The sequence below is a fragment of the Mustela nigripes genome, chromosome 14, assembly GCF_022355385.1.
Source record: "Mustela nigripes isolate SB6536 chromosome 14, MUSNIG.SB6536, whole genome shotgun sequence".
Classification (NCBI taxonomy): Eukaryota; Metazoa; Chordata; class Mammalia; order Carnivora; family Mustelidae; genus Mustela; species Mustela nigripes.
The window spans coordinates 69,509,788-69,581,876 of NC_081570.1; the positions used below are offsets into that span (position 1 = coordinate 69,509,788).

General features: G+C 36.4%; 1 pseudogene; it reads right to left on the reverse strand.

Annotated features, from left to right (window-relative positions):
* Positions 1-41,894: 41,894 nt before the first annotated feature.
* LOC132002076 (large ribosomal subunit protein eL20-like) lies at positions 41,895-51,118 on the reverse strand (annotated as a pseudogene).
* Positions 51,119-72,089: the final 20,971 nt, after the last annotated feature.

The window sequence follows — 72,089 nt, forward strand, 5'->3', positions numbered from 1 at the left end:
GATGATATCAACTTGGCCTGTTCTTCCAGGTGCGGATCCTACGATTAGGCAGAATAGACTCACCTATGGTCCCCATGGGCACAGGAGGACTCTGCCAAGGAGCTCAGTCCAGGGAGCTTGTAAAGAGAAATTCTTTACCTACTTTTCTACACTCACATTCCATGCTACTGGTCAGGGAGACTGGTTTTTCATCTAAAGAAGATTTCTGCTAAGCTATTCTCCAACTGGGATGCTTGGCTGCAATTCCTGTATGAATACAAGCATGCTCAGAAAAGTCTATTTAAAGTGAATGGTTCTCTCACATTTATAGAAATTTTATATATTTCAATTGCACAACATGATGTAGATCCCTTAGAAAACCCACAGATCCTTTGTAATGTTTGTACTCGATGGTGTTTTACTTGGGAGATAATACATGAGCCCTGACCTTAAGCTATAGAGAAAATATAATATTTCATTAAAATTAAGAAAGATGAATGATTTTTTAGGGGTAGAACTTATATGCGATAGCCAGAAATATGGAATATTAGAGACCCTTCCTTCTTAGACTCTGGGTCTTGAAACTGCTTTCCTTAAAACTGTTAAAACCTTAAGTGGATTTTGAACCATGAAGTTTGAATTATGCATTTGTACACTTTGCATGTGTACACTGCTGCTCTAACACTTAAAGTTGTCCTGAGTCTCTCTTGATTTGGAGTTTTCCCAACTGACAACACCCACATTAAAAAAAACAAACAAACAAACAGGAAAACAAGTCCCTGGCCACAAACTGATATATTCTATGATTGAGGCACTTTGCCACCATTACTTAGAGAAAAATGCCTAGAAAGCCTTATTTTATAAAGAAGAGAATGTATGTAGAAATTTATATTAATTGTAAGGTGGAAATAATGATACACTTTAGTTAATGAATTCTTATCTATAACCAGAGACCCAATCTTCTGGCCTGTTTTTATTTACTTATTTTTCATTTGTTTGTTTGTTTTTTCAACATAGCATCATTATGACAGAAAGGGAATTTGTAGTTGTCGTTGTGATGCTGTCTCCAGATCTTCTTCAAGATAGTTCTTGCTGCCTTCAAGAAACACTTGTCCCAATTGCTAGGGCTGCTGCTGGTAGGTCAGCCTCAATTGGCAGCACCTGCAAGGTGGCTTCAGTTGCTGAGAACTTCCTTGCTCAAGGTCATTCCCTTATGAAAGCAGCTCAGGCTCACTGACTGATGAGAGTTGTACCTAAATGCATCATTTTAGTCCACTCAGTGAAGAACAACATTAATAGCTTGTTTTTGTTCCAGAGTTTCTCTATGGAGTTGGTCATTGGTAGACATTGTCATCAGGCCAAAATTATAACTCAACTATTCCTTTTGCTTGATTCTGCTGCCTTCTTCTTTCTTCTGTAAGTTTTGATTCATCTCAGTCTCCTTCTCAGAGAACTCAACACATGACCTGTGGTAGACCTTTTTGACTCCGGCTTCAGAGAAGGAATTTCTGCTGATTTGGACTCTCAGTGGAGACAGTCATTTACTTGTGGAATTCCTTAATCAATGATTTAGGCAATGGATAACTGTCTCTCTAAATCAAGAACAGGTTATTTAGGATTAAGGATGCTATGGGAGAATTCCTAACCTCAGTCTCCTCTTTTCTTAATCTCAGCGTATGTTGAGCTTCTAGGATTAAGAAAAATATGGGACCTATCTATATAATTCAACTAAACCAAACAAGATTTGGTAAGGATGGTAATTTTTATAAGAATTAACACACACACACACACACACACACACACACACACACACACACTGATTTGCTTGGCCTTCTGGGAATGACCAGTTCATTTACCCTTGCCTTTTGATATGTTCTCTGCTTTTCTTTATCTCAAGTTCTACAGTCAAGTCTGGCCCTCAAAAATGGATAATTTAAGAGACTCTAAATCACTAACGAAACATGATCAGCTTGATGTCTGGTTCTACTCAGTTCTTAAATGCCCAATTTCTTGGTGATTCAGCTTTAGATTTGCTTTCTTGAGAACAAATCCCAATTGCATAGCCATAGAAAACAAAACAAAACAAAACAAAAAGCAAAATAAAACAAACAACCCCAACCAAATCCAGGAGTAAATATTCTACTTCTAAATTTTAATCTCTGGTTATGAAATCCTTTTTTGCACCTCCCCACTGACTATCATCTACTTACACAGTTTCCTGAAGATTGCTTTTCTCATGACTACTTAATGGCTTAAATCTGGAATTCAACTGGAATCTGGATAACATATTCCTTAGAAAGCCTTCAATAATTTGCTACTTAACTTTCCCTCATATATTAGCATCTATCTTTTTCCTGACCCTAATTCTGAGTGTCATGGATTTAGGCCTCTCTTCCAATCTGTGTCATATATAACTAAGCCTTCCTTCAGGACAGAAACTACAAAAGTCATCTTGGTGTCCATGCATCAAAAAGAAATCGATAATGAATCTAGCCTGGGATAAGAAAAGAGTCAATATTTTGATGAGAAAATGGTCCCACCAATCAGTTAAGGAATGACTCTGACCATTAAAAAGTTGTATTAACACGTCTCTTCAAAATGGTTCCATTTCCCCACAATTATAACCAAAACTTTTCAACCAGGAGGACAACTATCCTTGCAACCAAATACCTAATGGACAAAGATCTGTGTTCATCCTTGTTGGGAAAGGCAGTCGCAGTTGTGTCTTTTGGTTCCCTCTCAGCCACATAAGAATGGATCTTGGGCCTGGAATACTTCTTTACCAAGTGTTGAAGAGTCTACATAGCTTTATCAACTTGTGTGGGAATATAAAGATATTTCATGCTTAGTATGTGCCATTTTGTTCTGCTTATGCACGTGCATCATATGTAACCTAGCCAACCCCACTGCTATATCTATCCTCCACGTGGGGAACATGGGGTCCTTCCACTGCAACACATATGTTGTTGTCCTGGGTGAACTGCAGGGAGAAACCTACTGGTCAAGGAGTACCAATGACCACTATGGAAACTGATCTTGCTCTCTCTTCTCTGTGTGAACAAAGCCTTGCCCCATCTAGTGCTTGATTGACTTGTGTTTTCCTTGGCAATACCAATATTAAGATGCAGTGGACAGAAACATCTGAGATTAGTAACTGCTGCATGGTACTCTGTTCAATGAGCCCTCTCTAGATCTTTCATATTGAGTCATTCTTATAAGAGGAAATTCTTTCCTAATTGTAAATTAGATATAAATTCTGAGGGTTCTAAAACTTCTTCTCACCTAAGAAATTCACAGAAAATATAGATTCCTTCAGTCTGTCATATAAAATAAGTTCCTTATAAAACTTTGAAAAAACTAATTCAAATGAAAAGATTGATCTAATTATATATTAAGATATGAAATTTTAATATATGTTTTTGTGTAAATATATGTGTGTGTGCGCACACACACACACACACACACACACACACACAACTGGAGATATACCTGAAGCCCTATTTACAACTAAGTCTAAGCAATTTTTGAAAATTTTATTTAATTTTATTTAAATACAATTAATTTACATAGAGTGTACTATTAGTTCAGAGGTAGAGTTCAGTGATTCACTGGTCTTAAATAATACCCAATGTTTATTACATCATGTGCCCTCCTTAATGTCCATCACCCAGTTACCCCATTTCCCTACCCCCTTTATCTCCAGCAACCTTAAGTTTGTTTCCTATGGTTAAGAGTCTCATATGGTTTGCCTCTCTCTGCAGTTTTGTCTTGTTTTATTTTTCCCTCCCTTCTTTTATGCTCTCTGTTTTGTTTCTTAAATTCCACAAATGAGGGAAATCATATGATACTTGTCTTTGATTTATTTCACTTAGCATAATACCCTCTAGTTCCAGCCATGTCATTGCAAATGGCAAGATCTCATTTTTTGATGGTTGAGTAATATTCCATTATCTATCTACATCATTATCTTCTTTATCCATTCATCTGGGCTCTTTCCATAATTTGGCTATTGTGAACATGGCTGCTATAAACATTGGGGTGCAGGTTCCCCTTCAGATCACTACATTTGTATCTTTGGGGTAAATGCCTAGTAGTACAATTGCTGGTTCGTAGGGTAGCTCTGTTTTTAACTTTTTGAGGCACCTCCATACTGTTTTCCAGAGTGGCTATACCAGCTTGTATTCTCACCAGCAGTAAGGGTTTCTGTTTCTCTGCATCCTTGCCAATATCTATTCTTTTCTGATTGTTAATTTTAGCCATTCTGACCATGTGAGGTGGTATCTCATTGTGGTTTGGAAATCTAAGCAATTTTCCCTGAAGTCTAAGTAATTTTATAATAAAACTAAAATATCCCAACCACCAACTGTCCCCCTAACAGCATTAGTTCTTATCAGCTGGCAGACATTTAGTCATATTTCTCTTCATAAGGAAAATTAAGCAGAGAGATTCTAGATTTCTTTATTTACTTCCACAGGGCAGATCAGGTGATAGTATCAGTCAAATAAGATCATTGCCCAAGGGCTAAGAATCTTGCATTCTTGTCCCTGAATGGCCTGATTATGTTAGTAGAATAAAATCTCCATTTCCACCCATAAATAATTCCTAAGGAAAAAAAAAAAGCAAAAAACAATGACTTGACAAGATTAAAAGGGATGTGAGGACAGCACTTTTAAACTCATTTACCATTTTTCACAGCACAGACCTCTATTCTCCCCTTTCCATCCCCAACCCCTGCCCCCATTACCGATTTGATCAAGCACAGAGAAGAAACGGATTCAAGTTCAATTGGCCTACCCTGGTTGAAAATAGTCTGGGGGAAAAAAGAGGTCAAGACTATAGCAAAGTTCTCTTCATTAAAAAGATGCAATGAGCAGAACATAAACACTCTGTGATTGCTAAAAGCATGGAATAATATTCACATTGATAGGAACTTAGCATAAAAAAAGAGTTTCATTAAATAGAAATAAAGAAGTTCAGTGACCTTTACCACATCTAAGGATATTCCCAGAATTTAGCAAAAAGAAGCAAAAATATAAACATTAAGAGAATGTTTTCAAGATATTTTTTCTAAAATGATTATGACAACTACAGACACAATCTGGCAGGAAGGGCCATAGATCTTGCCACCAAGGCAAGATTCATCCCATTGTTCCCCTCTGTGCCCTAGCTCTGAAATTTCCTCTTTCATTTCTTAAAAATAATGGTATGTTCCTCTCTTGCTTACATCCATCAAACTTAATTTTTATAACTTTGGTGTCCTGTTGCTGTACTTGACTAAATGGAGTCTTAACCCCTTTTATCTTTTTGGAATTATATCTTCTGGCCAGACAATTCTCTTTCTGCCTGGAGTCTCCCTGGCTAGCTCATTCCTCATATTTTTGTCATTAACCTTTTAATATCATCAGTATTGGCAAAAGACTATGCTTATAACAGAATGACTACATTTAAAATGTAAAATATATTTATTTTCTCTCAAGTTCAAACTTTACAATTCTGGGAAAGAACATAAGCTCTCAGGGAGCCTTGGGCTAACTGGCTTGAGCTAGAAGTCAATATACGGGCTTCCTTGACACAGAGGCAATGACTCAAGAGAGTAAGTGGAAGAAAAGGAGGAAAGGTCTTCCTAAAACACACTCCCAGCTGAAGAACGTTTTCTTTTCTTCTTTCTTTCTTTCTTTTTGATACACCAAAAAGACCTTAGGCATTTAATTTTTGTTGTCAAATCTCTGGCAGTATAAAGATGACATAGGCATCTTGAGAATTAATATCTAAAATAAGTCTCTGTCGCCAAACTTCAATATAGTGGTTTTAAAAAAAAAAAACAACATACAAAAACATACACACACAACTACCCAATTCTATAGGTCTAAGTTTGTGTACAGTTAAAAGAGCAGCCTTAGCTCCTGTCCCACTTTTTATTTGGAATTCTTACAACTCTGTCGCTGAACATCTTGAATTTGTTTTGCATGTCATCAGCTGCATGAGATGAAGATTTTTTTTTTTTATCCTTTATTAACTATACAATCAAAGTCTCAGGCCCTGCATGATTCTCTAAAATTTGTGGCTTTCAGATCCACAGTGCCCTAGTTCAAGAAGGAAATTGCTTTCAGGCAGTATTATTCAAAGAGTCTTGTTTCCATTTTATCTTTTATTTAACGCTGCTGTGTCATCTAGGGCTTCTTCACGAGAACTCCAATTATTTGATAGGCAGCAGACAGTGACATTTTTCTCTCTTGTTTTCTCATCTGATAGGCACAAGTTAAAAATTATTTTCTTAAAATATTAGGCACCTGCTTAATGGTTGGGGCAGTTGACATGAGGGTCACAAAGATTTCACTGTGAAGCAAATTTTTAAAAAAAGTGTGTGTGTGTGTGTGTGTGTGTGTGTGTGTGTGTGTGTTATTGGGAGATGAGGGAGTGGAGAGTGGATCTTGCTGGAATGAGTTCTGCAGAATTACCTGAAGGATGCCCAAAGCCATGGCTTAAATCACCTACATTACCGCTTTCTTGATCCCCTGATGACTGATATGATGATAGCAATCTGATATTCCTAGTGTTTGAATAAGGACCCTAGATTAATCCTTGGCAGGAAAGTAGAATTAAGCCACAGGGTTTTCTTTTTCTCACATGGCTGAGGGGTTCTTACTGCCTTGGTTCAATCAACCTCAGACAGCCACTGGTTATAAAAGCAAACCCAAATGTTATTTAAAAAATTATAAGATGATCATCCTATAAGAATGGATAATCTTCACAAAAAATCTTGAAATATGTTTCTCTTTTTTGCCCACCTATACCCAGGTCTAATCCTTAGTGATTGCCACATTTTTAAGTCCTTACCATGGGGCTGAATGCTGCATTTTACAGAGATCATTTATTCCTTGTCACAATCCTATGAAGAAGGCACTATCATTTGTACCTTACAGAAATTAAGGTACGAGAAGTCAAGTCACTTGTACAAAGTTATATATATAGTCATTGGTGAATCCAGGATTAGCACCCACAAAGCCAAGACTACAAAAACTATCCTTAAAAATTCTTTGCTCCACCTCATTCTATACTTATCCTCATCTGTTTATCTAAGCATCTAAGAATATTTATGTTTTTGTGCAATACATGATCACAGTAGAAAATATTAACAACATAAGGAAGTAAAATGAATTCCTTGCATAATTTCTACATTCCAGGATTCTTCTCTTAATAACTCATTGTTTTCTTTTCCAGAATTTGCATTCTTTCTTCTCTCACTCACTCACTCTCACTCATTTAATAGCCTACTTTTAAATTTAACATTGTTTCATGAGACTTTTATATCCTTAAATATAATATTCTTCAAAAGACTGGTCTTATTGGTAACACAATATTCCATTAAATAGCTGTATTTGACATATATTTTATGTTAAGAAATAAGATATTTTCCCTTCAGGAAGCACTTGTCTCTTACGCTTTTCCCTTTCCCATGGACTCCAGGTGTGAGCCCATAATTCAGTTCTGCTCAAAGTATCAAATACTTCAGTCACTCTTTTTTTTCTTTTTTTGAGATGGGCCTGTAACCCCAAAAGTTTCAGTGTGAACTCTCAAACAAATGTCCTGCACCTACTGGAAAGAGACACTCTACCTAGTAGTGTTCCTAAGTTGATAAGACTATGTCTCCTGTGAGAGGCAAGAATGGAGTGATGACCAAGGAGAGCTGACTGCAGCGCCAAGTGCCAGGTTCCTCAACCTGTTGCTTGATACCAAGATCAAGCCTTGCCTGATGGTTATTGAATCCCAGACCTTTATTATATGAGACATACAATTCGTTTTTTGCACAAACAGCAAGCGCTAACCCCATGAAGTAGGAACATGTTTGGATGCCTGAGGAACAACAGAGAAGCCAGTGTGGTTTGTGAGCCAAGACCATTGTCAAGAGATGAGGAACGGGAGATCACATGGGACCAAATTACACAGTCTTAATAGACTTTCTAAGGGATTTGGTTTTTACCTGAAGTGAGAGGAAAATCAGACACTGGAGGGTTTGGTGCACAGAAATGACATGACTTGACATGTTTAAAAAGATGACTGATAATTTTGTTGGAAATATTCTGGAGAGGCCGTGCCGAGCAATGAGTAGAAAGCTATTGCAATAACCAGGGGAGAGCTGATGACACCTTTAACTGGGCTTTTTGCCTGGATATACTGTTGTCCCTGTTGCCCTTTACCCTTGAGGGGGGAAGGTTGAAGTTAGCCACACGCCCTGTGTACTGAGCCTCAAGGTAGAACCCTGGGCACCTGGGAGGGACTGTACTCATTCTCTGAATATCCCTGTGCCTAAGAAAGTGTGACATTAAGACAAAAAGCTTTATGACAGGTTGAGGAAGATACGTTGAATTAGAGAAGAAGAAATCTTTCTCCTGCTTTGTGAACAAAGGGCCCTATAATTTCCTCTCATACTGGCCCGCACAAACCATGTGACCAAACCTGTTTAGAAAGTTCATTTCAATAGTTTAGGAAATGAGTACATGATTAAGATATGAAAAGGGCAAGGATAAACTACTCTCATGTAAAGCAGGATTTTAAAGAGAGACTAGAATCAGTATGTACTTTTTCATGCTTCTTTGTTTGGGGAGGATGAATTACCGAGCATCTTCGAATATCAATGGGCAGGAAGTCAGTGAAGAGGAAGATCACAAGAGTGGGAAGCAGTAAATGATGAGGCAAAGCACCAGGGATGTAAAAGAAGATGGAAGGGTGTCGCCATATTGGACTCCTTCAGGCAGAATTGTGAGCATATTTAACACAGAAATGACCAGTGATTAGGTTGGCTGAGCATCTTTCCTCAGGAAGTGCTGAGTGAGTGTTCCTGTGCAGGGCTTCAGAGCTGGGAACCAGGGAAGAGGAGGAGAAAAATATTAGAAACTGGATGCTAGGGTTTGAAAAAGAATGTAAAGGTAGACACATACTGAAGACTAAAATTGGACGAATACAAAAATTCCTATGTGGTGTGAATATCTTTCTTTAGTCATCAAAAAAGGAAGGCCATCTTATAAGAAAATGAGCAAAGGAAGTGAATAGGGGCTTAAAGACAGAAGACCTGTTTTAGAGAGATGATTCAGAATACTTCCTGTTGGTGGGAAGGCTCCATTTGAGGCACTTTGTGGCAGTTCAGGGCTTTGCACCTAGCAGATATTTGGGAAACATTTGTTGAACAGTCCCAGATGAGGTTGGCCCCATTCTGGATCACCATCAAACAGTTTGCTGTCACTGCCCATGCCTAGGATGACTGGGGTGAGTAGAGATTCAGAGCTGTCAACTGGTGGGACTGAAAGTTACAGGATTCTGTGCATTTCCGTAGGTTTAAAATCTATGAGTCCTATCTTCACAATCTCTCCTCCAACTACCATGTACCATTCACTAGTCCTCAGAAACACAGGCTGCATTGATCACGCCAGCTCCTTCCTGTACACACACTGTCCCTTCTGCCCGTAACTGCTCCCTGACTTACAGAGCTCCTGCTGGGCTCAAAGTCTAAATCCAGTTTCTGTGAAAACTTCTTTGACACTTTCCTGCACAGACATATTGCCACAGTATTTTGTATATATCCCATAATCGGCACTTATACACAATATTTTAATTTAAACTTCATATTTTCTTTTCTTACTATAGTGATAATTCCTCAAAAGCAGAAATGCATTATTGTATTCCTAATATATTACACAAGCCATATGGTAGGTGCTCAATAATTGTTTGCAGACTAATTAATTGGCTAAATGAATGACTGACCAGTTAGTCATTGATATGAAGGAGGATTAAGCTTAAAAGGTAAGACGGTAGGGAGGAAGTCTAATGACAGGAACAGCAGGTGACATTTGTTATCTATTACCCCCAGTAGCTGTTTCTCTTCTTTTTGATAGAAATCTTAAAAAAAAAAAAATCTATCTTTCCCCATGACTTCTACATGTTGCCCATTCTATCCCAAACTTCATTGGAGGTAAAGAGAAAGCCTGAGTCCAACCAGCTGCTGGTAGCCATTTTGAAAAGAATTCTGGGGAAGTAGTAGAACAGGAAAGGATCTGGTCACATTGTTATGGAGTAGCCTCTCTGAAGCCAGAATTTCCTCTGAACTTTTTTGACCATAGAAATAAATCCTTAATTGCTTCAGCTATTTTGTGTTGAGCATTCTATTATCTGCCTGAATCAGAGTCATGCTGATCATTTCCACAGGGTTTGGAGTCACAGGGAACTTTACCTATGTGGATGAAGGTCACATAACATGTTTGTGAGTGGAAACAATTCCTGGTGAGCAGGAGAATGCCATGCTCATGATTGCAACAGTCTTCTGACCCTTCTACAGCTGGACTCTCAGTATTCAATGGCTTGGGTTAAGCCTTCTCTTGCCTGTGTGGAACAGGATTTTGAGTCCTGACCTTTCCTGGTCTCTGACCCACTCCACAGGCACATTCAGGGTCTTTATTATCTTTGTGTTCTATGTACTGTTCTCACTTCTTTTAAGATTGAGAATAGCTTGGGCAGGTGTGTGTATGCTTGTATGTACGTGTGCATGTTTAACATTTGCCCACTATAATAAAAGAGAGATTTTTTATTATACATTTGCCATGCATGAAAATTCTGGAATATCCGTCCCTTCCAAAAATAAAACCCTCACATGGCTCCTAATAAAGTTTGAGTGAGTGAGACTGATTCACACAGCTTTTAAGCCTTCAGTTGAGCTTCTCTGGACAAAGAATAGACCACATGCACCTCTGACTGGTTGTTTGTTGCTGAGTTGAGCAACTTCCCCAGGTTCTATGTCTTGTATCCATCACCATGTCACATACTCACAGGCTGCCCTCCCACCTGTCTGAGCTCTGTTAACCATGACTCCTATTTCTGCTGAAACAAAGATAAGGGTAAGTCACAGCTCTTCCTTTCACTTACTACTCACAGCTCAACTAACTTATCCTCTCCCTGCCACTACCCTGAGGCTTCCCGGAACCCGTCTCACGAACAACCCAAGAGGGACAGGCTTGAGGGTATTATTTATGACATTTTAGAAAGGAGAAAAGAACTGAAAATGTTTTTGCTCTCTTTTTCCTACCCCTCAAGAGAGGACATTGGTGGAACTTTGAAACAGTAAATAAACTTGAAATTGTCGCGTGTTCAAAGGCTCTCTGGCTAGCCGTAGAAGCATGTTCCTTGGCACAGCCTCCAAAATGCCAGCTTAGGGGAAGGTTCAACTATCTCCTCAGGCAAGTCCTGGGTAATTCCCTGCTGTAAGAGCCATAAGCCCTTCTTCTTCTCCTCCATCAACAGAGACTATCTTCCTCGATGTAATAACCTTTGACCCAGACTGCAGCATAACATGATTCCCTTCTGAGAAGGTCCTTGGAAGTCTCCTTGCTACAGGGAATGCCTAATGGCCCTGCTCAGTGTGATCGACAGCTATTTTGCCATCATACCTAATACTGTTTGTCTAAAACAGGTTCCATTTTTTTTCCTAATAAAGAAAATTGGCATATCCTATGTTGGCAGCTTTTTAAAATTTTAGTATGAGAAGAAAATTAAGAAGAGTATTAAAAGGAGCTCTGATATCCATCCTCCCCAAAATGTTATTGTAGTCGTTCTCACCCTTCCAAACACTGTCACATATCCATTATGCTGTCACGGATCAGTGTACAATTGACAGAGAATAAGATTGAGACAGTCCATCAATCTAATGTCACACCATGTAATAAAAGTCTACAGAAACCCTGTAAATGCTAGTTATACCGCCAGATACAGCTCCAAAGTGCCAATTGGTGTAAAATGTTCTAAATGGCTATAAATAGGTAATATGTCCTAAGGAAAATCTGACTCTTGGAGGTATTGAAAAGAGAAAATAGCAGAAATTACAGATTATTACCAATGGAAATAAGGCCAGAGGGCACTAGCATGAGGAGATGGGTCTAGGGAGATAAATGAAGAGGAGATAACCCCTATGTCAAACAATCTTTCTGATTCACTATTTATAATGGTCTATGTGCTTAAGGCCTTTTTGAGTACATGAAAAAAAATTACAATCTTCACTGAAATTGCAAGAATTTAAAAATCTTATCTGCCTAGTTCAATCTTTGCTTAGAGGAATTTCTGTACTTGATGAAAAGTTGACTCACAATTATGTTGTGTTATTTACTAATTTGCTGGAAGATAAAACTAATTACATAAAAGCCTCAGAATATTGGTCCCTTATTTAATTATTACTTTAAGACACTTATGAATGTTATCTTACTAATTCTAAAATGGACTTATTGTGAAGTTTTGTTTTGTTTTGGTTCATTTGTTTGCTTTTCTTCACTTTTAGGTCATTATTTATTCAGGGGCACTTTAAAAATACCTCACAAGAAATTACTACCTTAATTAAAACATAATTGATATTTCAGGGGAGACCTAGAAAGTTTCTGTTAACAGATGTGTATCTCTTTTTGAGGGTCTAGCAGATGGTTTGAGGGGCTACTGATGATGTCATGACTATAGACAGCATTAGCTTCCATAGAAGCCTTTACATGAAAACTACAGGAAGTAAACAGCACTCTGGTCCATGTATACTGATTTAGATTACTAAAACATATTGTAATAAATGCTTAAGATTTGTTCAGACTAATAATTTCACAAAAGGCAGGCTACATTATAAAATTAGGTAATATATCAGCCAGGGTTCTCTATAGAAACAAAACCAATAATCTCTCTTTCTCTCTCTGTCTGTCTGTCTGTCTCTCTCACACACACACACACAAACACACACTAAGGAATTGGTTCACATGATTACGAAGACTGGTGAGTCCAAAATTTGTGAGGAGGTTGGCAGGACTGAAACTCAGGCAGGAGTTAATGCTGCAATCTTGAGGCAGAATTTCTTTTATAAGAAATTTCAGTTTTTGCTCTTCAGCTGATTGGAGGAAGCTCTCTCACATTATTGAGTAATTTCCTTCACTTAAAGACAACTGACTGTAGATGTTAAGCACATCTACAAAATACCTTCACAACATTTAGATTAGTGTTTGATTAAGCAATTGGGTGCTATGACCTAGTCAAGTTGACACATAAAACTAACCATCATGAAGGCACCTGGGTGGCTCAGTGGGTTAAAGCTTCTGCCTTCGGCTCAGGTCATAATCCCAGGGTCCTGGGATGGAGCCCCACATCAGGCTCTCTGCTCAGCAGGGAGCCTGCTTCCCTTCCTCTCTCTGTCTCTCTCTCTCTCTCTCTCTGCCTGCCTCTCTACCTACTTGTGATCTCTGTCAAATAAATGAAAATAAAATCTTAAAAAAAAAAAAAAACTAACCATCATGGTTGTGAGAAGAATACTATTTTTAAGTTGTGGTTTCACTATAATTGGATAGCCTTCCTTACATAAGGACACATCCAAGAAGACACCTCTAATTTCTGTTTTTATATCATTTCCCAAAAGGGTTCATTAGCTTTGCTGTCTCAAAATTTCTATTCACCAAAGAAGAATGAAAATTCTGAGCTAGTGATTTATTCAAAATTTCATTGTTTCATTATAAATCACAAAATAAAGTGTTTGCTTTATTATGTTAAAAATACTTTTTTTGGAAAGAAATCCCTATCTGATTTCCCTATCCTTTGATGCCTTACCTCAGTCTGTGAGTGCTTGATGATTAATTTTTTCCTTTTCCCTATTTACATATGTATACATATGTATGTAAGCTGAGATAGGGTGGAAAAGGTGTTTTCTTATTTTTTAGTTTGTTATGAAAATAGGATTATGAGGATTATGAAAAACAGATTATTTTTATTTTGCTTTTTCACTCGTTTGTAGACATTCTACAAGTCCATACATTTTAAATAACTGTATGATATCACACAAATCTATAGATTATATGATTCCCACTATTTTCCTAGTTGGAAGGTGTTCAGGAGTTTCAGTTTTGCTTGTTCCATCTTAAAAAACAAAACAAAACAAAAACCACCAACACTTTACATTCTCATATACATTTCCTTATATATGTATCGAGGTAAGTTTGATTTTATTATTATTTCTGTAGGGCTGATTCTCCAAAATGGAATTGCTTAGACAGAGTTTAGAAGATTTTTTTGTTGTTGTAATTAACGTTGACCAATTTCTAAAATGATGTCTCCTAGCCTCAATAAAAATGTATTTAGTTCTGTTTTCCTACATCCTTGAGAGATTTGAATGTTCTTGTATTTTTGTCAGTCTGATGGCTGAAAATTATTTTATCATGGTTTAATTTACATTTTCTTGACTTACACTGAGGTTAAGTACACTTTTACATGTTTCTTGTGTATTGTCCATTTTTGACACAGTGTTCTTAAAAGTATGTAAAGATCAAATTCGAGTCAGAATCAAGACAATGAAAATGTTGTTCATAAAAAAAGAACCAAGATGATATTTATAAAAACATAATTATATCAAATTTTATACAATGCCATTGTAATGGAGGAAAATTGTTTCCTCTACCCTCTTAAGTTCTATTTCCAGGGACTGAGAATTCAACTAGCAAACAAGAAAATAACAAGAAAAATTATAATAATGAGAGAAAAATGTGTGCAAATTTAAATGATGATTTCTACACAGAAAAGAATAGACAACCCAAAGAGCAATTAAACTTGGAAGCATATATGCCATTTTAACAATTGAGAATAATTTATAGAGAAGTGACCAGATGAAAGAAAGGGGGTTGGGGCTTCCAGGGGTGGTAAATTATGGGAAGATAAATGTTTGGGAAAACTAATGGAAGATAAAGTTTATTTTTGTAAGATTTGTCTGTGTAGACTCATCTTGGATGCCAACTTTTTATTTTCTTTGCAACAGTAAAACTCCCCTGGAGAGGAGAATTAAGTCAGTCCTCCTCTCTTAAAAGTTTCTGCTTTTAGTCAGATAAGGAAAGCTCTGAGAAGGCTTCCTTCTGCATCTGTTACTTCTCAATTGCCTTCAGCTCAAAATAATCCATATGCCAAAGTAGCATATTGAGGGGTGGCAGATATACTCTGATATTCTTCATTATTTAGCCTTCGCAAGTGCTACTGTGGAAACTGAGAATCATCTGGAACTTTTGTTTTGGTATGTTGACAATTTGTTTAGAATTGGATTTGAAGCCTGAGACTTCCCTTATTATCCACATAACTTTGTGCAAATTTCTTTGCCCTCAACTTCAATTTTCACATCCATAAACATAAGAGATTAAAATCTACCTCAGAATGCTGAATTATCTCCCATGTGTGTGCATGCGCACACAAACACACACACGAAGACTATCTGCATGGAAGTTTTCTCACTGCAGTGAATCTGATTTGATAATGATGCTTTGTATTTACAGTACCAGATTTCATCATTTTACCAAATATTTCTTTTTTTTTTTAAGATTTTATTTATTTATTTGTCAAGCATAGAGGGAGAGCGAGCGAGTGAGCACAGGCAGACAGAGAGGCAGGCAGAGGCAGAGGGAGAAGCAGGCTCCCTGCCGAGCAAGGAGCCCGATGCGGGACTCCATCCCAGGACGCTGGGATCATGACCTGAGCCGAAGGCAGCCGCTCAACCAACTGAGCCACCCAGGCGTCCCCATTTTACCAAATATTTCTTATCCACTATTCTCGATGCTCAAGTTAAGATTGGGATATAGGCAGTGATTTAAAAAGGTATAGACTGAGGCTGAGAGAAGTTAAATAACTAGGCCAAACTTACACAAGGAGTTTGTAGCCTATTAGGTCATTTGATTCCGGGGTCTAATTTTCCTGTTGTTTCATATTTGGATCAATATACTCATCACTCAGATGCTTACAGTTTTCATAATAAGTATCTTTCCTTGAACACATTTGTCCATGTGCATTGGAACAAATACACGAGCTCCCATTGAAAAAGAATTTACTTATAGACAGTACTATCAAACAAAAATAAAATTTCAGATATAAAGATTATGATATTGCTGAATCAACGCTAACGTTTACTGAAGAGTATGTATTCCAGGCAAAGGTGGAAGCTTGAAACCAGGAGGCTTAAGGAGACCAGCAAAAATAGTACATGCTTTTTCGATATATTGAAAAGGAAATTCTTCCAGTTTTAAGATAAAGTTATTACAAGAATGTCAGTAAGAACAGGCTTCCTGATCTGGCGTCAACCCCAGTTTGGCCTTCTCTAGATACCTCTTTCCGGATACTTTTTCCTTCCTTCTCTCTTTTTTATCAAACCTGCTATCACCACCTGCCTAAGGCCTGCAGTATATCTGATAAACACATTTCCACGGAGGTGCTAATGACTGATAAGGCTAAATGGTTCCTCCCAGGAGTGCTCGTACCTTAGCAGAATAATACCTTCAACTGGCATCTCAAACTGAAAGGCCCAAGGATCCAGTGAGACACAAACAAGAAGAATGGGATCTTTCACTTTCTTTGAAAAGTCGTTCTATTTTATTTTCCCAGTTTAGTGAAGACATGTTGCCAGAAAAATATGTTTGTTTGCTTGTTTTCCTGTAAGATAAACAAGGGTACAACTTGATGCCTCTTGACCTGGTACTCAGCCTTGGGGTGTAGGACTCTGGTGATCCCAGTGGGGTGAGTACACACCCAATCTCACAACTCCCACCCCCCACTCCCACCCCACCCCCATCACCAGCTTATCCTCACCAGCCTGGGATGCAGCCTCTAGGGTTGTGCAGTGTTCAGCCTGCACAATGAGATGTCACAACTCTGCAAAATCATTCTTCGGCTCTGACCATTACACGGTAAGACCCTGCTTTCTTCAGCACAGAATTTAAAAATTGAGCTCTTCTTGATGTTCTGTTTGGTAGTACTGCTGAGTAGAGCATTTAGAGGCTGTGCTGAGCTGACCATGGATCTTTCAGGCATTAAAAAATTAAATAAAGATGATATTGGAATAGTCAAAGTCATTAGGATTTGTATTAGTTTGGCAAGGCTGTTGTAAAAAGAACCACAAACTGAGTGGCTTTTACAATAGAAATTCATGGTGTCACAATTCTGGAGGTTGGAAATCTGAGCACAAGGTCCTGGCAGGGTGGATTCTTTCCCAGGGTTGCAAGGAGGTATCTATCTGTTCCAGGCCTGTCTCTTAGTTTTTGGTTGTTTGCTGGCAATCTTTGGCATTCCTTGTCTTGTAGATGCAGCATCCTAACTCTGCCTTCATCTTCATATGGTGTTTTCCACTTGTGCACCTCTGTATCTCAAATTCCGCTTTTTATAAGGACATCAGTCATACTGGATTAGGGCCCGCCCTAATGACCTCATCTTAACTTGAACATCTGCGAAGGTCCTATTTGCAAATAAGGTCACAGTCAGATAGTGGGGGGTTAGGTCTTCAATATATATATTTTGAGGGGACACAATTGAATCCATAACAAGGTATTTCCAAGGTCATATTTATTAATTCTAGATATTAAATTCTGTTGCATAACATCATCAGAATGAAGATGATCTTATTTTAGCTCTAGTTCTACAATATTTGTCTTCTTAGATACGAAGTACACAGTTTATATATATTCTTGGCTGTTTTTAAATATAATGCATTTTGAGCTACAACTTTTCATCCTTACCTGGGAACATCTGCATTTAGTGCATGTGGATGTGAGTGTGTGTGAGTGTGCATGAGAGAGAAAGGGAGAGGGAGTAGGAGACAGCGAGGGAGAGAGAGAGAGAGATTGCATTCATAGCCTCAGTGCTCTCCTTTAGATTGCTGAGTGATTTCCTACTTGCCAACAGCTCTTCACATTATATGAATCTAAACTACTCACATTGTGAAATCCCTTTCATTTCTATAGCTTATAGAGTAATTGCCTGCCAGTATCCCTTTTTTGTAATTTACTTTTAACCATAAAGGAAAGCCTTTTTTAATTCTCTTGAATGCCAAATCATTCAGTACTGAAGGTATCATTTCAGTGTGCTGTATAATCTCACTCAAAGCAAAAAGGAAATGTAGCATGTCAGCAAGAAATGGCCCATGCTGAACCTTGATTTAAGAGGCCCTCCTACTCAGATCATCCAATCTCTGTAAGGAAATATATGGAACTTTCATTCAGCACAAGGTGCTTAGGTATCAGAATAGGTGGTGGGGCTAGTGACGTTATGAGTTCAAGCTATAGCTGGGGCGCTTATTTGTGGGGAATAATGTTATAAAACATAAAGAGCAATGGACTAAGAATCAGGAGACTGCTATGGTCCACTTCCACCAGGCCCCAACTTTACCTTATAGACTTCCTTTGGTTGATTCATTTATTCCTCGTTATCTAGACTCTGTTAGGAGCTAAGACATTGTGGTGATTCAGGCATGGAGTATGATATTAAACAGACACTAAAAAATAAATTGCAATTCAGAGTAATATAGGTTATAATAAAGAAAAAAAGGATGAATTAAGTGCATGCTAAGTTGCTATGACAAGACTTGAAAATACAGTGATAAAAACCACATACAAATGTGGGGAGATAGTTTGGGGTTTGTGGAACAATATGCGGCTTCCACTTCTGAGTCCCTCTTGGCTTCTTTCGATTTTGTTATCTTCCTATCAAAAGAAAGGAGGGAAAAAGGCAGAGGTATGACAGGGGCAGAACTGGAAAGCAGAATACATCAGTTCTATTCACAACTCATAGATAAAACTTAATTTCATGGCCTCCTGAGTTGAATGGGAGGCTGGGAATAAAGTCTTAGGCTGGATTTTCATGTTTATATAGCTAAAACATGAGAGCCCTACTAATTAAAATACACCCACGAATAATTATTTATTAATAATTAATAATAATTAATTATTATTGGTAAAATAAAATAGTAGTCTCTGCTCCAAAGAATAATGGGAGCAACCAATAGGTGGTTGAGATAGAGGGGTGTGACATACCTTTGTCAGAGGAAAATCCCCATTCTACTCCAAAGAAGTGACATTACACCTAAGAGAGACAACAGTGGTGCCTTATGATTAGAGACTGGAGGAGTGGGAGTGTTACAGACAAGGGAAGCAACCAATGAAAAGACCCTGAAACAACAGAAAGGGCAGTAACACAAACAGAAAATCAAATGTTAGGACTGACATAAGGAAGTGGCAAAGGATGACCCTGGAAAAACATTAGCAAGGGTCGAAGTAAAAAATGACTTTGGTCTTCGTCTTAGGAACTACAGGGAGGCAGAAAAGCGATTGCACTAAGGGAAAACCTTCAGAGGTTTTCATTTTTAAAGAGTAGTTATTTTAATAAGGGTGGGGAATGAATGGAAAAAGCTTGAGTGGAGCCAGAGGAAGGCAAGTGGCTTTGCAGCAATCCAGATAGAATGTTTATAGATAGATTCTGATGATAGTCCTAGGAATGGAGCTGAGTGGATATAGGCAATATGAGATACAAGCAATAGGGCTTAGTGATTGATGAGTGGATGTTGGTTCTAAGGTATAGGAAGGAGTCACAGATGCTTTGACCTCAGCCTCTTGCCCTAGCAGCCAGACAGTGGTGACCATTTAATGAGCTGGAGAAATTTAAAAGAGGAACAGTTTTAAAGGTTAAAGGATGGTGAAATAATTCAGTTTGAAATCATTGACTTTGAGGTACTTTGAAACATTAAGCAGTTATTTCAAAAGGCTTTGGGGTAGACTTGTCAGGAGCTCGTGAGGTAAGTCTAGGTAGAAAATGTAGGTCTTAGAGACGTGGAAGTGAAGGTTTTCCTTGCATATCAGGCAGAAAGAGAGAGCTTACACATAGCTAAAAGAATATCAACATTTTAGAAGATTGCAAAGGTAGATCAGGAAGGAGAGGGAGCCCAGAGAGGTAGGAGAAAAAAATAGGTAAGACCATGGAAATCAAGTAAGAGGGAGTAGTCTACTGTATCAAACGCTATGACAAGAGGTAGATCGTAAGAAAACTAAAGTTAGTTTGGTAAAGTGTAGGTTGAAGGAGGAGAAGGGCTGAAATATATCTAAGAAATTTAGCGGCATATAGGGAGAATATTTGATTATAGCCAAATTGTCATTGCTTGAACCCTAAGGGACTGAGGAAATCCATGTGGCATCCAGGTTCATTTATTTAGAGATGTGTAACAGCAACTAGTCAGGCATACACAGGGAAACAGCAAGAGAGGAGGATTATGATTTTTTTTCTTGTTTGTTTTAATTGTGTAAGCTTAATTTGAGATATTTCCATGGGATAATAATGTGTTGAGATTATATAGAACTGTATAGTCAAAGCCTTTAACTGTGAAGAGTCTCTGGGCTTTTGTGCATGCTATCTCATTTGCCTTATTTTTTCTCTTCACCTTCACTCCCTGCCTTTTCCATTTCACATAAAAACAGAAAATAATTTTTTCCTGAAGGTGACATGGTGGTTCGGTCTTCCCTAGATGACTCTCATGTTTATACAATAATGATACTATCATTAAGTGTGTGCTAATTAATTTACCACGCATTGTGCAAAACACTTTCCAAATATTATCTCCTTTAATCTTCATAACAGTCTTACGAAGTGCTTTTCTGTTTTTGCTTGTGTGTGTGTGTGTATGATTTGTTTCTCATTTTATGGTTCAGAAATTGCTGAAGGTCCCACAGTGGATCAAAATTTGAAACCAGACAGTCTGAATCAAAAATATGGATTACCTTAAACTTGCATGGTAGAATCACAAATTGTTAATCTCTAAGGTTTGTGTTTGTATCAAATTTGAATTTTGTTTCAGGATAGTTTTTATACTTAGAATGAAAAACCTTTCTTCCTCAAGCAGAGCATTCTTGTTTTGCTTTGGTATCTTTCATCAGCATGGAACTAAATGAAAAATGATTAAGCTCTTCTATGATCATGACACATTTTTACAGAAAAAAAATATGTAAACAAGCATATATATATTCACACACGCACACACACGCACACACACGCACACACACACACATATACAAAGTTTGGTAAAACCTGTTTCTCCTGACTGATTGTAGGCCATTTTAAAGCAAAACCAGAAGACTTTGAACAGTCATATTCCTGAACACGTTCAAGTTTCTGAACAGTTATGACAGAGAGATATCTTACTACATCATTAGCTGAGGGCTGATACCTAACACAATTAGAAAATTTTAAGAAATGTTAGAGTCCGTATATGATACATTGCAATGATTCCAACCAAAAATTTCAGAGAAACTATGTGGCACTGTTTGGAAATTGAAAGTAAACACTGACCTAGAGTTTGAGAAGTCAGTAAAGAGAGTTGTTTTCAGGGATTGTGGTGATGAGACAGGCTCAATGATGAAGCAGTCAGAAAGAGACAGAGAATCCAAAGTGCTTTAGAAGAAGCTCAATTTTAAATGTTTGTAATAAAGTTACAACAATAATGTTGCAGCTCAATAATGCAGTCTTAAAATGCAGCAAGCCAATTATACTTTCATTGGAAGTTTCATGTCCTTATAATAAGGTTTGTTCTTTATTTTAGGGCTTTATTGTAAGTAGAGATGAGTTGGCTTTTTATTACCTGCGTCCATCTTTGGCTATAAAAAAAAAGAAAAAAACCTATAGAGTGTGTGAATGTGTGTGTGCGTGTGTGTTTGTGTGTGTGTGTGTGTGTGTGTGTGTGCATGGTATGCCCATGTACTCTGCAGAAACTTACTATGTCTCATTATCCTTTAATCTACTATTTTTCTCAAAGACAGTCCTCATTTTAAGAAAAAGGAGGTTTAAAAAATAACATGTATCAGTATGTTCTCTCATCCATCATTTCTTCCTATTTCATGTATCCTTTTTTCCTCATGTCAAGTATCATTGCACATTATGTAACTTGTATCATCGCTTATTTTTCTTAAATGCACTCAATAACCATCAGAGTGAAGTTTGACATTTTTTTTTTTCCTCTCAAAATGCCGTCCCTTGATTCTTCTGGAGATAAACACAATGATGGATTTGAAACAGATCCAAAATTACGTTATTAGTAATATTCCAAATTAAAGCACCATCTAGAAATTGATGCCATTTGGGAGCTACAATTTTACCATATGGTCTCTGCATATATTCATTATAAAGACATTTACATCCTCCTCTATCTTCTCTTCATGATATATTTTAGGATAAAATGTTAAAAAAGCAATGACAGTCACATTCCTTTCTTATTTTTATTAACCTGCAATATTAATCTTATTAGAATAATTTTCTTTTCCACATAACAAGAAGCTCTTCTTTCTTACCAAGGAACCAAATCTAGAAGGAATACCATTATCATCATGTCTAAATAAAAGAGTCCTTCTTGTTCTTGTCCTGTTTCCCATACCTATTAAGAAGACTTTTGATTTTTCTGCATGTTCCCAAGGATGTCCTCTTGGTATTGCTGAATGTCATCTTAGGTAATTCAAAAACTCTCATTTTAATTACCTATGTCCATTATTCATTTCCCACACTTTCCACAGAGGAGTGAAAAGAGACTTTTAAATGTTTCTATCTTAGCTGTTCCAAAGGACACCTTGTTTAATTAAAAGAAGTATTGTCAAAAAAACACTCCCTAGGTGTTTGAAGGTATGTAGGCTTTGACAATTATCTGTCATATATTTACTTTAATGTAATGAAATTATATAAGAAGAATTATATTTGTTTTAAATAAGATCAATTGAAATATATGTAATTAAATCACACCAACAGTCATGTAAGTCAGAATGCAATCAAGTTATGTTTTAAGATTTATTTCTCCATTTATCTCTTTTATAATTACTACTTTTTGGGGGGAAGGAAATAAGCCCTCATAGTTTAAGAACAAAATACAAAGTCATAAAAGTGTATATTCTCTCCCATAATTGTCTGTCATTGACTCAGTTGTCAGCTCCACCACCACTCTGCCTCAATTAATATTTAATAATTAGCTAGTTAATAATTTCTTCTGCTTCTTCCAGAGTTTACTTAGGCATATGCAGTAAAATATGAATATATATTATCTTTTCTCTGTTCTGCAAAGTAATAGCTTTTATTTCTTTTGATTTCCTTCATATCTGTTATTATTTCCCCCCAAGCAAAATAATGTGAAATTGGTCTTCCTCCTTTTGTTTCTTCCTTAGTTTATATATGATTTATCTATATTGCAGACTTCTTTTTTTTTTTTTAAGATTTTATTTATTTTTCAGAGAGAGAGAGCATGCACAAGCAGGAAGAGCCACAGGCAGAGGGAGAAGCAGACTCCCCACAGAGGATGGAGCTGATGCGGGACTCCATCCCAGGACCCTGGGGTCAAGACCTGAGCTGAAGCCAGATGCCCAAGGGACTGAGCCTGAGCCACCCAGGCATCCTTATATTGCAAAGTTTTAAAGAAATATTTATTTATTCAATCCACTTTCCTATTGTTTAACTCATTAAATTCTGTTCTATCTTTTCATTACTTTTCTGTTGCCCTGTAACAAATTACAACAAACTTAGCAGCTTACAACGAAAATCATTTATTATTTCATGGCTCTGTAGGTCAGAAATCCAGACAGACTCAGAGAGGTTTTCTGCTTAGAATTTTACAGACACAAGTCAAGTGGTCCGCTGGTGGAGACTAAGCTGTTTTCTGGAGGCTCTGAGCAGAATTACCTTCTTAACCTACTCAGGTTGCTAGCAACATGTTGTAGGAGTGAGATCCCTGTTTGCTTGCATTTTATTGGCCAGAGGTCTTTCTCAGCTCCTCGAGGACACTCTAAAGTCCATCCAGGTTAGTTCCCTCTGTCTTCAAAGGTAGTAACAGCACATCAAATTCTTTCTATATCTTGACTCTCTGAATTCCCCTTCTGCTACAGGAAACTGTCTGCTTCTAAAGGTCTCCTGCAATTAGGATAGGCACACCCAGATAATCTCTCTTTTGATTAACCCAAAGTTTCCTAAATACATCAACAAAACAAAACAAAATATTTTTACATATAATATCACATAATTAGAACAAGAGCTCTCATTTTCATAGTCTCAGGGTTTGGGTTGGAAAATCTTGGGAGGCCACTTTAGAATACTTCCTGCTATGATATTTATTAATTCTCTAATATTTTCTTTGTTTTATTGCTATTTTCAAAAATTGTAGTTGAATGTTAGATTCACTTGTTTTCACTGATGTTTGTTTTTATGACTTTGTTTTCCTCTGGAAGCACTTTTAGTAATACCACATACATTTGAATATGTAAAACATTCTTTTTAATTTTAATTATTTTATTTTATATGTTTTTTAAAAAGTTTTATTTATTTATTTATATTTATTTATTTTTAAAAATATTTTGTTTATTTATTTGACAGAGAGAGATCACAAGTAGGCAGAGAGGCAGGCAGAGAGTGAGAGGGGGAAGCAGGCTCCCTGCTGAGCAGAAAGCCCAAGGCAGGGCTCAATTCCAGGACCCTGTGATCATGACTTAAGCCGAAGGCAGAGGCTTTAACCCACTGAGCCACCCAGGTGCCCCTATACCACATCTTTATCCATTCATCTGTTGATGGGCATCCAGGCTCTTTCCACAGGTTGGCTATTGGGGACATTGCTGTTATAAACATTGGGGTGCAGTTTCCCCTTTGGATCACTACACTTGTATCTTTGGGGTAAAAACCCAGTAGTGCAATTGCTGGATTGTAGGGTAGCTCTATTTTCAACTTTTTGAGGAGCCTCCATACTGTTTGCCAGAGTGGCTACACCAGCCTGCATTCCCACCAACAGTGTATCCGCATCTGTATCCTCATCAACATCTGTCATTTCCTGACTTGTTAATTTCAGCCATTCTGACTGGTGTGAGGTGAGCCATTGATGGCGAGTGATGTTCAATACTTTTGCATTGGGTCTGTTGGCTATTTGGATGTCTTCAGAACATAAATATCTGTTCATGGCTTCTGCCTATTTCTTGCTTGGATTATTTGTTCTTTGTGTGGTGAATTTGATAAGTTCTTTATAGATTTTGGATACTAGCCCTTTATCTTAAATGTCATTTGCAAATATCTTTTCCCATTCTGTTGGCTATCATTTGGTTTTGTCAACTGTTTCCTTTCCTGTGCAAAAGCTTTTGATCTTGAAGTCCCAATAGTTCATTTTTGCCTTTGTTTCCCTTGCCTTTGGAGATGTGTCTAGCAAGAATTTGCTGTGGCTGAGGTCAGAGAGTTGCCACCTGTGTTCTTTTCTAGGATTTTGATGGATTCCTGTACCTTATCTAGGTCTTTCATCCATTTTGACTCTATTTTTGTTTATGGTGTAAGGAAATGGTCCTGTATCATTCTTCTGCATGTGGCTGTCCAATTTTCCCAACACTATTTGCTGAAGACATGTCTTTTTTCCATTGGATTCCATTTCCTGCTTTATTGAATATTAGTTGACCATAAAGTTGACAGACCATTTCTGGGTTCTCTATTCTGTTCCATTGATCTATGTGACACATTGATCTTTTGTGCCACTATCATACTGTCCTGGTGATTACAGTTTTGTAATGAGCTTGAAGTCCAGAATTGTGATATCACCAGTTTTGGTCTTCTTTTTCAACATTTGGCTATTTGGGTTCTTTTCTGGTTCCATACAATTTTGGATTTTGTTTGTTCCAGCACTGTCAAAAAAGTTGATAGTGTTTTGATAGGGATTGCATTGAAATTGAATGTATAGATTGCTCTTGGTAGCATAGACATTTTAACTATGAGCATGGAATGTTTTTCATTTTTTCTCCAAATCTGTGAGCATGGAACGTTTTTCAATTTCTTTGTGTCTTCCTCAATTTCTTTCATGACTATTCAATAGTTTTCTGAGTTCTGATCCTTTGCCTCTTTGGTTATGTTTATTCCTAGGTTTATTCTGGTTTTGGGTCCAATTATAAATGGCATTGACTCCTTAATTTCTCCTTCTTCTGTCTCATTATTCGTGTATAGAAATGCAACTGATTCCTGCCAGTTTACTGAATTCCTGTAAGAGTTCTAGCAATTTTGGGGTGGAGTCTTTTGGGTTTTCCACAGAGTATCATGTCATTGCAGAGAGTGAGAGTCCTATAAAACAGAATTTAAAACAACTATGATCAATATATTTAAGTCTTGAGTGGGAAAGGTGAACAAAATGCATTATTAGATAAGTAACATCAATGGAGAGTTGATACTTAAAGAGATAATTTAATGGAAATTTTTAAAATGAAGTGATTTAACATAAGTATAAATGGCATTCCCATAGAAGAAAGAGAGAGGAAAGGGAGAATGATGAAGAAATATTTTAAGTGATAATGTTCAAATTTAAAAAAAATTTAACGAAATACACAGAACCACTGATCCAAGACATTCAGAAAACCTCGAATGATATAAACAGCAGAACAAAACAAAACAAAATAACAAAACGGAAACAAGTAAGCATATCATATTGAAACTGTCAAAAACCAAAAGCATAGAGATATTTCCCGAAGGTAGCTAGATTAAAAAACAAAAAAAGTACATCCCATACAAAGAACAGAGAGAAAGTAATTACAGCAGACCTTTAACATGCAATGCAAGAGAAAGGTGGAGTTATATCATTAAAGTGTGAAAGAATATAACTGTTAACCCACAACGCAGTAGCTATAGAAGTTATCTTTCTTAAAAAAAGAGAAAATTAAGAAATTTTCAGAAACACAAAAATAGATAATTTTGTTGTCAGCAGACCAGCAAACAAGAAATATTTAAGGCTCACTTTTGGCAGAAAAAAAATATGACACTACTTATAAACTTGGATCTAAGTAAACAAATTACAAAATTGATAGTAACAGAGTATAGTTCTATTATAGCTCAATGTGACAAACTAACTTAGAAAAAAAAAAAAAATCTCTGGAAACAGGATCCTGGCACCTGTACTAAGGAAAGAAAAAAAAAGGTAACAGAAATGACATAATAAAGGCAAATATATGAATGTCATTTACCCCCCTTATTTCTAATTACTCTAAAAGATAACTGACTATCTAAAGCAAAAGAGTTGCAAGGAATTGATCTTTATGGCAGACATAAAACTACATTGCATGATATTAGCCAAAAAGATGAAAGGAATGGATTGGAAGTATGTATCTGTAAGATCTTCAGCCACACATAAAGCAGAATAATATTCTTTAAGGGCAGGGAGATTAATTAATTAAACATATATTGCAAAACCCTAATTTTTAAAAAAGGAAGTATACATAACATATTAATGGTGTACATTAAATAAAACTCCAAAATAGTCAACTAATATAAAAGAAGATGAGAAAGGAGAAAAACAAATAAATGAAAAATTAATAGACAACAGTTAGCAAAATGATAGATACTAATTCAACCATATGGATAATCATATTAAATATAAAGGATCTATAAATGATCTACACAAAGCCATTAAAAGATAAAGATTATCAGATTAAATAAAAAGCAAGATTCAACTATAAGCTGTCTACACAAAATTGACTTTGAAAGTAAGACAAATAGGTTAAATATAAAAGGATGGGAAACAATCTGGAGTAGCTATATTAATATTAGACAGTATCATTATTAAGTAATGATAAGCAGATTAATACACCAAGAAGAGATAATAATCCTGAACATATATCAACCTATAACAATTCTTCAGAATATATGAAGCAAAAACTGATAGAATTGAAAGCAAACATAAAGAGATCTACACTTACAGCTGGAGACCTCAACACTCCTCTCTTGGGAATTGATATATTAAGAAAACAAAAAATTATTAAAAATAAAAAAGTCCATTATCAACCAATTGACCTAATTGACATTTACAAAACACACTACAGAGTATACATTACTTTCGTGCACAAAAATATATCAAGAGTATATCAAGAGTATATCAAAGGCCACAAAACAACTATTAACAAATTTTTTTTAAAAGATTTTATTTATTTATCTGACAGAGAGAGAGACAGTGAGAGAGGGAACTTAAGCAGGGGGAGTTGGAGAGGGAGAAGCAGGGCCCCGGCTGAGCAGGGAGCCCAATGCAGGGCTCAATCCCAGGACCCTCGGACCATGACTCAAGCTGAAGGTAGTTGCTTAATAACTGAGCCACCCAGGTGTCCCTAAATCTTAAAAAATTAAAATTATGTACATATTAAGATGTCAAATTTCCCACAACCAATCTACAAATTCAATAGAATTATAGTAAAAACCCAGCATGTATTCCTCAGAAACTGGAAACCAATATTAAATTTATGTGAAAGACAAAAGAAACAATATGGTTTCAAACTAGAAGAACAAAGTAGAAAGATTCATATTATCTAATATAATAATTTTTTATAAAGCTACAGTAACCAAGACAGTGTGGTATTGGAAAGGATATACCTATAGATAAATAGAATAGGGAATACAGAAATACACTCAATCATATGAAGTCAATTGATGTGCAAAAAAAAAGTGCAGACATAGTTCAACAAAGACACTGAAATTTTTGGATATCCATATGCATAAATAAACTTCAATCAATAACTCACTCCTTATCTAGTATAATAAATAACTCAAAATGGATTGTGCACCTAACTCTAAAACCTCCAATTATGAAACATCTAGAAGAAAAATAGGACAATGTTTATGCAACCTTGAGTTAAACAAAGATTTTTGTTTGACCGCACAAAACCCCACAATTCTTTATAAAGAAAAAAAATTGATAAAATGACCTCCTTAAAAGTAGTAACCTCTATTCTTGAAAAAGACAAACCACAGACTGGGAAAAAAATATTGGCAATTTTTTTTTTTTATTAAGAGACTCGTATTCATATTATATTAAGTACTCTAAAATCGCAGTAAAGAAACAGCCCAATCTAAAAAATGGACAAATGACTTTAACAAATACTTTAAAGAAGCACACAGATGGCAAATTAACATGAAAAATGTTCAATACCACTAGGAATTGGGGAAATGCAAACTATAACAAAATGGAATATTACTGCATACATTCTAGAGTGACTTAAAATAAAACAAAAAACTAATAAATAAATCTGAAGCACCAAGTGTTGAGAGTGTGGAGCTTTGGAAACTCTCATTCATTTCTGGTGACAATAAAAACGTTTCAGACACTTTGGGGGAAAAGTGTGACATTTGTTATAAATATATCATATGACCCAGAAATTTCACTTGTAGCTATTTATTTAAGTGAAATTAAAATAAATGTGTTCAAACACAAACCTGTACTGTTTTATAGCAGTTTAGTATTATTGCCAATAACTGGAAACAAATTAAAATTTCCTCAGTTAGGATAATAAATGAATTACCCTAAACTGGGATAGACTCATATAAAGGAATACTATTTAGCAACAAAAAAGAATTTGTCATTGGACCTCAAATGGCTTATGCTAAATGAAAATAGCCAGATTCAAAACACTACCCACTACATGATTCCATTTAATGACATTCTGGAAAAAGCACAGTGGAGTTGGAAGGAACGGTTACCACAGAAGGGGGAATATGTGTGTATGTGTGTATGTGGGAACTGTTCCATATTTCGATATAGTGCTCTTTACACACCTTCATGCATTTGTCAAAAATGCAGAATGGTGTGACTTATTTTTTCTCTTTGCAAATTATATTCTAACAAAAAATGAAAATTCAAGTTATTACCTAAGAGACAACTCGGGAATTTATTCTATTTCTACCTTCTTTCTTCATTGCCCTCCCTATTTGTATACAAGTTGTTTTTCTGTTGAATTATTATCAGTTATCAATTATCAGTTATTATCCAAATTTGTTTTAATACTAGTTCTTCATTTAAGTATATTCGATTTTCACTATTCATTTGCTATATAGTACTTCCAGTTATAGAATTTCTTGCTTGGTTAAAATGTGAACCTCAGTCATTTTCTCAAGAACAGGTTACAGAAACAGTATAACCTAATGTCTGTCATACTAAAAACTGTAGCACTGTACTATTTCTGAAGGCTCTCACAGATGACTGATATATTTGGTTGTATGTGTTGCCTCTATTTTCTGCCATTTTTCTTACAGTATCTTTGTATCAGTTTTTGCCATTTACCATTTGTCTTTCACTAATTCTAACTGAATGATTTGGAGTTCATTCTTGTAAAAGAAAGCAGGATAGCCTTTCAGCTACCTTCTTTAGCAGGTAGAAGAGAACCCAGAGGTAGAAGAGAACCCAGAGGTTCTCTTCTCTGCAATCCGGAGAGAGACAGCTATCACAAATACGGCTCTACTGTATGACTCCTGATGCCTCTTTCTTCAATCCAAACCAATTCCAGGAAGGTTTTTGTTACAAACTCTGCTCACACTAGCTTCTTCACTTTTTATTTCAAGCAAGGAACATGGCTAGAAGTTCAGAGGAGTCCTTAACCTTGAAGGGAAGCAGAGTTTTACCAGAACATTCTGAAATCTGCCACCACCATTTTCTTTTGCTATTTTCTAAGCTTCTTTATTTTTAATATTCCCACATGCATTTTGGTCCTTTAGTTGCTTTTAGGAACCCTATGTGCTTTTAGAAGTCAGTAGGTTGTTTATTTCCTAGGTTCTCTGGAAATGAATGTTACATATTTACACTGTTGTTTGTGTATAAAGGAGGAATGATGCTGGTTTAGAATCACACTAGTCATGCAGTTTTAGTCTAGTGAAGTTGATGAATGTTTTCAGATGTGGAAGGCCAAACCGCTAAGATGCTTTGGTTCAACTGTACCATTATTAACAGTCCCATACCCCTCAAAACATCATCCACTGTGTTCTTCAAATCTCATCACAAGAAAAAATATGAATATTAAACAACTCTTTGATTGCTTTTAGTTGAAGCAAAACTAAAATAATTGAAGGGAGGAAATTTCTTGTTGAGATCTTCCATTATACTGTCTTGGAGGAAAACATTCTCTCTTCTCCTTTTCTTTCTGCCATTGTTTTCTTCTTTCAACCAGAAATTAGATTTGCAGAAATATTTTTCTTACCTCCAATTTCTTGGATTATCAATATCCTCTTTTTCTTGTCTATGGATTATTAATTTATTGCTGGTTTTCCCTTTTCTAGGTTAGAATGCTTAAAGCAGTTCTAGCAGGAAAATACTTACCTTTCTCTCAACCTTCTGGTTTCCTTTGAGGATTTGGTACAACATTGAAATGTGATTGGCAATATCTATTCTCAGGGACCTGCCTCTCTTCTGAAACAAACAATGGGTTGGGCAGTCCTCTGAAGTGTACAGGCACCGCTCCAGGCTATTATTTGGAATAATCTGCTCTGGCGCAGGAACACTCATGCAAGGTGTTGAATGTCTTAAAATATGCGGTGCTACATGAGTGCCTATAGCACCTCAGGGTAAAAACTGAGCCCAGTATAAGAATGAATGATGGAGCCTTTGTGTTTTTCTCAATGTTCAGGCAGGTGTGTTGGTATTTACACATGCCTATGTGATATAGCCTTCAGACGGAGATAAAACTCTTTGATGATTATACATTTCTACTGTACAAAGAATTCATCACCTTGCTAAGACAGTTTGCTTCTAATTGTTACATTGTTTCTTCCCTTCTCACATTATTTTGTTTTATGGGAGAGGTGATTTTTACAAAGCTACATTTGCTTTACATTTAATTTTGCAAATATGCAACCCAACCAAAGGAAATTGCAGCATGCTATCAAGTTTAAAGTGAAAATACACATTAATGTCTAAAGAAGAAAACCGACAAGATTCACTTTGGAGGAGAATCCAATGTCAATGCATTCTTGGGCTGAGTAATTTTTATAACTAGCTTTTATTATTGGATTGAAGGAGTTTGCAAGATTTTCTGATGAAAAATATGACTAATGTGGGAAGTTGTGGGGAATAGGTGCATGAAGTGGAGAAAGAAGTAAATATGTATGCAAGAAAGAGGTAAGATAATCAGACTCAAATGAAACATGGAAAGAAACAAGAAAGTCCTTATTCCATACTTCCATACTTCCAGCAAACGTGACATATCAGAGCAGACATAAATTCAGCAACACTGATTGCACATTTAGAACATAAAAGAGTGAAATTGATGGTGTGTATCAGAAAGAAAGAAAGGGGGGAAGGAAGGAAGGGAGGAGAAAGAATAAAAGAAAGATATTTTTCCATCCTTGAGGAAATGCCAAACTAATGAAGGAGAATTACAGAAATAACCAAACATACTATAAAGTGGGAACAATGTTTTTAAGGAACAAAAATGCAAGGATGTTTTATTTGTGCTCATTAGTATCACAGAATGCTTCTAGATTGTGAGATTTGACTGGAATATTGAAAAGAAATGACCTGCCTACATTTTAATTCCTACTTTTAGCTATTTCTCCCCAAACACTTTCCACTCCAGCTCTTCTGGACACTCTCTCTTACCCCAGAGTTTATTTTAGACAAGGTAGGTCATCCATTTATTGAAATATTACTTCTCTACTCTTTTACCGTACACCAGTCTTTCTGAGGATGATTTAGTTAATACATATTTAAAATAGTATTTATATTCAGAACAGTATTTGGCATAGAGGAAGAACTGAATGTTTGCTATTATTACTAATACTATTAAAATCAGTGTTAAATTTATTTCAGTATCATAGTTATATTTACTCTCAATAGATACATGTATCCAAATTCCTAAGAAGACGTAGAGGAGGGAGCAATCCCAGGGGCAGGTGGGTCGATAGATAGGAAGCAAATTTTAAAAAGAAACTTATAAAGCAAGTATAAATAAGAAAATCATAGTAATTAAAGTCTGTAGGTTAGATTCCCTATAACAGGCTTTAAAGATATAGTTATATCACACCACTGTGCTATGATTGATATTTATTTTAGAAATTCAAATTTCTAAAATAAATATCCTTCTGGTCCAGGAGGCCAGACTGTGGATAGTCCAATTGAGAAATGCTTTCTTCCCAATGATAAAAATAAAAACAGTTTCACAATAAAGAATATTAATTTCAATTACCTGGGAACTTGTCCTTATGTGATTTTCTTCATTCCCCCAAAAAAGAAAATATATTGCTATCTTTATTACCTAGCTTATCACTTAATGTAAAGCTAGAACAGTTGTAGTTCAAATACAAAGAAGTTTCAATTGAAGAGACTGAATTAAAAAATCCTTGATCTGCTATTTATATTTTTCAAGCTTTGAAGTATACATATGTCATGAGAAGAAATTAATGTGAAATGTTGATAACACAGATTTGAAATATTAAATATAATAGTGAAATAATAGCAAATGATTTTTCATAATTTCTTAGTGCATAGGGATGAACAGGTTTCCACACAACTTACTTTACCTCAGTAAATATGAAATGTAAAAAAGTATGTCATACCAAAAAGTAGCTGATGCTTGATTACAGTACTTAACAAATTTTGTTTTATTTTATTTATCTTTGTTTGAGTGATTCAGCTCATTTATAGAACTTTGGGAAGGAGATAAAGTTGTGTTTGAAATGCAAAGGTATAATTTTTTTAAAGGAAAAGCACTAAATTATCACATTGCCCTGCCTGTAGTTTGGCCAGCCAAAGTATGCAATAACTTATTTTCACAAACATTTAAAATTAACACAATATTTGTTTACTTCATGAGCAAATGTTTAAGTCCTTAGGAGTAGCAGATCTGTGCTAGGCGCTGACGGTTCAGGATTGATAGAACACTATCTACTTTTAGTACACTTAAAATGCAGTGACACTGGAAACTATGCCATAATGAAATCAGGATGGAAGTGGTTGCAGACAAAGACAGATAGACACCAGGAAAGAGAGAGACAGGGGTTTAGGAATACAGAAGAAGGAACTGTTAATGCAGCCTCATAGGACCATTCAAATTCCACTTAGAGTTGAAACTTACACAAGTTCTTTGGTAAGATTTTGTCAAATGAGATATAGAAGTGTAATTCGGGCACAGAAAACCACAGGAGAAAAACATGGAGGCAATCAAAGGGTTTCCTCTTGGTGTTAAACATTCCATGGATTTTTGTGTGCTCCAATATAATTCCTAGGAAAATAAACAATCCAGTGTGACTAAAATATGTACTGGCTGGGGTAGAGAGAAGGAAGAGATTTAAGAGTAGATTTTAAGGACCTTGGATGACTTTATGAGTCTGTGGCAGACAGACTCTAAGACTGCCTTCTGGTACTCAGGCTCTTGTGAAATCCCTTTCCCTTGAGTGTAAACAGGGCCTAGTACTTGCATCTAACCAATAGGATTGGCAAAGGTGATGGGGTGTATAAAATTATGTTACATAAGGGCGCCTGGGTGGCTCAGTGGGTTAAGCCACTGCCTTTGGCTCAGGTCATGATCTCAGAGTCCTGGGGTCGAGACCCACATCGGGCTCTCTGCTCAGCAGGGAGCCTGCTTCCTCCTCTCTCTCTCTCTCTGCCTGCCTCTCTGACTACTTGTGATCTTTCTCTGTCAAATAAATAAATTCTTTAAAAAAAATTATGTTACATAAGATTGTAATGTCCAACTTTTTGGAAGATTCCCTTGCTGGCTTTGAGGAAGCAAAGGGTCATATTGAGAACTGGGGCAGCCCCTAGCCAGCAATCAACCAGGAACTGAAAATGATGTCTGGGTAACAGCCTGCAGGAACTGAACGATACCAATAGCTAGGTGAGCCTGGAAATAGGCCTTTCCCCCTTCAAGGTTCAAATCTTAAGGTAGCAGCCCCAGCTTGCAGACTTATGAGACAACACTGAATCAAGGACACAGCTAAGCCATCTCAGCAACGGTTACATAATAAATGTGTGCTGTTTTAAGGTAATAATTTTGTGGCAACATTGTCATGCAACAATGGATAACTGATACAGTGAAGAATTCAGAGCTTGTCTTAAAAGTAATGGCAAGCCAACCTTTAAGGGTTTAAGTGACTTGACATTCCTATTTTAGAACAGAAAATCTAGAAAGCAGTGAGAATGAAGAAGATGGGGAAAACCAATGGGTAAAACAAAGAGATTACTGCAACGGTCTGAGTGAGAGGTTAAGAAGTTATTATACACATATATTTAATTAATAGGCTTATTTTTTGAGTGGTTTTAAGTTTACAGTAAAATTGAATAGAAAGTACAGAGATTTCCCATAAATGTTCTACCTATACACATACATGCCATCCCCATAATCACCATCCTCAACCAGAGTAATACATTTCTTATAATTAAGGACCCACATAATCATAATCACTCAGAATCCATGGTTATCCTTAGGGCTCCCTCTCAGGGTTAAACATTCCACGGATTTGGGCAAATGTATAATGACATGTGTCTGTCATTACAATTTTGAGGAGTGACAGAATATGCCATCCAAACTATGCCAGTTGGCCTGGGGATTATTTTAAGTTAAAGACACTTGAAAAACAGCAGATGTAAAAAAGACATTCTAATCTCTCTTTTCTTCTTGAAAATAAGAGATACAAATTCCCGTGAGAAAGACAGCCTCTCTGTGCTAGGAGAAAATAAACCATCTTCAATGGGGCAATCAAAGCCAAAAGAATTCTGTAAAAACAAACCTTGTTAAAACAGGCCTTATCTCCCTTAGCTTCCCATATAGTTGAGTTACTATTCCATAATTGCCTCTCTTTGTGCAGCCCAATAATAAAGGCATGTAGTTTTGCCACTTCTTTAAGTCTTCATCATCTTACCAGGACTCCCATGCCATGTACATTTGCATAAATCCATATGTTTTTCTCACGTTAACCTGTTTTATGTTAGTTTAAATCTCGGGCCGGGAAGAAAAAACCCAAAGAGGGCAAAGGTGAAGTTCTGTCTCCCCTACTATATCTATCCTATATTGTACAAAGTACTTTTACTGCCCTAAAAAATCCTCTGTGCTCCATCTATTCATCCCTCCCTCCCCTCTAACTCTTGGCAACCACTGATGTTTTGGCTGGCCTCATAGTTTTTGCCTTTTGCAGAGTGTCATATAGTTAGTGGACATTTCTTTGAAAGATTAAAAATATATTTTTTTCATTCTCTAAATTTTCCCAGATTGTGCTCTCCACCTCAACTCTGCTCACACCGGTGACATGAAATCTACATGACTGGTCTCACCAGCCAGACCACCAGTACCATATATATATATATATATATATTTTTTTTTTTTTTTTCCGGACCTGAACTCTCATCTGTAGTCCCTTTCCTCATTTTAATATCTCGGAGCCCTTTCCCTTCCAAGGATCTCGGCACTTGAGAAAATGACAACCAGTACAATAAGTAATGGAACCCTCCTCCTGTTAATGTGGAAGAAACAGCAACAATGTCTCCAACACAACTGGGAAGAGCAACAGAAAACAGTGTTTCCAATGGGACATGCCTAAGGTCACACAGAAACTGTTTCTGAGAAGCTCTCTCACTGGTAACAGCCCCAGCCAGTTTAGCTCGTCTCACTTTCTGAACAGATAACTGGGGTGCCCAACTATGGAACAGCCCATCCTCTTGACGGAAGCTTCAGAGCTGGTTCCATTTCCCAAATCCCTCATTAAATCATTTAGCAAAATTCTTTTTTAAAAAATTTTTTATTTTTTTAAAATAAACATAGAATGTATTATTAACCCCAGGGGTACAGGTCTGTGAATCGCCAGTATTCAGCAAAATTCTAAACCCTCCTGAAAGCCCTCGCTGCTCCACTCCTTTCAAGGAGTTTCCCTCCACCGTGTTTTCTCTTGCTGCTGCAAGTTATGTGACCTTCCTTCTGTGGTCCGGTGGGTCCCTTGTGGTCTCTCTTGGGGTTGGTGGACGCCAGCACCTCTGTGAAGCAGGGGCAGGCCCCGGAGGGCGAGGGGCGGATGCTCTAAAGAGACCTGTGCTGAGCCTGCGCTTGAGCTCCTCCCTTGCGCCGCAGCCCTGGTTGCCCTTGCTGCCTCTTCCCTTGTTCCTTTCTGATCAGTTCCTTTCCCGCTCTTGGGGGTCAGCTGGAGTTCGCCTTTCCCGTCCCAAGGACAGGTTTTCCTGGTAGGCTCCTGCAGCAGCACCTTTGAGGGGCTCGTGACTCCGTTTCTCCTCTTGTCCTCTGTTTCTCCTTCTCCGCACGCAGCCCAGGGGCGGAGGAGTCTGTCGCGCATCGCAAGGTCAAGGAAGCCTTGCAGTTTCTCCAGATGGCCGCCTCTGACCGGGAAGCCGGATTGTTCAGTCCCTGTCTTTGGACCGCACTTTGTGATTTCTGTCAGGAACGCGCTTGTCTTTGCAATGAGTCCGGACCCTTTGTGACATCGTAATTAGCGGTGAAATTTGTACATGTGGGAAATCGGATTTGCCAGATTCCCTGTCAGCCGTTCTGAGATCACTGGTCGTGGCAAAGTAAGGGATATGACTGAGTATATCTTACTAGGCCCTAAACATTTTAGGATGGCTAAGAAGTATTTTGAATATTCCGTTAGAATGCTCATCTGCCCAGCACACGGTAAACTTCTCCAGTTTTTAAGACCTAACGCTTTGCTTAAACCAAATCGATTCAATTTTCACAGCTTTTTGTGTAATCCAAAACACTATCTTATAAAAGTATAGCAGTGGATTTTGTATTAAAGTTAGTTTTACATTCACCTGTCTCCCTCTGTAGACTGTGTCTTGCCAGGAGGAACTAGCCTTGCTCATCTCTGGATAACTAGCCCTTAGTACAGAGGTCAACACAAATGGGTTCTTGTTAGGCTGAACTTTTCAAAAGCACTTAAGATAGAATATGCAACTTCCTAGTAAGTGTGTTACTTATACTAGGCAATTAAAATAGTATGTCAGATTATACCTTCATAGAGACTGAGACTTTCTAATTGGCTAAATCACTAAGGGGGGGCAGCTGGCTATGGTTTGACTGGTTATAAAATGCCTTTAAAGATGTGTCTACTTCCACACAAAAGATAGTTCCTCGCAAAAGAAATTTAATTCTGTCTAGCAGATGCACACATCCTAAACGATTGGTCTGAGAAATGGGCAACAGTGTTAAGTTCCTTTCACTATACCTCTGAGCTCTTTAATAACATCAATCGTTTTAAGGAGTTGATCCTCCTAACTACCTCAGAACTCAAATGTGCGTTATCAATAAGTATTTGCTAAAGGAATGAAAGATACTGAATGATGGCTTTCCCCCACCTTCACCTATTAATATCTATATTTGGTGTACCCCAGAGCAATAAATTATAAGACTGGTAAATTATTTTATTAGCATAATATAATGTTTGCCATGCTGTCGTATCATAATATAATATATTTTGGACAGACACTGTTGATTCTTGATGTATGTTAATTCATTTATTTCTTAGCAGTCCTGGACGTGGGCACTGCTCTCATCCTCATTTAAAGATGAGGAGAATAAGGCACAGAAAGATTGAATGACTTTTCCCAGGTCATATGGTTGGTAAGTTTGATAGTTTGGCTCCAGCATGCACATATATTAATTTTACCCTATTTCCACTCTTCCTATGCTATATATCAGATGTCTTTGAAATAATATAAAGATGTCCTCAGTGGTGAGATTTTCAGAGAAGACCTTTCCTTAAATAAAGGAGGAAAGAAGTTGTACTGAGTATTCTGGATGATTTGGAACATTTTTAGGAAACAACCCATGTCTTACCTCAATGACAACTGTGATTGCACCTATTTTAGCTTACTTATAAACAACTGTAATTTTCCCCCCTCATTATAAAGTCCTCAACTGTATAAACTGAGGATTTTTCTCAGTCTTTGCAGGAAATCTGGATGAATAAAGCTATAGACTCTTTCAAATAAGATACTTACCTTACGTAGGAGCAATTTAAACTGTCCTTTGGAAGGTTTATAGCAATTTAAATGAAGTGCTCTCTCGTATTATCCATGGAATCACTTCCTTTATACATTAGTGGACTTAATTTAGGGTTGTCATGACATTTATTGAAAAAAATAAAATCGAACCTATCTTTAGTTGTGAAAACTACATCAGTAAGAAACCAAAGCCACTGCCAAAAAAATAACAACCTTCTACTAAACCACTCCTTCAAAGAGTATCTGCATCTTTGTTTTTTCATGATATTGTAAGTTTTGTAACTTTTGGGAGGAATTTAGTAGTCAACCACTTTACATAGCATCAGTATGCTAGGACATCAAAGGGAAAATGGATAAATATCAGGCTTTATTTCCAACCGGAAAATTATTGTGCACAACTATTCATAGTTCAAACATTTTCAAAAGCAATATTTAATATTTAAAGAAAAATTCTAGTCAAGGTACTGCAGGTTTTCTCATGCATTATTTACCATTAGGAAACATGAAGAACTAGAGTATAAAAAATATGAAAATGGGAAAAGACTCCCTACCTCAAAAAAGGTTTTGTTTTGATAATGTCCTGGTAGATGATAAGATGCTGAAATACATAGACAAATGTATCAAAATAAGTCTTCATTATAATCTAAACAAATGAAGTTTCATGTAAGTTTCATGCCTCCGCATAGTTAAGATATAGTCTTGGCACTTAAACTCATTATTGAGGTCAGAATCTAACATATGAAATCTAGCCTTGCATTGTGAAGTGGCAAATTACGGCAATTTCCTCAGGTAATTCAAAGCAGTGGGACCCACTCTCTCTTTTGTTTTTCAGGAAAGTACTAAACAGCAAATAAATTCTGTGTTTCTTATGGGGTCAGTGATAGAACTGCAAATGAAGCCAAGGCTCAGAATAAGTTCTAGAAGGAACATTGTTTCTATATTACTCGCAATGATTATAAAAACCAATTTTTATTTGAAACACTTTTGCATTGTAGGTTTGCAAAATGATGTTTTCTAAACCCAACTGGCAATAGTCTTAAAATGGAGTCAAAAGCTATACAAACAATTGCATATAGTGTGAAGATAGGTAATTTATGTTCCTAAGCATCTCATTTATATAACTTACCCATCATATTCCAGATCCATCACTTCTGTTTTGCTTGAGATTATAACATTTTTAACTTGTCATTTTTGCTTCCTGCATTTTCAATAACACATCATTAACTCTGGAATTTAATGTGAAATCCGTCTTTGTTCTTCCTTCCCGACTCATAAAGACTATATGAGAGATACACAGTAAACCTGGGCCATTTTCTCTCTTTGTCTCTCTCTATCTCTCCTTCTGTTTCTCAAAAGAAATACTTAAAGCTGCCGTTTCGGGAATCAGCATCAAACACCTCCTCTCCCCTCCCCTGTCAGGGGCTTACATGATAGGATATCCTCTGAAAATATGCTGTGAATGTTTTATGAGTGTGCTGTTACTTAACCAGGAAGTCTGGAAGAAGGAGAATGACCTAACCTGCCACATTTTCTTTATGAGAACATCTTCCTTGTGATCTATGGCTTCATGAAGTAGGCATAGAGTTTCAAAGTTGCCCTTGAATCCCAGGTCAAGAAATGCCACCAACACATATTCTTTCCTGTCACACATTTCAATGAACTTGTAGTTTCCCAAGCCAATGTCGTTACTTTGAATTTGATTTGTGAGCATTCCACAAAAAGGTATATATGGCCATATAAGATAAACAGAAGAGACTTTGATTTCCATTCTTATATTTGAATTCCTGAGTGGATGCCTCACATGGCCCATGTTGATCTGTATCTTCTTCTTTTATTCCTCCCTCTCTCCCTCTTTCCCTTCCTTCCTTCTTTCCCTCCTCGTTTTCATTATTTCTTTCAGATGATAAAGACAAGAAGAAAAATGACTAGAGAAGCTAGTTAGAAATGATCCTGAAACTTTGATAGAGGACAAAAACAAAAACAAATGCTCCTCCTCCAAACACCCATTTTTCTCTTAAGAACCTCTGGGGAACTAGTTAAAATGGTTGCTAGGCAGCCTGTTCTTCATCTCATGATGGGTTAGAACTATATTCATGTTTACTGAGATACTCTGGCAAAATTCTAAAATGACTAGCCTTTTATTTTATAGCTCCAATTTAATTAATAGCTAACATTTTAGGCATATTTATAGTAATTGAATATATGGAAATATATTCTATGAGTTAGATATGCTTCTAGAGTTCCATCACTTTTTTAGCAAGTTGTTTTTTATTTTTTTAATCTCCATATTTTACTGTCTTGGAGTTTTCTTGGAAATTGTATACACCAATCTACTCACGAAATATCTGGTCTATTTTATCATTCTACAAAAAGAGCTATATTTTCCACCACTTCCCTTGAGAGACTTTACCTGAATCTATTAGCAATGAGATTGTCAAAGAAATTTTATTAAGAACTAGAAAGATAGATAGATGGTATATTATGCATTCATGCACACACATACACATACATAATTGTGAATACACATGCTAATTTTCATAAAAAGTCATGCACATGTATGACTTCTATTTCTGGTTTTAACTGCATTAACTATGATAAAAGTATCTTTTCTTTATAGTCTATAGATCTCTATATATTTTTATCTTTTTTCATTTTGGGGAGATCTAAAGTACTTTAAAGATTTCTTTGTTTATCTCTATGTTGTGTTATTTATTTTTATTGCTTTTCTCTTGAATATTTATTTCAGATATTCACATAAGTAAAATAGCCCACATATAGTCTCCATAAGAAATGGGGAACCAAGGGAGTGACAGGTTGTTATCTAAGTCATGCTGCTGAAGGAATATCATATTTCTGGCCCAGGTTCGTCTACATCCTTGCCATTGGTCTCCTTTTTCTTCGTGACTCATTGTGAATTCATCTGTAACACTCTGTCATCTATTAGTCTTTCAGTTCTTACTATGTTCCAAAGCTAGTACATAAGTTGAATTCCATATTCCCAGACCAGGGTTTCTTAACCTATAGTGAATGCACTATAGGTTAGTGCCCATCTATATCTGCCCCAACTTTTTATTTCATGGTCCTTTTTTCAGTTTTGCTTTGTTTTATTTATTTATTTATTTGATTTTATTTTCTGAGAATATCGACTGTGTGTTCCACCAGGTTTTTAAGGAGACTCTAAGAATACTAAGAAAGTTTATCCAAGATAGCAATTAAGATCTTTGTAATAACCCTACGTGATTGTAGACACTCCTTCACTTTCTCTGATGTTTATTTCATTTTTATTTTATTGTACTGTACTGTATTGCACTGTATTTTATTTTATTTTTATATTTTTTGGTTTTCCCAAGGAGTTTATTTAGTCAGACCTGGGGACAGGAAGGCTCTACATCTAAAGGAAGGTGTTGGGTCTCTTGGTGGTGAAGTGTCCCTTGTGCTGGCAACACAGGACCCAGCAGGGCAGCAGGAACTTGATCTTGGAATTGAGACTGCTTAACTGCCAGAAGGCAGCACTTTCTGGCTGCAGTCTCCTCCACCTTCATGATTTGGATCTGGTGTGCCCGGGTTTGTGTTCTGGGCACACATCTGCAGTGGTTAGGTCCTGTTACTCCCGGTACGTGTTTTGGGTGCTCCTTCAGGGTCATAGAGCAGTCAGATGCCAAAGTTCTTCACTACAAGGGGGATTTTTTTGAACAACTGTCCAAAGTAGACAATTTCCCCTGAAGACTTCCTCAGATCTAAAAGTGAAAAGCATGATTAGGTACAAGGATTGCATGTGATCCGGGGTGGACTGTGGCACTTGGGCTTACGACAGGCAGTACCCTCCCATTTTGTACTCTGACAGTGTCCCTGAGGCCTTCGTGGCACCCTCTCTGCTCTTGCTACCACCCAAGAAAGGTAGTTTTTTGTCATTTTAGTTGAACTTACTTCATCTCTCCATTAATGCTGATAGGTCAGATCTTGAAAATTCTGAATCCCTAGATACCAAAGTACTTAATAAAAGGGGTAGCCAGTGGGTGTGGATGGTCTTCTCAGCAGCCTTAACAAACTGTGTGACATTGGATGAGTCATTTAATCTTGATGTTCCTCAGCTACTTTGTCTTGAAATGGTAATGCTAGTAGTTACTTTACTTCCTTTGTAGGATTACTATGAGGATAAAGTCGAATAAGTAAAAAGCTAAAACATGTATATGCAATTCATATATCTATATCTACATAGATATAGATATAGATATGGATGTATATGAAACATCCGAACCCTGAGTGTAAATAAGGCAAGTATTTGCTTTCCACTACAGTGGTCCATCAACAAATCTGTTGGCCAACATTCTGATATTGAATATTCACATACAATATAGTAGTTCCATTTAATCTGAGGGAAGAGTATTTAAGCCTTCCCAACACAGGACTTCCCCTTCTGCTCTTTAAGTATTTTCCTAGGTGTATGGAAAGCTATATGTTAGGGTAGTGAAAAAGGTAATCAGATGAATTTAAGCTTTTATCTCTATCTTACCATTTACTAGATCTGGGTCCTTGGGAAGTTAGTCCTTTATGAATGTCAGTGTTCTTTATACCTTTGAAGAAATCAACTATAGATTTATTTTCCTAACATCAGTTTTGTGCTTGTATAAGTCTTTTGATTTTTTCCCCCCACTACCTACTTTTTAAAGTCTAATTATAGTGTTGTCTTGAATTTACTGGTGTTTTATCACTTCCTCTAGGATCATCTGTGAATGCTATAAAAATGTTATTAGCCTATTCCTATAGCAGAGAGAAATTCTTGAGGATCTGCCGAAACTTCTGAAGATAAATTTTTTTTTCTTAGCTCTGTTTATTAATACCTCAATTTTTAAACTACCCTTCTTGAAGTAAAGCAAAAATACCCTGTAAAGACTATATCTAAGCTCAAAGTGAAGAAAAGCTAGATCATCACAATTTTGGCCCTTTTTTCCTGTTTTCTTGTTTAACAAACAATTATTCTTTGGGTAACTTGAATCCATTTAAACACAAAAATTTAATTTTAGATTAATTTGTTTCTAATATCTTTTTAAGTGATCCTGAAACATATATTTTTCTAGAATTTTCAAGGAATATCATCATGTAAATGACTTCAGTTTCTCTTGTAAAATATATCTATGAAACAAATAAGAAATGACTTTGGCTAAGTTATCCTGAGAGTAAAGGTAAAATACAAAGATTTGTTAAATTTAAAAGTAAAGGAATTAAGAGGATAGCTAGCAGATATGTCTTTGTTCCTTCCTTCCCTTCTTTCCTTTCTTCCTGTATTATTTAACTATAATGTTAATAACATCTGCAATTTACTTGCAGTGGATTCAGGATAAAGAGAGAGGAAAATATGCAAAAATGGAAAATGTTAACAATTAGTGGAAATTCACATTTATTGTACTACTCTCACTTTTTCCATAGGTTTGACATTTTTGAAGATATAAATTAAAAATGTGTATATATATTTAGCTCCTAAAATATATCGGGTACTTTCCTAGATACTGGGATAATTCAGTATTGGACCAAAAAACAAAGTCCTTGCCCCCTGGAGCTTATGATATTATGCAAGTAACAACCATTAAGCCAGTAGTTACACATTTTTTTTAATGATTTGTATTAACATATGATGTATTATTTGCCCCAGGGGTACAGGTCTGTGAATCATCAGACTTACACATTTCACAGCACTCACCATATGACATACCCTCCCCAATGTCCATAACCCAACCACCCTCTCCCTACCTCCCCATTTCCTGGCAACCCTCAGTTTGTTTTCTGAGATTAAGAGTCTCTTATGATTTGTCTCCCTCCCGATCCTATCTTGCTTCATTTTTTTTTCCTTCCCTACCGCCAAACCTGCTACTCTGCCTTTCAAATTCCTCATATCAGGGAGATCATATGACCATTGTCTTTCTCTAATTGACTTATTTCACTCAGCATCATACCCTCTAGTTCCATCCACATCAGTGCAAATGGCAAGATTTCATTTCTTTTGATGGCTGCATAGTATTCCTGTATATATGTATGTATGTGTGTGTGTGTATGTATATACATATATCTATATATATATCACATCTTCTTTACCCATTCATCTAGTTACACAATTCTTAAAATCAGTGTTGGTAAGTAAGATGAGTGAACCTGATGTTTATGTAGGATGCGTCTGACTCCTTGCATCTACTGGTCCAGCCTAGCATTGGAAACCTGGACTGGGTGATTGTTTAGCTTCAGAGCCTTCATATAGGACCAAGTCACTGGTCTCAAATCAAGAAAATTAAATGCTATATCTGGGCTTTTATCTCATGTTCTTCCCAACCTTTTAGTCCCCGCTTCACCTTGCAATCCATGGGATCTATAGCCTACTTCTTTTTATATATATATAATATATATATTATATATATAATTATATATTATATTATTTATATTATATATTTATATTTTCATATTTCTGAATGAAATATAATATATTTGAATGAAATATATGAAATATACATTTTCATAATATTTATATTATATATAATTATATATTATATTATATATTATATATTATATATAAAATTTATATATAAATTATTTATATATATATATATAAAAATAATTTCAAACACTACTCATGATATAAGGATAAGATGTAGGGAAACGATCTCTTGAACTCTGAACTCTGCCAAGTTTTAGATTCTGAGCAGAAACTTTTCTTGGAGTCATACAATTAATAGACTACGAATGGATGCATTGCATATAGTTTCAGGGACATTCCTCTGACAGGAAGCTGCTTGCTTTCAACTTCCTTTTCCCAAAGACTGGATTGGGGGTGGTGGTTAAGAGCCAGCTTTCACTATTCCAACAACCATGTGCATGACCTTGTAGAGTAGTCACCTCTCAGGCCTGGATCATGCCCCTAGTCCTGTCCTATTACTTAAGAAGAAAATAAAATTAACTCTGGTTTGAACTGCCCTGATTTTAGGTTTCTTTTCTTTCCTTTTATTTATTTACTTTTTAAGGTTGCTTTTTTTGGAGTCAGTTTGGCCTGTACTCTAACTAATGCACACCCTAACTAAAAATCCAGGAGTCATAATTGAGTTTTCCTTCTTTGTGCCTCATTTTTTCTTTCCTCCTAATCCTCCTTGACCCTTGTTCTAACTATTGAAGTAGTCACAAGTAGACTTGGCCTCTGAACCTTCCAACTCCCTCATCTCTTCCTTATTCTTCCTTTATCTTTCTGAAGCCCAAGCTGCATATTTGTATTACTTGTACTCCTCAAGGATATTAGGTCCTTTCCCTGTTTGTGTTTTTAAGTGCTGCATGTTTTGGCTTTACCTCCTATGTCATGCCCAGGTGGTTCTGAGAGAGGACAACCTCTCCCAACTTCTTCACTTACTGAAAGTCTCATAATTTCTGAAATTCTAATAAGGCTGGCTTTACTTTCACCTATTATGTGAAAATCTTTTCTCAGTTCCTCAGATTCAACTCATAGTTCTTGTACTATTTATACAAAACTTTGCTTTTACCTCTTTCAGAGTGTTTTATTCAGCCAAATATTATAATTTCTTTAATATATACCTATCTCTACCACTGGAATATAAACTCCATGAGAATATGCACTGTATTTTATTTTTCTGTATCATTTTCATTGCTATCACCCACAGAAACTTGCATATTTCTCCATACATCAGACGTAACAAAAAATATTTATTGAGTTTACTGACTTAAGGAAGGTTAAACTCCCCAATTCCTTCCTGAATTAGAATGATCCTTGCTGGAAGCCAAGAGACTCACAGAGAAAGCTTATAAGAGAAAGGAAATCAGAGAGAGGGGAGGATTTTATACCCTTCCTCAAACTGGGTGTTTTAGTTTATTTACTTTAAGCAAGACATGATTTCCATTTTCTAAAGGGAAAAATCCTGACTATATTATAAGAAAACGATAAGACTTTCTGGACATGAAAGAATTCTTACAAATAACTTTTGGATGAGTTAAGTGTAAAAGAATCAGAAACATACAAATTAAATTTCCCTTGAGAGACATAAGGCTTAAAAATAAAGAAGAAACATCTTTGAAATAATAAAGAGCTCAAAACTTTGAGAAAAGATTTTAGAAAATAAAATACTAAAGTTTAATAATATGGTAAAATTGAACTATAATGGCCCATTTTTCAGTATTTTTACTCCCTACTAACTTCCCCCAAATATGGACGTTTTCTAAATGACAGTCTCTTTTAGAATCATGGTTGGACTTAAGGGTCTCAATTATCTATCCTCTTACTTTATCAAAAAATGGTAAGGAGAACTTTTATTTAATAAGGCCTTACAATGCAATAAGTGTATTTCCAAAAATATCTCAATTTATCTGAACAACCATCCACATTTTCCAGATGTCACTGTTTTTCTTGAGTCTCCAGTCCACGCTCTTGACTGTATCATATGCTGCTCTAGCATGACCTGCGAATCTTGCAACTTCTTCTAACTTCACAGATTATTATGGGGTAAAGTAATTTGTTATCTACCCTGAAAGTCTCACCATAACTTTGGGAAAAAGAAATAATACCGGCCTCATTTCTGAATTTGCTTATAACATTAATTTCAAATATATTTTGATAAATTGTGATTAGTTGGCCAGTGTGTGATATTAATAGTAACAACCAGGTAGAGAGCATACTTTCTCATGTCAGGTGTTTTGCTAGGTATTTTAAACACCTAGCCTAATTCTCCCAACAGCCACATAGAAAAGTTAATGTTATTCCCAGTCCACAAACAGAGAAATGAAAACTCTGAATGAGTAAGTGAAAAGCTCCTAGGAACACAACTAGTAGAGGTAGGGGTTTAATCCATATCTGTCTAATTCAACACCTTATACTCTTTACTACAATTATTTTATTTTTAAAGATTTTGGTTATTTATTTGACAAACAGATCACAAGTAGGCAGAGAGGCAGAGAGAGAGGAGGAATCAGGCTCCCCGCTGAGCAGAGATTCCCAACTCAGGGCTCGATCCCAGGACCCTGAGATCATGACCTGAGCCAAAGGCAGAGGCCTTAACCCACTGAGCCACCCAGGTGCCCCATTTTTATATTGTTTTTGCTTTGAAAGCTTTAAGCCATTAATAATAAAAATAGTACCATGATCATGAGCTTTATGCATATCAAATTGGAATAGTATACAAAATTAAATTATCAAGAGCAATTATTTTCTCTTGGGAAAATTTGTTCATGCAGGTCTGTAATTTTGTAAGATTAAAACCACATCAAACTATAGCTCAAAAATTCTTATAGGTTTATATATTAGCACTGCAATAAAATGAGCAGGAAAGCTACCCATCTATTGCTTTGTTTTACTTCTTATCCTGACAAATGGAAGCCTTATCTACAGACAGGAACTCTCTGGTGATATTTAGCTACTTTATCTTGGTTAATCCATGCGATGGAGTGAGATTTGTTAAGTAAGCAATAACACACGACACGATGCACATTGCACTGTAATGAAGCCATGCTTGAGCTTTTTGGTGATGCATTAACATCTTACTCTGTTAGATGCTGTCATTCTTTAAAAAGTACTCTGGTATTAGCCATTCATGTCTTCATACCCTCCACCACTGAAAATAAAGAGAATGGGATGTAGGGTGAGAACATGGTTTTTTATTCCCACTTTCTATCAACTTTTAATAGTTTGACTTGGCAATATAGTTGGGTCAAAAATCAAAATAGTACAAAAAGATGGCCAGGGAAAGGCTTCACTCTCTCCTACCTTTCCCACCGTGATCCTTATCGCCAGAACAGGTAATCATTCCTGCTAGCTTCTTCAGTTTATCGTTTAGAGATCTTCTACGCCCATGCAAACAAATGCAAACATATATTCTCATTTTCTCTTTCTTCACTGTGTGGCCGCATACTATCCACACGGTCCTGCCCTTCGCTTTTTCACATGATTTCACGCCTTGGAGATCTTTACAAATATTCTGGCTGTTTCATAGTATTGCGTTATTTAGAGTCAGTTTGTACTTATTTAACCAAAAGTTTCTATATGAGCTAGGAAAACATCTGGGTAAGGAGAAAGCATATACAAACGAATATAATACCTCCCAAACGTGCTTGCCTCTGTCTTCTATCCCGTTTGTGTTAGGGGCCATTAGGCCCTAGCCCCCATTAGTGGCCAGGTGTCCTGTGATTAAATCTGGCTAAAAATATAGGATCAGAAGGGACACGTGTCATCTCCAGAGGCAGTGAAAAACTCACCTGTGATCTTGATTCCCTCTGCCAGTATGCAGTGAACAAGAAACTGCTTGTCCCTGACATGACAGCTACGAAGATGTGGGCTTTGACCACTTCACATGCTTGAGCCAATTGGGCTGCAGACTCTCTACCAACCTGCAGTGGGCATGTGTTGTTTCGTTATGATTTGGGGCTTATTTTGATATCCTATGGAATCATGCATCTCAGACTGGAGGAAACTTTGATAATGTTTAATGGCCAAGTCCTTAGGATGTGCAGGTTTTGTTTTTGGTTTTGGTTTTTTTTTTCCTGGAGAGTCATTAGTAACCATTAGGTTCCTAAAAGCAGTCCAGAGCCTGGAATAATTTTAACATTATTCATCTGGCTACACCTCTCATTTGTGGACAATAACAATGAGTGCCAAAGAGACAGGGTTATTGCTTGCGAGGCTCTGGCTAGATTGTAGATGTCCTTTCTCTCCGTTCTGCCCACGCTTCATCATGGCCCACTCCTGGAGAGTTCAGTGGCAGTCTAGAATAGGCCAACGGCATTAAACACACAGCCCCGGATAGAGCTAGCTTCATCAACATATATATCCTGTTAGTAGTGATGCGCGGCCACACAGCCATGCTGTCTTATGTACTTGACTACATACAACTGGTTCATAGTCTTCTTCATTTCATCTCTTCAAATTCTCAAGCCAAAAATTAAGGAGGTAGTCCTGATCTGTCACTTTAGCCAAACCACCAAACCACCAAAAATTAATTTCATTAGTCTTTCCTTCAGAATATATATTCTGAATCTATATGTGTAATTTTTAAATATACCCAAACTGTTTAGCACCAGGCTCATCACTGCTGTCACAATGCATGGGCCTCCCTTAGGTGATGCTGACAGCTTCTTCTCTCCCCACTTCCATTCATAACACCCTCTGAAATTTTGTGAGGAAAGCTAAATTTCCTTTTTGAAAAGTAAATCTGAATGTCTTAATGGCTTCTTACTACATTGAGGAAACAAAAAAATATTTTTAAGCATAGCCTATCTAGGGGAGGAAACCTTTTCGTTCTTCCAGTTTAGGTTCTTTAGCTGGTCTAGTAATTTAATTGACATAAGACAGGCGAACAGAACAAAAACAAACTTAATTTCATACATATGGAAGCTTACAAAAATATGAGACCTAAAGAAGTGACCGAAGTATGCCTTTTAGATAAAGGAATAATAAATTTTTGAAGAATTGACAAGACAAAGAAGTTGGGCTTAGGTTAGCAAGTTAATGAAGAAGTAACAAGGTTTGTTTACACAGCCTTCTCAGCCCTGAACTCCCTAGTCTGGGGATAAGGATGCATTCTACCCTCCAGGTGGAAATTTATTTCCTGCTTTCAGAGAGAGAGGAGAGTCCCAGTGTTCTTGCACAGGCCATTTCTTAAGCAACTTTAATTCAAAATAATCAACAAGTCAAGGTGGCATATTTGGGGCAACCTTCCCTGAACCCCATCATTATACGGCTCTTCCCAATGGACCCCCAGCTGTGTGACTGGTTTCATCAGTGGAAGATGCTTCACAGACACTTGCAGGGATAAATATTCCTTATTCTGGTATCTCCTCAAAGGTCATCACCAGGAGGGTCCTGCCCTGACCACTCCTTGCCTCTACCACTCTCTATGCATTCATTTTATAGACATTAACATTTGATTTAAAAAAATGCTTATTTATTTATGGTCTGTCTGTCTTCATCTACATTGTAGGCACCATGAGGTTGGGGAATCTCATCTTTTTTTTTTTTTTCTTTCTTTCTTTCTTTTTTTTTTTGCTCAAACTTGGGTCACAGTACCTAGAACACCAGTTGGCATCCATTAGTACTTAATATTAATTGAATCAGTCAATCAGTGTTCATTCTCCAACTCTTATCTGAGCTGTTGCTTTGGTAAGAATTCTCTTCCTTTTTCTTCTGTCATCTGAGCACTGCCCATCTTTCAGGGATACACTTCTATGATTCAGCCACCTCTTGCCTCTCCTTTTCTATTTCTTTTTCTGACCCTTACAACAGTGGCAGCTACGAAACAGGCCTTTTGATCTTGACAGGAGAGAGAGTGTCATGTGAGAAAACATTCTGCCCTGGGATTTTAAAGACTCACCTCATATCTGCTTTGGATTCTAGTACTATTGGGGTATGATCTTGGATAAGTCATTTAACATCTCTGAATCTCAGTTTTATAATCTGTGAAATGAAAACTATAAAAAAGGATTCCAATGATGATAGGCTCCCTCGGAGCTGCCTCCCCACTGTGCTGAGTCTGTATTCATTTAATACACACAGATTAAAGGACATGGTTCATGTTTATGGATACCTGAAAACACAGTGTTAATGTAAAAGATCACCATCATCATTGTCATCATCATCGTCATCGTCATCATTATTTGTTGTGTGAAGCTCTAGTTCACCTCCCTGATTGAATTTTCTGGGTGTTTCCTATCAGCAATAGTAACAGTGTCAATAAGGAAACCCAGGAATGAGCCCTTCAAGCTTTATGGCATTTGTTCCAAGAATATTATAAGGATATTATGAGGCCTCTTATGAAGTTAAAAACATTATTGCTTGTTTTATAACTATGTTTTATGTAAAGTAGGAATTTTCTTTTTATACCATAGAAAATATGGTGTCTTTTAGCAAGAATGGAATTACAAGGGCACCAAAATTTTATGTCTTTCATCAAATTTTCACCAATTGGTGTTAGCAGATAACTTCCCTAGTTGTAGAAACCTTGTTTTCCTTCCTTTAATTAATTGGCTACTGACTACAATGAAATGAGCTGCTTTTGCACACACACACACACACACACAGACTCTTTTTCACTTGAGCCAATTCTGTAATAACCCTCAGCAGCATCATATCAATGTCTGTTATCTAAGTGTGTGTATCATGCTTATACAGCAGACTGCCAAAGAACCTCTTCAAATGCATCTTGCACAACTAAGCAGTGAAAACTTGCTCATGCACTCCAAATCAGACTGTGTAAGAGCAGTAAATTGTTTCCTTGGTGGTTTTGACAACATCGCCTCTGAACATAATTGAATGTCATTCGTTTATATGTTTGCAAATAAGGTCCCAGTGACATTGCACCTGGGAATGTGTACACTTGGTCGTCTGTTTATGACAGAGGAGCCAGACATATGGCCTGTGGCCTCGGTTTGGCCCCAGAGCTGTTGCCAAGTCCTCCTACCAGTTTGCAGCCAGTCTGCCCCGTCACTGTGAATCAGCTCTGTCAGAAGCAGTGCTTCCATCAATAAATGAGCAGAAATGCAGCTTCCCCAACTGCCAACTCACGGGGCCTCCCGGCTCTGAGATGGCAAGAGTCCTTGATATGTGCAAGAGAATGTCACATGTTATGCAAATGAAAGAAGAATGATGAGGGAAGGAGAAAGAGAAATGCAATGACAACTAAACAGACAGATCTAGAAAAAGAGAAAAAAAAAAAAAAGAAAAGATCCAACTGCATGAAAGTCCCGAAGTGTGAATTTTAATACCTATTCTACTCTAAAGCATTCCTGGGATAGTGGGCAAATCTCTTTTACCCCACGGATCTCAATTTCCTCTTCTGTAAAGTAAGAGAGTTGGACTAGTTTTTCAACTTTTTTTTTTTTATCATGAAATATTTTAATTTTGTCAGATTTCAAATTGTAAAAGATTTTGTTGTAAGTAAACTGTATTTATTAATTTTTCCCAACTATTGTTAAGTGAATTTAGAATCAGACTCATTGGGTTGGTATAGTTTCAGGAAAAAAAAAAGTGCATAGTGACTCTCTATACATAGAAATCCTTGGATTACGGAAAATCCCTTAGACCTATAAACGTTCCATGGATTGTTGCTCTTCTTGAGAACATATCTTTTTAGGTTTTTCTTTCAATAGATATTCAGTAAACACTGTGCTAGGCACTGGCAATGTTAGTACTGAATAACAAAAACCTTTCCTTTTTTTGTTTGTTTGTTTTTAAGGTTTTACTTTTTTTCATCAGAGAGAGAGAGAGTGTGTGTGCACAAGCAAGGGGAGTGGCAGGCAGAGGGAGAAGCAGAGCCCCCTTGAGCAAGGAGCGTGATGCAGGAGTGAATCCCAGGATCCTGGGATCATGACGTGAGCTGAAGGCAGATCTTTAACCAACTGCCACCCAGATGTTCCACAAAAACTGTTCTTTTTTTTTTTTTTTTAAGGTTTTATTTATTTATTTGACAGAGAGAGAGAGAGATCACAAGTAGGCAGAGAGAGAAGGGAAACAGGCTCCCTGCTGAGCAAAGAGCCCAATACGGGAATTGATCCCAGGACCCTGGGACCATGATCTGAGCTGAAGGCAGAGGCTTAACCCACTGAGACACTCAGCCACCCCCACAAAAACTATTCTTAAGGAACTTCGTAAGTGGTAGAGAAACTAGCAGAAAAGTCCAATTCAGCAAAAATAGAAAATATAATAATAGAGCTAAAAATCAAATGTAGGATCAAGAGAAGGTCTATCACTCAATAGCTTCATTGAAAGAAAACAAACAAACAAAGAACAATGACAACCAAACTCTATTTGTAGAGACTCACTTAACATGAGGAACCATCTGTTCATATTGCTTTACCAAAGTGTGCTGCATGGAACCAAATCCCTAGGAGACGCTCTTTCAAAAATAGAGTCCCAAACTTAATTTTGCTTGACAAACACAATATTTTCTATCCCACTCTGAAAGATTTATAATGCATATTTGCATATTAAAGGCTCTAGAAAATCCCTAATGTAAAGAAACATATTTAACTTGGTTTGATATAGATTTTTTTTTCAAATATTTGACCAAGGAATCTACTTTTGTAGAATACAAAATAGTGAACCATAGGTTAAGGCCCTCTAAACATGGCTCTTTTTATTTGTGTATGTTTATGTGATGGGAACACTTAAGACCTACCCTCGCAGCAAATTTCAAGCATACAATAGAGTGTCATTAACTGTAGGTGCAATAGGTGCAATGCTGTACACTCGCTCTCCAGAATTATTCATCTTATGTAACTGGAACTTTGTCCCTTTGACCAACTTTTCCCAATTTCCCTCTCCATCCTGTTTAAATGTAGCTCTTGGAATAAACAAGATGAAATCAGAGCCATGTTTCTTTTTTTTTTTTTTTAAGATTTTTTATTTATTTGTTTGACAGAGATCACAGGTAGGCAGAGAGAGAGAGAGAGGAGGAAGCAGGCTCCCCGCCAAGCAGAGAGCCTGATGCGGGGCTTGATCCCAGGACCCTGGGACCATGACCTGAGCCGAAGGCAGAGGCTTTAACCCACTGAGCCACCCAGGTGCCCCCAGAGCCATGTTTCTTGATCACATTATTTGGTGATCCACGGCCAGCCTCCTCCTATAAGCCCTCAAGACTTACAAGACTGGTATTACTGAGCTGTACTTCAGCAGTTTCCATTTAAAAAGAAAAAGCTCTAGGAAATGCATTGAAGTTTTTATAAAGATTTTGAAGTTGCTGCTCACACATCACTCAGCAGAAATTCAGAATATAATTTTCCTTCAGGTACTGTTCTCAGCAATGGGGTATAGCTTCTAATAGTTTGTTTTTAATCATGTTGACACTTTGACTTAACTGGTCATTGTTGGCAGAAAATATCAGAGTAAAATTTATGACCTGTATTTGAAAATATGGAGAAACTTACATGCATATTTAGGTATTAATTTCACCCTTGATTTCATCTTGCTATTCCTTTCTCATTATCCACCTAATTTTCTCATTTTTTAAATTTATGAACACTATGGTTTTTTTTTTTTTTAAAGGTTTTATTTATTTCTTTGACAGAGAGAAATCACAAGTAGATAGAGAGGCAGGCAGAGAGAGAGAGAGGGAAGCAGGCTCTCTGCTGAGCAGAGAGCCCGATGCGGGACTCGATCCCAGGACTCTGAGATCATGACCTGAGCCGAAGGCAGCGGCTTAACCCACTGAGCCACCCAGGCGCCCCACACTATGGTTTTTTAAATATTTATTTATTTGATGGGAGGGGGAGAGGAGAGGAAGAGAGAGTCCCAAGCAGACTCCACACTGAACAGAACCTTATGTGGGGTTTGATCCCAAGACTCCAAGATTACATCCTGAGCTGAAACTAAGAGTCAGATGCTTAACCGACTGGGCTACTCAGGCACCCCTGAAAACTATAAATTTTATAAATATTGAAATTCAGATAAGTATCAGTCTAAAAATTCAAACAATTTAAAATGAATTAAAAATTCCACGTTCATCCTTCTCTCTTTACCTTATCAAATTTTTATTCTCCCTAATTGTATTCATGGTTATAAACTACTTTGGGCTTTCTAGATCTAAATAGGTCTATCTAGACCTATTTGGTATTTCTAGATCTATCTTTCTAGCACTAGTTAACAGGGTTTTATTCTATGTTTTATTTTATTTTTATAATTTGTATGTCTGGGAATTTTTTCCAAGTCATCTTTTTTAATGACATTATATTCATATAATAAATAAACCCTCCCTTAATCATTCCACTATGGGTATTTTCCAGCTTTTTCCTTTTCAAACAAGGGTACACCAAATATCCTTATACATATGTCAGCAAAATCACATTTTTTTCAATTCAAAAGTATTTCTTAAATATTTTATTTATTTATTTGAGAAAGCACTCATGAGAGAGAGCGTGAGAGAGAGAGGGAGCACGAACTGGGGTGGAGAGGAGCAGAAAGAGAGAAGACTTCCTACTTCCTACTTAGGGAAGCCAGATACGGGGCTCAATCCTAGGTCCCTAAGATCATGACCTGAGTCAAAGGCAGATACTTGACTGACCGAGCCACCCAGTTACCCCTCAATTAAAAAGTATATTCTTTAAGATTTTACTTATGTATTTGACAGGGAGAAAGATCGTGCACAGGATCAGAAGCAGGGGGAGAGGGAGAAGCAGACTCCCTGCTGAGCCGGGTGCCCACTTAATCCCAGGACCCCCAGATCATGACTTGAGTGGAAGACAAATTCTTAACAATCTGAGCCACCCAGGCACCCCTCAGTTAGAAAGTGTTAGTTGATGGTGATTATTTGGTTGATAATTATTTTAGGATATTTTTGGTTTCCTTTTCTTTTCCTTCGTGTGTGTGTGTGTGTGTGTGTATGTGTGTGTGAGATTCATCAGTGAGCAAGAAAGTTAAGCTGCCCTTCTGCAGCTTAAAAGTTAATGGTGGAGACAGGTAATTTAAAAATATAAATAGTAAAAAGTAAATTGTACAATGTGTTACAAAGTGACCAATCTTATGGAAAAAAGCAAAAGCAGAGCAGGAAAAGTAGCTTAGAATGGTGTGGATTACCACTCTAAATAAAATGATTAGGGCAGAACTTATTGAAAAAGTGACGCGTGAACTAAGACTTGAATGAGGTGGGGAAGATAACCATTGGTAGATCACTTTCAGCCCAGATCTTGCAAGACGTAGGAGGACTTGAGAGTTTACTTCAAGTGACATGGGGATCCAAGGAGGGTGTTAGAAGAGGAGGCACATGACCTGACTGCTGTTTGTTGACTTGTATGTTGAGAATAGATCATACTGAGGACAATACAGGTGGGTGCAGGGAAACCAGAGAGGAGCCTGTTACAGTAATTTAAGAAAAAGATAATGGAGCACAGGGGAGAGTAGTAGAAATGGAAGAGGAAAACTGTAGCCAGAGTGGAGGACAGCTAGTAGATTGTTTGTATGCTGATGACAACGATCTGGTAGAGATGGGGAAATGATGTTGCAACAGACAAGGGGCATTGCTGGAAAAGGTTTTTGGGTAAATAGAAGCTCCTGGAATCTAGAAGTTATGTGGAGGGATTGGCTTTTGATTGTGGTACAGAGAATGCTCCCCTGGCAACAAGGTGAGAAGCAGAGAATGTGGGTTCATATATGGTAAGTGAGTAGATGTGGGACTCAGTGATTTTCTCTCTCTTTTTTTAAAGTTTTTTTTTTTTTTTTTAATTTGTTTATTTAGCAAGCTCAAGTTGGGGAAGGGGCAGAGGGAGAGGGAGAGAAAGACTCCCAAGCTAACTCCAGGCTGAGCATGGAGCCCAAGGCGGGGCTGGATCCAACAACCCAGTGATCATGACCTGAGCCTTAATCAAGAGGCAGACGCTACTGACTGAACCACCAGGCACTCCCAATGTTCTCTTTATCATTTTCTGTTTTATTCATGAAATTGGATGTACAGTTACCAGCTGGGAGTAAAGAGAGGGGAGGAGGTACTGTAAATATACAGAAGGAAGAGAAAATGTGAAATCGAAACAGGAGAGTGGAGGAATTAATTAATTGGAAATTGCATGATTGCCTGACTAGATTAAGAGATCCCATTAGATTTGTGGTTACGATTTTAAAATGAGATGCATAAGGATGTTGTGTATTTTTCCCTTTAAGTTTAGTTAGAGTTGTAGGCATAGAGAACGGTGATCGGGATTTAACCAAATTGTGGTCTCACCAAACAAGTAAAAATAATAAAACTCAGGCAGACAGTTAAGGGTATATGTCAGGAAATGATTATAAGGATTACCCATGGAATTTAAGTTGGATAAGGTAGAGGGGGGAGATGAGAACATCAAAGGGGTGAGAGACAGTAAAAAGTTAGTTGAATCAATTGATTAGATTTTCCAGTGGGAGCAGAGTATTTGGTGTTTGAAACTGGAGAAAGTAAATTAGAAAGATCATGATCAGAGGGGCGGCTTGCTGGCCCAGTTGGTGGAGCATGCAACTATTGATCTTGGGGTCATGAGTTCGAGCCCCAGGTTGGGTGCGCAGATTACTTAAGAAAAAGATAGATGGTGATCGTAGAGGGACACATGTAGCTGAAATTATGGAGGGGTTGTACTTTATGATAGAGAATGTGACAGAGTACAAAATCACTAGAAAATGGAATTCAAGGATCAGAGAATTTAGGGTGTCACAATGACTTACCTGAAATATTGAAATTACAATTGAAAACAAAGCCTGTGTAAAAGAGCAAATGAGCCAGAAGCTGAAAGTCAAGAACCAAATAGGGTAGATATGTCTAGGAATGTAAGGCAAATTAACAATGAGAAATGTTAGATGATAGGACTAGATGACATGAGATTCAAAAATAGGAAATTTGGGAAAGAGGACAAAGAGACTGCATTGAAAGAGGCAATGAGGAATAATAAAATGCACCTACACCGATACCAGCTCCAATAAGGGAAAGGTTGTGGGAGTAAAAAGAGCTGTCATCTGACAGATTTGCAGGGAAACCAGCACCTTTGGTAGGGAGCCAAGTTTTCATTAGATAAAGAGCAAATTAAACAATAGAAAAGTGATTGTAGATGTAAGGAATTTTTCTAAGGATCAACTGCGAATTCCAGAGAACACAATGGAAGACTATCTGAAGATGGAAAGGTATAAGAAGGGGTATGACTGTGGGGTGTACAGAGAATTACAGGGTTTGGGTTTAGGAAGAGAGAGATACCTTGGAAACTATGTAAAGATGAAAGACAAAAGAAATTAATTCTGGTGGATTCAAGGAACATGATGGTTATACAGCATGGGTTAGGAGGGATATGGGTCTTTGGAACTCTTTCTTGATTCCAGTCAGTGGAAGCAAGAAAGCCTGGGTATTTGGTCACTGGATTAATAGATATTCATTGAGCACCTACTACGTATCATACATTGTTACAGGTGCTAAGGATTCAGCTCTGACCAAAACCAAAACACTGTCTTTACTTTATGAAACTTACATTCAAATAAAGGCAACAGAGAACAAATAAACAACTGGGAAACATTAATATCCAGTTACTAATAAGGGCCACAAATAACAATGAACCAGAAGAGGGAGATAAAGAATAAAAGGAGTATTATTTTCTATGAGGTATTTAGGGAAGATATCTTTGAAAAACTGATAGTTGAGTAAAGTACCTGAATGAAATGAAGTAAGTTTTGCAAATAACTGAAGGAACAGAATTCAGACAAAGTAATAGCAATTATAAAGACCCTGAGAAAATAAAGCATTGCGTGTATTTAAATGACAGCAAGATAGACAGTATGACAGGTGTACAATAGGAGAGGGGGGGAAGAATAATAGGGAGTTACAAGAGGTTGGAGCAGCAGCCAGGATCCTGATTCAAATGTATGAATAGTAAGTGTGTGTGTGTGTGTGTGTGTGTGTGTGAGTGTGTGTGTGTGTTTAAGACATACAAAAGATATATCCATTCCCAGGAAGTTTTAATAGACTCTACATATCTTCCCATAAAACTCCAATTTACGCAATAAGATGGACCACTTTTATAACTCTTCCTAAAATAAAATTAGTAATGATCTTTATAAATGTACCTCATTTAAGGGGCAATATTATCACTTAAATATGTATTTTAAATGTTTGCTGGTTATTTGCATATTATTTATGTTTGATTATTTTTGTTCATTATTTTATTTGTTTAAGAATTATATTTACTTGGAACTTTTCATTTGATATGGATTTCAAATCCTTATCTATGATATATGTTGCAAATATACACTTCTGGTTTGTCACTTGCATTATCATTCTGTTTTAGTATAAAAAAATTGAAATTTATATATAGTTGACTGCATTATTCTGTTCTTTCATGGTTTCTTAATTTTATCTATACTTGAAAAAATTTATCCAAAAGAACACAGAAATACAATTTTATATTTTCTTTTCCCATATGTTTATAATTTTTATTGAATTCATAATTCATGTTATTTTTTAAAAGATTTTATTTATTTACTTATTTATTTTAAAAGATTTTATTTATTTATTTAGTTGACATGTTATTTTTTCGTTTTTTTAAGATTTTATTTATTTATTTAACTTATTTATTTGACAGAGATCACAAGTAGAGGCAGTAAGAGAGAGAGGGGGAAGCAGGCTCCCTGCTGAGCAGAGAGCCTGATGTGTGGCTCCATCCCAGGACCCTGAGATCATGACCTGAGTAGAAGGCAAAGGCTTAACCCACTGAGCCACCCAGGTACCCTGTGTTATTTTTTTCTTATTGTACCACATGTAAATTTTGTATGTACTTGCAACTACTTTGGGAATGAAGTGTGGAAATTAATAAATGGTAACAGCAAACCTTTAAACATTGCTTACAGTTCATCAGGTGTTATTTTATAATTTTCACATATATTAATTTATTGAATCCTAATGACAACCCTATGAGGTTGGTGCTATAATAGGCTGTTATTTTACATGTGAGGAACCTTTATACATGTATGTGTGTATATATATATATATATATATATACATTCCACTTTCCCAAAGTGAAAACACTGGTTAGTACTATAGCAAGGCTTCAAACCCAGAAAATCTGGCTTGCAAGGTACTATGCTGTATGCCTCTCTCTCGTAAGCTCTTAAATTATGCCTTCTGAAGTCTGGAGGTAAGTGTTGGAATTCACATTTTAACTGAGTGTTGAGAAATGAGTAGAAGTTTGGCAAAAGGAAATGTAAAGAAAAGCTTGCGCAATAATACAAGCACTGTAAGATGGTGTTATTTTCTGGATTTGGAGAGAAGTTCTACTACAGACCAGACACATGGAGTGGAGAATGGCAGTTAAGATGAGAACGGAGAATTTCCATGAAAGAGTTTAGATACCATGCTGAAAGTCAGGATCTTATTCTGAATGAGAAGGTCACAGTTTGATGCTTGCTGCAGTAGAGTATAGAAGTTCTGATTTCCAGTTCTGACTCAATACCTAGTTCTCTGAAATTCGGCAATTACCAAATTTATCTTGATAAGATTCATCTCTTAAGTGAGAATAACATTTGTAGTTAATTTAAAGATTTAAAGAAGTAATGAATGTTCAGGATTTAGCCTAAACTCTGCCAGTATTATGCATGCAGTACTTTCAACTCTTATTATTTCTAGTCGAAGGAAACTTGGATGAGAGACAGTGGGCAATCCAATCAAAAAGAGAGTGCAGGTGTCTTTTAAGTGGTAGCAGGTGTGGGTTTGGGTAACCATTTGGGTTTAGAGAGTAAGAAAAGAAAAGCAGATAAGGATGACACTGATATTTTGAGGTTTGGAGTCCAGGTATGTGGAGATATAAACTGGGATCAAAACGAAGGAGAGGGAAGAGATTTAACGGTGAAGTGTTGAGTTTGTTTTTGGAAATATTAAAGTGAGATGTCTGGAGTTTATCTGTGTTCTGGCCATTCCCCTGTTAAGAAAAGATACAGTAAAAGCGGTTTATAAAGCATTGTCTCACATGGAAGTCTCTCTTAATCAATATCTCCATGTTTTACCAGTGCAATGAAAAATTATAAAGTACCCAATGTTGACTCTGAGAAACTGTAATAGCTTAGAGTGCCTTTTGAGTCACCAAAGATTAAATTATGAACAGTATAATTTTATTGTTCAACATAAGATACTGCATTCTAATTACATAAAAGTAAGAAAACCTCCAATGCTATGGGTACAGAAAAAAAATACATTCCAGTTTCTGGGACAATCTCAATTTTAAGTTGATTTGTGTAATTTATAAACGATTTTTAAAATAAATAAAAACATTTATAGAGTTCATACATCGAATGTTAAGTACCTTTGTCTGTCTAGAGCATAGGCCACAATATTCAGGTGTTAGCAGGAAATGAAATGGAATTCATGAGCAAGATAGAATCATCAAGGGATATTGTGGCAATTGGTCCCCCCAAACAGAGACACCATTGCTCTGTGGTTGACTCTAAAAACTCTCTAGTTTATTATGCAAAAATGCCCTACACTTGTGCTATACTGGAGCAAATTAAATTTATTATGCTGTTATGTTTCCATTTTTATTATATCTGAATGCTGATACAGTGTTTTCAGAATGCCAGATTAGGGTTTTCAAATTAGAGTTTAAAAACCTTCTTCCAACCTGAGGAAATTAATTTTATGAGCGACTTAAGCATCTACACTCTAAAAAGACACCTGCTTTCTCCTGGTAAATATATGACTTTAAGATAATTTAAAGAGCCTTTGAAAGTTAAAAAAATCAGCAAAATCTACTAATAAAAATAGACAAGATGCTCAGGGATTCAAAGTAGGTTAAGATATCAAAATATAAATGCCATTTGAAAGGGATTCTTGCACTAAATTTAGGGTTTTAGCATTTTGACACTGATAAATCTTGCTGCAGGGTTCCTAAATCTGATGAGAACACCTGTTAGTGATGCACAAATGCCTGAATTAAAATGTAGTTTTGATATTTCAGTTATTAGATTAAAATCAGAAACCTTTAAACACACAGTAATTTATGTAGGATTCTTTTTGTGAGGGACTTTTAAAGCAAAGATTGACTCAGTTTGATTCTGGAAAGTTTCTAAATTGAAGAGTTTAAGTGAATATGCTTTGTCCAAATGATGCAATTTTATTCCATATCAAATGGAGAAGTCAAAAAATGGAGTATGATATCATGCTGTTAAGACATAATGAGAAGATTTAAAAATTCTTTTAAATAAACTCTTAAATGGAAATATTCATAGAAGATAAAAATATTCAGGTGGTGTGGTTTGACCTTTCGAGTCGTATAAGAAAGATGAGTCCAATTCATTATTCATTGAGGTATTGCTTATTATAAAATAATAGACTTCAAGTGCTTTATATATAACCATTAGAATGATCTGTGCAGAACCCAGGCTCCATAATGCAATTGAGTAATGCAAAAAAATACCTGTAAGTTGAGTGACCCAGATGATAAGCAATACTACTATAAAGCAATTTTTAATTAACTTAGAAAATAAAAGTATTATAGGAATACTTTTGTAGCTTAAATATAATAGATAGAAAACTTTTCACTCACCAGTCTTTGCTTCAGTATTATTCAGTATTGTGTATGGATATAGAGAAATTCCCTTGCTTTCAATAAATTTTTCCCCCAAATTGTCTTATTTTAAAGCATTTTAAAAACAAAACAAAACAAAACATGTTATACCTGTATACATAAATAATGTAAAAACAAAAACAAAAACCTCCAAACCTAAGTCTTGGAAAATGTTATCAAAACTAACTTCTATTTATAATTCCTTCTGAGATATCCCTATGAAAAATTTAGTAGAGATGGGGGGGGCTTCTAAGTCAAATGATTTTATTTGCAATTTGAACCTTCAAAAATTGATAAAGTAGCACACAGACTTAAATTTTACAGAAATCGAAGTTTCAAATGTGTCTTCCTACTACAATATAGGTGTTGACCACTAGGACATAGCACTGATAAGTATATTAGTAGGCCTTCTTGAATAGACAGTGATGATAACTAGACAAAGACAGAGACGTGAGCTAAATTATTAGAATAAATATCTTGAAGTGAATTTTAAAACAGTCTTCTTGTGATAATGTATGTATATTAAAAATAAATCAGTAAAGATTGGGTAAAAATAGTCATTTTTCAAATACTTTTCACAGCTTTTTAAGTCTGACTTACATTCTGACTAAAAAGGAGAAAACATACTGGTAATCGTGTTTGAAAAACCTTAGAACAGCAAAGTGCTAAAGCTTGCCAAATCAACTTAACGTGACTTTCTTGTGACTGGTATGCTGAGCACTGCCCCAAGTTCTTCAGCATGATAATATGTCCCCCTTCTTCCTCAAAAGTCTTCTTAATTTTGAAGAATTTCTTTTGTTTCTTTTGGTGAGTAGTAATATAATTCTAAATTGCATAGGGTGTATATGCTCTCTAGATTACTATGCAACAGTGGGGCTTTGTATTTTAACATAAATGAATCTTTAAAGGAGCCAATTGAACCATTGACTGGCAGGCAGTGCCTTCAGGCGATACTTCAAATTCATCATGGCTCCACTTTGCATGAAAGTCCACTTTGTAGGGTGAAAGCTAGTTCGGCAACTGTTATCTAATTTAAAAAGAGAGGACAGTTTGAGAGTCATATGTAATTCTAGAACCAGCTGTACTATCAACAAGGTAATTGTTATTATAAAGTCCTGTGGACGGGGCACCTGGGTGGCTCAGTGGGTTAAAGCCTCTGCCTTTGGCTCAGGTCATGATCCCAGGGTCCTGGGATTGAGCCCTGTCATGGGGCTCTCTGCTCAGCAGGGAGCTTGCTTCCCACTCTCTCTTCCTGCCTGTCTGCCTACTTGTGATCTCTGTCTGTCAAATAAATAAATAAAATATTAAAAAAAAAAAAAAGTCCTGTGGACAGATAAACAAGGACAGTTTTAATCTGGAGTAAGAATAAATTGGAGAAAGGTTAAGGGATTCTGCCATATGTTTTGGAGTGAATTCCGCATATAGTTCTTATGATGAGGTATGTAGCTTTAAGAGTAGGTAAGGAAGATGAATAAAAATAGTCAATTTTCACTTACTTTTCACAGAGGTTTCTAGCTTACATTTAAGTGCATATTCTGCTGTGATTGTTTTGTAAAGATAGATTATTATTATTCATTTTTTTTTGTTTCTAAGAAAGGGTGGAAATTTGTTTTGCAATGGCCCTGTTTCATAGAGGTGATCCAGACTTTGGCAAGTATTTTAATTGTAGTTAGGTTGATCCAGGTTAATTTGGAAACAATTATAGGTAATACTTAATTACAAATTATTAAATATATGTTGTAAAGATTTACCAAGTTATAAGAACCCAAAAGACTCAAGTTCCATTTGCTAAGAATAAAAGTCTGATAACCATGAGTTGCAGTTGTGGTTTAGATGTACTTAAAAAAGTTAACTACATAAAAAAAGTCACCCTCTTATTCAGCACATTAGCTCCCTGGGTGTCTTCAAGACATGTCCGCTGGCTTTTCTTTCAAAATTTACACTTCCCTTAGCTATGCTAGAATATTACAGCTATGGAAGAGTGAGCTGGCTTCCATTCTGCCTCATGCATCATCAACCAAACTGTCAGTAAAGTGCTAATTGCAGAAACTTTATTACTTGAGGTGATACTGAACCAGTGAGAACACAGCTTGATTTTTCATATTCTAAACTTTGCAATGTGAACAATTAGGAAAAAAAAAAACTTTTTTTTTTTGTTTCAATTTGTAAGCTAAGCAAAATTGAAGTGGATGTCAGTGACAATAAAACCAAAACTTAAAATATCGTACTTCTAAGTGACTTTATATCTTAGTATAAAAATATCCTATTAACCCCTTCTGATCAAAATGAGTATTTTATATCTTTATTTTTTTTAAGATTTTATTTATTTATTTGTCAGCGAGAGAGAGGGAGAGAAAGAGAGAGAGAGAGCGAGCACAGGCAGACAGAGTGGCAGGCAGAGGCAGAGGGAGAGGCAGGCTCCCCGCCGAGCAAAGAGCCCGATGTGGGACTCGATCCCAGGACGCTGGGATCATGACCTGAGCCGAAGGCAGCTGCTTAACCAACTGAGCCACCCAGCATCTCAGCACTTGCAATTTTACAACATAATTGGATACCTTTAATTGGAGAAAGAGAGAACTCTACCTTATTTTGTGATTCTGTCATTCCAATATTTTTGCAGAAATAGTATACTTCAAAGATGAGCTTTATATGTACTTTCCAAATTTATATAATATATTTCCTATGGGATCTAAAATTTTAAAGCATTTTTTAAACATTATTTCAGAAAATGGGTTTGGAGGTAACACAAGGAATTTCATCTAGAAATACAAAAATAGATGAAGGTGGTTTAATGGAAAATTTATTGGAATAGATGCATGGCAAGTCAGCTGGGACCATTTCCAGCTGTGTTGTGTAGAGGGGCATGAGGAAAACCAGCAAATATAATTCCATGTGAAGTCCTTGGGGGAGATTTAGTGTTCATTAAGCATATGAGAGGAACCTCTAAATCAGACTTAAGGACCTACAGAAGAGGAAACAAAACTATGCTAGGATCTTAAGGAGGAGAAATAATTAGGGACCTGAAGGTGGAAAGGACAGGAAAAAGGAAATGTTATCATCCCAAGAAACAACTGAAGATGGTATGGTATGGCCCTGGATTTTTTTTTTTTTTTTTAAATTGTGGTAATTTGGAGAGACTGAAAGTCTAATAGGACTAAAGCCTGGAAATTAAGTGGGTGCTATGGATTAGGACAGAAACCTAAAAATAAGCTGTGCAAAATCTTGAAAGGGCTCACTCACAAGCCATGCTAAAGAATTTCAAATTTATTGGAAAGGCAATGGGAAGTCATGTAGGGTTTTGCATAGGAATTTAACATCATCAGATTTGTATTTTTGAAAGGTCAATCTTTCTGCAGTCTGGAGAATTGCCTGGAGCAAGACAAGACTGAAAATAGGGAAACCACTTAAAAATCTGTTGCAGCAATCCACATAGGTTATGATCCGGGGCTCAGCTGGGGTAGTAGCAGGAGGAAGGAAAAGATGGATTTGAAAGATATTTAGGAGATAGAATCAACTGGGTAAAGAACTCCCTGTGTGAAGTGAGGGAGAGGAAATATTTAGGGATGACATTTACTTTCTGGCCAGGAGAACAGAATGAATAGTGATGCAGTTTGCTAGAATGCAGGAAGAGGAGTGAGTCTTGGTAGTAAAGATGATTTCAGTTGTGAACCTGTTGAGTTAACATTTCCTATGAGATATACATGTAATTAATGCAGGTAGAAACAGTGGACCATGGGAGATGGTTTCTTCCCAAGGCAGATGGGAAGAAAGTGGAGATTGGAAGGTACTAATAGATAGGGGAGAGGAGAGAGGATGGGATCTGGACATTTCAATCACTTACGTGGGCAACCTTGGGCTGAGAGAGTAGCTGCAAGAGATCTGGATGTAGAATGTTGTGTTCAGAGAGTGAGATATTTAAATTTATGAATCCAGCAGTGGATGAATCCTGGTGATAACAGGTACATAAGTGGCCGTGGACCAAAGTGGAGTTAGGGAGAGTATCCTTGGAAGAGAGATACTAGCATGTGCATGGTGCATGCGTGGATGCATGGTGCATGGGGGCTGTGGACCAAAGTGGAATTGGGGAGAGTATCCTTGGAAGAGCGGTTCTAGTAGCTCAAGTCAGTGTTGCAGTTCCATTTTCCTAGTGTTCATGTTGAGACCTCACTTGGAACTTAGATGCTGTTAGGGTACAGAGTACATTGTGATTAATATCTATATCCTAATGTTTGTGCCTGTGCACACAGTGGGGTCATGTATAGAAGTCTTTGGCTGGTGGTCTTGCTGTAAGTAATCCTGAAGAGAACTGAATCTTTACTAAGAACAGGAATGACAGCCTTTGTACAATAAGTCAGCAAAGAGATGAAGGCTTGAAACAGAGGCACAAACTTAATTTATAATTAATTTAATTAACATATTCACCCCCCCATTGGGTTGAGTTCAGTTTAATAAAATTTAATGCAAATATGCTGGCATACGTAAAATGCGTACATAGACAAGCATTTGAAAAGCTGAGGGAAAAGATTCATCATTGGGGTTTAAAAGTTTGGGAAACCTTATAAAAGAGAGGAAACCTGATCTGAACTTTAGAAAATGGCTTAAAATTTAAACTAAAAACCTATATTATTTAGTAATTAAACATTTAATAGACTTGGGTTCAAGCCTACGCTGTAAGCTCTTGGTAAAACTGATTAGTCTTTCAAAACATAACTGTTCTCAGCTATAATGTGAGAATATTAATATCATTACTTACAAAAGGTAACTAATTTGAAAGCTTTTTCCCTATAAGGATTGATTGAAGTGAAAGCACTAATGATATTAGTTATCAAAAAGACAAAAATTACAGAATTATAGTATATGGAGGTTTTATAGAGAAGGAATTGCTGTCTTTATAAAATTGAAAATAATTTCTGTCGCCAAATAATTTTTTAAATAGAGTAAAGAGGTAATTATTGTATCCCAACTATGAGGTAAATGTCATCAGAGCATACAAAATGGTAGACACTATTATTGTTAATCAATGGAATTGTTTTTTCCCATTTCTTGATATACAGAGAAATGTGTTTTCCTACCCACTTGAAGTTGGGTATGTCCATGTGATTAGTTCTGGATAATAAAATGTGAGTGGGGATGTCTCCTAGGAAAAAGCATTTAGTTACTTGTGCTCAATTATTTAATTCTCCTCTATTGCCATAGCAAACCTTTAAGACTGGGCTGAAATGGGATTGTCAAAAAATGTTAGAACATTCATTAACTTGGTTATTTGAACCAAAGACCTCTGACCCAGCTACATTAAATAGGAACTAGATCCAAAATTTGGAAGCTGTTTGCTCTTGCCACATAATTAAACTATACCAGCTGATATGGGCCTTAAAGTTGTTGATCACAAATAAGATAATTATCTATTGAAAGAAAGAAGTTCATCTTTTATCTGGGCCTGGACAAACATGATAAATCAAGAAGAAAATAGTGGTCTGAACATTGAGAACCCTTTTTCTGGATCGGTTCCATTGATGCTTTTTTCCTGAAATGAGGAAGAACCTTGCCAGTAGGGGACTACCAATTCATTCATTCATTCATTCATTCATTCGTTTATTTATTTATTTATTTATTTATTTTAGAGAGAGAGCATGAGCAGGAGGAGGGGCTGAGGGTGAGAGAATCTCAAGCAGACTTTCCACTGAGCATGGAGCCCAACACGGAACTCAGTCCCACTACCGTGAGATCATGACCTAAGCTGGAACCAAGAGTTGGACACTCAAGCCATTGAGCCACCCAGGTATCCCAGGGCACTGCCTTTTAAAATTTATCTTTTTTATTTTTTAAAAAATGTGTTTCATCTTAGACAATGCCCCTGACCACCCAGAACCCCATGAGTTTAACACCAGTGGTGCTGAAGTGGTCTATTTGCCCCCAACCACAGTGTCTGTAATTCAGTCTCTAGAGCAGGGGATCATAAGGACCTTTCAGGCTCAATACACATGGTCTTTTATGGGAATCAATGCTGTGAAAGAGAACCCCAATAGAGAGAACATTTTGAAAGTCTAGAAGGATTACACCTTTGAAGAGGTCGTTGTTATTATAGAAAAAAACCCATGAAAACCTGGAACAATAAATCCCTACTGGAGAAAAAAGGATAGTAAAAATGCACAGATAATATCAAGAAGAAAATTATAAAGTTGAGATATATAATTAGTGGTGGCATAATTTTGTCCTTCTAAAAATATATAGGCAATAATATACATGATATTACCCATATTTAAATAGCTTGTCATCCTAAAAATCATTTTAAAAACTTAATTTTACACCACAAAAAATTCTCCATGTTTCACATTCCCTTCTCTCTAGGAGCTTATGGTTTGGGACCAACAATGTAGCACAGACATAAGCACAAGGCCAATAAAATAACTTCTGTTAAATGTAGCAGCATCCTATGTATGATGAAAGGCACGATGAAAAGCATAATTAGGAGTGAAAGCCACGTGCTTATATGGACCTAAATGCTTTATAAATAGTAGAGAATAAAGGGTGTTCATAAAGAAAGTAGGAGGATATGGACACTTGAATTATAGTAGAGGGCAAGTATATATACTTGTATATATACCATATATTTGGTAAAAATACATTGAGCTTTGAAATGATGTCTTAGGTCAGACTGTGGAGGAGATGACAGAAGTGAAGCTTCTACGACCTGAACTACAGGCATTGAGGAATGTGTCTTGATGGCACTGAGTCTCCAATAATACCTCAATCTTTCAGTAGAAGTAGATCTCTTAGATTTAACGAGATGTTACTGAAATTCTCAGTGCTTCTTAGAGAGGAGAGGCCTCCAGAAAACTGTAAAATTGGGAAGGCAGTGAGGTTAAGATGGCAGGAGACTTGTCTATTCTCCACTCTATAGCAGGAGAATACATTTGAAATGTTGATGTGTTCATATAATCTGCACTTGCTGTTTAAAACCCTTCAGCAGCTTTCCGTTTCTCTTAAATGGATGACCTTTCATTAGAGAACCTCAGAATAGAGGGATAAAATGACTTATGATTGGAAAGAATATGAACTCTGTCAACCTCTCCAGGTTGTCTCACCCTGTCTTCCTCAGATTCCCTTGGAGCCACCACCTTGGATTCCTTTCAATTCCTTGATTACCTATGCCCACTCCTATCTTGAGGATTTTGCATATGTAATTATCTCTACCAAGAATGTTTTTTTTTTTCTTTCCCTCTTAGTTGAGTTTGCTTCTACTCATCTCTCAGCTAAACTTTTTATTTATTTATTTATTTATTTATTTATTTTAAGGAGGTCTTATTGGACTTTCTGGGTAGGTCAAATCTTCCCTTAACAGTGTTTACCCCTGAAACTGACGATGTAGCCATTGTTAGGGTTGCAGTTGTATAATTGTTTTTGCATCGTTCATTGATGGGCATCTATTTTCCTCCATGAGACAAGAGATCTTATATGTTTATACTTAAGCTTGCTTTGTGAATGTTTACCAAAGTGTCAAGCAAGTGGAAGTCTTTTAATGGATATTGATTGAATATATTAATATTATAAAACAATGCTGATAACACCTCAACTTTCATTTTGAGAAATATAGATATAAATTTAGAAGCTAGAGTAGATTATACTGAATGACCCTTAGATATATCCCTAAAAAGTATTTTTTAAATTATTAAATATCTTTCTATACTTGTTTTATATTAATCAATTTGCCTGTATCATAAAAGGAAAGGACAATAAAAAAATGAAGTTCTGGCTTTTTTATAATTGACTTAGTAAGTTGAAAAACTTCACCTTTTGTGAATCATGTGGAGTTATTTATAAACCCTGTTTTATTATGTCAATATCTAAATTATTCCATCTGGGTCTAGTAATAAAAGTCAGCCCTCAGAATAAGTGCAAGTGGTTTAATTTTTGGTCAAGATTAATCTGTGTAAATGTAGGTTCTAAATGACGGGAGAAATGTATTTTTTTCCATTTTATTTTATTTTATTTCTTTTCAGTGTTTCAGCATTCCTTGTTTATGTACCACACCCAATGAAATGTAATTTTTAAAACAAAATATTAAAATTTGTTTCTTTTTAAACAAAGAAAAGTTGCTTATGAAAGACCAAGTGTTTTTATTTTAAGAAACATAGTTTCTAAATGTTATTTTCAAAAAAGGCATCACAAAAAGTTTTCTTAAAAATGCTTTACTAATGGGGCACCTGGGTGGCTCAGTGGGTTAAAACCTCTGCCTTTGGTCATGATCTCAGGGTCCTGGGATCGAGCCCCACATTGGGCTCTCTGCTCAACAGGGAGCCTGCTTCCCCCTCTCTCTGCCTCCCTCTCTGCCTACTTGTGATCTTTCTTTCTCTCTGTGTTAAATAAATAAAATCTTTAAAAAAAAAAGTTTTACTAATGAAGTATTTCAAATGGGAAAAATAATATGTATTCAGTGAGTTACTCTCATTTTGGGAATTTTTCTTCTTTTTGGAAATTTAATGTAAAAATATAAATTATTTAATCAGTGTAGGTAACATGTTTATGAACATAGACCTTGCCAAATTGAATCCTGCTGATTATCAGAGGGTCACATATTGTGACATATTTTAAAACATATTTAATATTTTCTTCACATTGGGAAAATATTTCTACATTTCATAACAGTGGGAGGTGTTAAATTTATTTGCTTGAAGAATGGTGTGAAATGCATATGTCTTTATTGCTGATTTTTCCTACATTTTTAATTTTAAAGCAGAACTTCAAAAGCCGGGGTGGAGGGCGGGAAACATTTATCTTCTAAATACAACGAAGAGTCCTACAAATAAATGTGATTTTGTGCTATAATTAGGCATCTCTTTTGATGACAAGATCTTATTCCTGGCTTTTATTTTCTATATTCCCATTCCTAAAATAAAGTATTGATCAAGCTTTTTGGAAAGATGACTTATTTACATAAATATTTTGCAAGGCAAAGAAGGAGAACCTTCAGGGGGCTAAACTATCTTCCCCAAAGCATGTGAAGTTTCCTTCCAATTTTATTGCTTCTAACTAAACAACATTGTAAAAATCCTCACCAATCTCATAGTTGATTAGTGTTTCCACTAAGAAACTGAATATGATATCAAGTCTAGACATAGAGAGCTGTAAAACAAATATTTTCATAGATCAAAATTCTGGTAATATTTTCATAGATTAAAAACAGCAGCAAACCATTTTCCTACACAGACTATATTATAAGATACGTAGAAGAGAACTAGTTAAAGTGTGCACGATTTTTACTTATAATTTTCCAGAATAATCATGCTATTTCTAGTATCCATGCATTTGTACTTGCTGTTTATATTCTGGAAGACTTTTGCATTCCTCACCTTGAGCACCCATCTTCTGAGCAAATCTCCTTATCTTTGTATTTAAACGCAAACCGTCATCTCCTCTGTTCTAGACTACTGGAATACCTGACCTAAGTGATTTCTCTGCTTTTGCTTTCTCTCTTGTCATCTTTTCCACACAGTAGCCAAATGGATCTTTTCATGGTATCACGCAACTGTTTCTACCTCCCTCCTGGGAATTTCTTCTAACACAA